Source organism: Vanessa atalanta, chromosome 16 (genome assembly GCF_905147765.1).
Source record: "Vanessa atalanta chromosome 16, ilVanAtal1.2, whole genome shotgun sequence".
Classification (NCBI taxonomy): Eukaryota; Metazoa; Arthropoda; class Insecta; order Lepidoptera; family Nymphalidae; genus Vanessa; species Vanessa atalanta.
The window spans coordinates 8,314,848-8,386,936 of NC_061886.1; the positions used below are offsets into that span (position 1 = coordinate 8,314,848).

At 31.4% G+C, this 72,089-nt stretch overlaps 2 protein-coding genes across 2 annotated transcripts; both read left to right on the forward strand.

Annotated features, from left to right (window-relative positions):
* Positions 1 to 18,567: 18,567 nt before the first annotated feature.
* LOC125069929 lies at positions 18,568 to 20,985 on the forward strand. The gene is made up of 3 exons (XM_047679555.1): positions 18,568 to 18,756; positions 18,997 to 19,145; positions 19,582 to 20,985. Exons 2-3 carry the CDS (start codon positions 19,008 to 19,010, stop codon positions 20,647 to 20,649), a joined length of 1,206 nt encoding a protein of 401 aa, XP_047535511.1. The 5' UTR covers positions 18,568 to 18,756; positions 18,997 to 19,007; the 3' UTR covers positions 20,650 to 20,985.
* Positions 20,986 to 22,245: 1,260 nt separating this feature from the next.
* On the forward strand, positions 22,246 to 32,904 carry LOC125069748. Its single transcript, XM_047679315.1, has 3 exons — positions 22,246 to 22,580; positions 26,781 to 27,001; positions 31,867 to 32,904. Exons 1-3 carry the CDS (start codon positions 22,463 to 22,465, stop codon positions 32,770 to 32,772), a joined length of 1,245 nt encoding a protein of 414 aa, XP_047535271.1. The 5' UTR covers positions 22,246 to 22,462; the 3' UTR covers positions 32,773 to 32,904.
* Positions 32,905 to 72,089: the final 39,185 nt, after the last annotated feature.

A 72,089-nucleotide genomic window follows, 5' to 3' on the forward strand; every position in this document is an offset into this window, starting at 1 on the left:
TATGCTAACTTTAAGGTTAATAACTAATATAATAAAGATATAAAGGTTACATTTTTTCTGGTTTCAAGCACATAATTATGTACGTATATTATTATATATCGTATGTATATTATTTAGTATGTTTAAGTGTTATATATACAGAATTAGTAAAAAGTAGTAAAACAGTGTATTTCGATAAATTATAATTTCGTTAGACTATTTATGATTCACTTGGTGCCACCATTTGTGCAAACCTCTGGGTAAGCACCAAACACTCATCATGTGTTCTACCGCTAAACAGAATACTTAGTGTTGTTGTGTACTGGTTTGAAGAGTGAGTCAGTCGGTGTACAGGCACAAGGGACACAACATACTAGTTCCCAAGGCTGATGGCGCGTTGGTTTTATGAGGAATAATTAATATTTCTTACAGTAGCAATCTATGTTGGTGACCATTTACCACCAGGTGGCCAACTTGCCAGTCCGCCTAATAATAACTTTAAAAAATATATAATGAAAATTAACAATTTTAACTAAAACCTTCTACGAAACGCGTTGAATCTTCTTATATCGGTTTTATTTACATTGATTTATATTAGTAACTTTTATTTTATTTGAAATTTAATATGTTTTATTTAATTTTATGTACACCCCTCGCTAGATTTTATCTGCGTCCTGAATCAGCCCGCTGAATAAAGCCTTTCATTAGTTAGTATTACGGTTGTTGATCTATCTCTTCTACTACAATTATCGACTGACTATTGCCTTTATACAAGCTTCCTGTTCCAGCTCCGGCCTTCTAGATCTTTCTTAGTCAACGTTGACATAAAAATTAATAAACGGCCTGTGGATTTACCATGGCTGGATAAAGGTAAGGAAAACAATATGCGTATATTTCAAGATTCTACAATGCATATTAGTCAATAATGGTCAATAATCGTTGATCATCAAGGAGACGTAACAGTGGTGCTTGTCTAGATCCAATCCCACGATCTTAGGCTAAAACCCAAGTGTTCCACCACTGGACTAACTTCCACATAAGTCTGAGTCAGAGAGAAAGGAAGAGGAACTAATAGGTCACCTAATATTATAAAGACATTACCCATAGACTCGGCAGTGCAGAAGTATACTTCACCCCATATACCGTCAATGGTATGAGATAAAATATGTCTAGTCCCCTGCGCCTATAATATCACGAGCTCAATCACTGTAAAAACCCGAAACACAGCAATACAAAGCATTACTATTCGGGGGTATAATTAGTAAATTCATGTTCTATCTATCCAAGCCTTTGTTATAAATAGATCTATAAAGTACAAGTTAATGTTTATATGTATGTCCTCTATGCGTGCTTAAACATTCATACGAATGCGATGAAGCTTCGGGAGTTTTTCAACACACTCCTGCGAAGGTTCGACTAAACCAAGACATTTTCTTTGTATATCTGTCGTTCAATATAAACTTTTTATTCTACTAGTGCGAAGCCGGGTCGAGTAGCTAGTATATAAAATTAAACTGATTCCATTTCTTTTCATATTTATCAATTTAATTCAATTCTTATTTTAATGGCTTTTAGTTGGGCAACTAGGTACAGACTATTTCACCAATGTCACGTAGGATGGAGAAGACACGAAGGAGATTGATCTGTGCGGTCAAGATTACATCATCGTATAAATCTAAAACTAAAGTAAAACTAAAAATATTGTTAATAGAGATTGATAGTATATTTGCAATAAATAAAAAGGTCAACTATTTACAGATTAATTTTCTTTATTTTAATATGTTTACACAGGTTAACACAAAGAACTCAAAACGCACAGCAAGAAACATTATTTTTTTAAAGGACAAAGGAGTATGACGTAGATGTGATAGAGGAGCTTTAAAACCTTCGTAAGGCCACATTCACACAGTAATCAAATGGAATCCGTTTTGATTTATTTTCGTATTTATCAAATATAATATTATATTTATAATATAATATTTGATTATATTATAAATCTGTATGACATTCTTAGTCGCCCGCACCATTTATTTAATCAATATTGATACATTTCACACAATAATAAATACAATTACTATTATAATGAAAAGCTAATGAAAGCCTTCTCCTGCTGCTGATGTACAGTTAGATGCATATTATTTGGAAAAAAAATCTCAACATTACAAAAACGAGTTCAAGCAAACATTATTTCAAATTGAGTATCAGAATAGTATCGACAGATGGTATGGTATTGTGTGTTTCAAAAACAACTCGAAAGTCGAACAATAAAGTATGGAAATGTCACTGAATTCAATATTATGAAAAATACATCGATTACCAATTTCACCAAAAGTTTAATATTACAGTTTTGCACCGGGAGAATAAAGGTACATTAATATAAGACGTTTATTTCATAAATAATTATGTAATTATATTGTTTTACGCGACGTAACGCCAGCAAATAGGTATATCAATTGTCACCATTTCTTCCGACATTTTCAGCATACAAAATCTTAATAATACACCTCAACCTTCCTCATAACTTTGGTGGTAAGAATTTCACCAAAGTGAAAATCGTATGAAAAACCGTCCGGTAGTTTTTGTTTTGTCACGTTCAGGTAGACAGAGAGATGACTTTGTTTTATTAAAAAAGTACAAATTTATCAAAAACTGATGGAAAGGAGTATTTTAAAAATGAATACAAACTTACCTGGAATTGAACTCGGGGCCAATGTTTGGGCTTATCTTGGCTTTCCAATAGGCCATCTTTACAATAGCAAACACTCAATTATTAAAACGATATAAAATGTGATTGGTTTGGAAAAACAAACAATAAATACTTACCGAAGTATGGTACTGGGTGACGAATCACCCAGTGAGCATTTTTTGCTAAGCAAACGTGAATTCATAACGTCGAGGTCTCTTAATAAACTTCCGTAGGAAATAAATATCTATCATTCAATATTTTTTCACCTACTTTGTGTAGCAGTCGGTGGTCACGTTTTTGATTCTTTATTTAACTTTGTAAGAAGCGAGATGTACATTTCTGTATTACTTTAATGTATAACTTGACTAACATGAAGATTGAAATGTGTCGGTCTATAAGTGCTTTTCGACACAACAAAATGATACATTTGTGTTAATTGATTTTTACTTGGAACATTTTATTAGAATTTTTAATTAAAAATTATTATTTCTTCTGAACCTGTAACGACAATTAAACCTTGAGAAAATTAATAATGCGTTTTTCAAACAAGGTGGTCAGATGACCTGGTGAAGATAGCAGGAAGCCGCTGGTTGCGGGCTGCACAAGACCGGTCGTTATGGCGATCTTTGGGGGAGACCTATGTCCAGCAGTGGACGTACTTCGGCTGACATGAATGGATGAATGAATAATAAGTTGAACTTATAATTGAACAGAAATCATTAATAATATAATAGTAGACAAAGTTAGATACTGGTACTACGTTTGCAATGTAAATATCGTCCAATGAATGCCAATATAGTTTTAAGATAAACAGTTGAACAAAATTTTGCAACACGGTCGCAGATAGGTTGCGTCAAGTCGCGCGTCACAGCGTCGTGATCGAGGCGCGCGCCGCCGTCGTCGTCACGCGCCCGTGGTCGCTGCACGAGCAACTTGGGCCGGACTCTGAACCTACCTGGCTAACAAGATTACGTTACTAATAAATTATAATCATTTGAAATATATACATATATATCTGATTTTATATGAAAGTCACACATTATATCTTTAATTATTATGTTTTTTCCAGAACGTATTAATATTTGAAGTAAACCAGTACTGGTGGTAGCTTTACTTGAAATAGTTAGTTAAATGACGATTCAAAAGTGCTTGTAAAAGTCTACTTGAATAAAGTATATTTTGATTATGATTTTTTGATTTTCTCTTTATGGTTTAATTTAGCCTCAAACACTCCCTTTGCAAATATTATATTTGCGTATATACATATAATACTTGCAAAAGTAGTTTAATGGAAGGTTATATTTGGTAATTTGCAGAACACTCTTTCAGATTTTTTAAATAAGATATAGCATTATAACAAAACTTGCTTGTGCGACAACAAATCGCTCTATATAACAAACACGTGATACCATTAATAAAAGTATTATAAAACAATAGACAGTCAAAACTTCGCAGCATGAAGTACGTCCCTGTGCTTTGCTCGCCACAGGCGATAGTTTTCCCACGGTCGCGGACGGCCAAGTATAGCCCTGCCATTTGCATGTCCGCCCCCCACTGCCTACCGTATTACACAACCAACTTAAGACGCACTGGATTTCTTAGCCACTACGAATGATTCGTATAATATCACACTTGGCTGGGTTATTACCACCAATTCATTAGGTACTTTAGATCGGACAGAACAGCTACTTAAGAGACGGTTAGCTATCCCAATTATGTGCAACTGTTATTGGTCGTGAATGTACTAAATTCGAAATTATAAAATGATATAAAAACGAAATTAATTTTAATAATTTTTAATGATAAAACGAAAAGAATATGCTTATTCGTTCCAAAAATTATAATGTATTTTTAAATATATTATGTAACACCTCATATTTATTTGATAATAAGATCTTAATTACTATATTTTGCGATCCAACATTAATAAATAAGACTCATTTAGAAAAATGTAATAATATAATAATAAAAATAAAAATAAAGCTCATTATCTCACATATTATGTATAATTTAGAATGAATATAATAAAAAGCCTTGATACAAGTAATACATATTTAACACAGGAAAAAAAACGACGCAAGCCGCTAGATAAAGATTTGTTTATAAATCTGGTTTTAATCCAGTTCTGTTGTTTTGGATTTTATAATAATATGTATTTCTGTGTCGAGATGTTCTATCGGATAAAGTATATCTAACTTAGCCTTGAATTATATTTGATCCCACGACGACAATAATTTTGTTTTTATTAATTGAAAAGTTGTGGTACAAGGTAACATCCAACTAAATTATTAGCCTAACAAAATAACAAGACAAATAATTAAACAACTACAAAGAAGAGGTGTGCTTATAGTATAATATAACTGATAAGTAGAGTGGAAATGTCACACTGTTTGGCTAAGATTGTCTCTATATTTAAGAAGAAGATGGAATTTATTTCATCACGCTATTTCGCTAGATGAACTTGTGCCTTAGTATCTTCTGGCACATGAGGGTTTTATCGCGATGTTTTCAAATATCGAACACTATATATATATTCAATTTAAATTATAAATATGGCAACATAGATGGAACTAAAATACTTCTTCGTTTAAAATCAGCGTGTTCTATCTACCAGACCATCTCGGCTCTCATAAGACAATAATTGGTCTAAAGAATCGAATGTTTCAGTCATTCATCAGACACATAATAACATGTCTATAGAGAAGGCTTTTATATTTCGAGATTATAATTATCCGTTTCATTCAATACCTATAATCAGAAATAATTACTTAAGTATTAAACTAGAAATCCATCTCAATTTCACACGTGTTTAAGAACGCATTAAAATTTTCAACAGTGAAAGAGTTTTTAAGGCGATTAAAAAGTTAATTGAGCCGACTACATACAACCGATTATACACATACGTAGAATCCTGTACATACATAACCAACATTTTTACATATCAGTTATTAGGATAATAAAAAAAAAATATTTAATTAATACATCTGATGTTTGCTCTGTACACACGCTTGCGAACTATATTTCCAGCTCAATTGACTGTACTCCGTTGCCGTAGGTATCAATCCGGAGGACATCATTCTGATTATATTTTATTAAATAAATTTTAATATATTCAAACTTTTTGGTTTAGTTACGTAAATCTTAAAAAATATCATTTAAAATTGAGTCATAGACATCACTTTATAAAAAAAGTTTTTTATGATTTGATAATTTGAAATATGTTCGATATATAGAACGTTCTAAACTAAACTTAAAACGTGGATATTCAAAGGAAGGTTCAAGAACACATCTAAAATATAGAGTGTATGATAACATAGAATTAGACCTAAGTGTTGTGTAACAAAATACCTCATGTGCTTAGTCATTGACAACTTCCTTTATTCATTTAATCACAGCCAGCACGGTACCAATTTACTATTATTATACATTAAACACTATTGATTGGTCATTTTTTGGGGTCCCGTATCTGTAATGGTAAAAAATTATAAGATCACTTCGTTGTCCGTTTCTCCGTTTTCCCGTCAAGTCCCTGAGGAACGCGTAGAATTATTATATTATGTCATTGAAATTAGTACGAAATACTTAAGTTTGCGTTTCCTTTGATCCTGTAAAAAACAAACAAATCAAAGATGTTTGTCCAATGTGTTTTCATGTTGCTTTTCCCATACAATCGCAAAGGGAAATAAAACCTATAGGGTACTTCCCGCTGACCTAGAATCACAAAATTCGGCAATATCTTGTAGCATTACTATTAAAAATCCGAAAACCGTAATTTTTTTATTAAATCAGGCAGAGTTTGTTTGTCAATTTGTCTGGTGGTACGGAACCGTCAGTGTGCGTGTCCGACTTGCTTGCTTGCTTTTTCAGTCGGCTTTTTTAAAATATTAGTTATTATACAAAAATATCGGGAATCATAAAAATTAGACAAGTCGCAATCATTTAATGATTTTTCAAAATTATGGTTTTTTCATTCGTTAAATTATAATGATACCATTTTGTAACACGTTACTCTGGTTTCAACTGCGATCATACATTATATTTTGACGTATCGATGGATGTGAATTTTCCGTGGTCACGAGCCATGCGTATCAGGTTGTGACCACGGCCTATACCACAGCGGTCAGTTAGAACCCGAGTAACATTTAAAAGATTTGTAACATTTTAAATTCTGATGTATACTGTGGGTACTTTTTTCTACACCTTTTGTAGGTTGCGATAAATTAAAAATACAACGCCTTGTTATTCGAGTACAACGGAACAGATCACAGCATCACGATTTGTGCAGCCATTGTAAATAAAAAGGATTGAAGCTATCACTGTTTAAGATACAGCAGTTATTTGCGATTTTATTGAGAAAACCGATCATCTCCCGTTCCCACGGCCAAGTTTCCGGCCGGAGCGAATTTTGACAGATAACTACAGACTAACTACGTTGTACGGATAACACGAACATTTTGATAAATCATATTTTTTTTACAATCGGAAGTGACATGTCCTATTGAATTTTTTATCTAAACTAAATGCGAGTAATTGTTTGTAAGCTGCCAGTATTATTTTGAAATCAACAGTGGATACAGTGATGTCATTAATTATAATAGTTTTTTAGTTAATTATAAAACTTATCTGGTTAAGGAATAAGTAACTAAAATTATTTTAAGTTAATAGGTTGTTTTTTTGATATAATATTTATTTAAGTATATAATTAATAATTAGATTATTCATTTCAAGAAAGATGTATACAAGTCATGTAACCGGTACTTTATAATATCGGTGTATTGCTTAAAAAAATTAATTTCTTACTAAAAGAAAACCTTTTTTTGCAATCGCTATCGTCACAGAATGACCATCAATTAAGTGCACGGGCGCCGCGCCACAAACTAGTTCTGTAAACTATCATCGATACACTTTTTATCATCGACAATCGATACATTCGTTTTTTAAACGTTATGATAAACACTGCCGTGTTTTGTCTCACTGTCTAGCCATTTACCGTGAGAGCCAACACTATTATCATTTTAAAGCGCATGCTTTTCATTTCCTCAAACACGAGACTTATATAATAAATTGATTTTAATAATAATTAAGAATTAAATATTTAAAATATAGTGAAGATCGCGACGGATTAATTTATATTTATCAAGTCTTGGCCTTTAAGAGGCTTTTATTGGTCATAAATCTTAAAACTATATGGATAAAATATTTATAACGCGTTCTTAACTAAATTTGTAACGTTATCTTTGTATAATGTATATTAATAAGAGTTAATGTGTATGTTATTTGAGAAGAAAAATCTCAATTATTTAACAAAAATATTAAAAGAATAATGCTGCATCCTTGCATCTATTCTCTACCGTCACGTGTAGGTATTATGGGCATATATTATATAAGGCAATTTGCAAGGTTAAGGGCATTAAAAAACTTTTATACTATTCTTATTGGTAGGGCTTTGTGCAAGTCCGTCGTAGATACCACCCACTGATCAGATATTCTACCGCTAAGCAACAGTACTTTATACTATTCTTATTGGTAGGGCTTTGTGCAAGTCCGTCGTAGATACCACCCACTGATCAGATATTCTACCGCTAAGCAACAGTACTCAGTATTGTTGTGTTCCGGTTTGAAGGGTGAGAGAGCTAGTGTAACTACAGGCACAAGGCACAATCTTAGTTCCCAAGGTTGGTGGCGCATTGGCGATGTACGCAATGGTTAATAGTTCCACTGTGTGACCACTTACCATCAGGTGGTAGGTACATATGCTCGTCCGCCAACCTATGCCATAAAAAAAACTTTTAAGATATTCTGCTAAAGCATCCTCAATAACAGACGAGAGTTTCGAAATTAGTACTGTGTGGTAGTGTCGGCGTTTATGTCGTTGGATCCGTGCTTACTGTTTCCGCTCGTATCGGTTATGTGTAATCGTATCATAAGAGTGAAGATAAAGATTTCTTGTGTTTGTGAACACACTAGTCCATTCTAATATTTTCGTCTTATTTTTTATATTAATTTTTTGAAAAAAATACATCGTGGTAATTAATTATCGACACAGAAGTCATATTATCAATTTGATTAAATCGTATAAAAACACCTATAATCAAGATAGAGCATTGACTTTCTTGTAAAAAACTTACTAAGACGACCTCTCTTACTTAGCGACCACTTGAACAAATTCACGGCTTACGCAATTTTTGTATACTGTTCAAATATAACATGTACCTTCCAATGGTATTATTTATTTTAGTACGAACAAACGATATTGACACACCGATTTGATTTATGCCTTTATAATTGTTTCGTAGTAGTTGCCATATTTTAACCTTTTATAGTAAGATGATCGGTTAGATTCTTGTTGTTGACGTCATGGAACAATTATGACTTAAATATTAAATAATAGTTTTCGTTGTAGTTTGTGGTGGGGGGGGGGGATTTTAGGTATACCTATACCGTCGCTTTATAGCGACGTATGTCCTTTCTTGGGGTTCAAGTTTTCTTAATACCAATTTGCATCAAATTCGACTCAGTGGCTTAGCCATAAAAGCGTAACAGATAGATAATCATTTTCGCATTTATAATATTAGAATGAATAATTATATCACGTTTTGTTTTTTTTTTTTGTAGTGAAAAATAATGAAATCCTTTCAATGTTCTTACGTTGTATATGCTGAGATGTATGTTACTTTCAGTAGATATTAATTTGATAGAATTTAGATACTCTACCGCCAAAGATCAATGCTTAGTATTGCTGTGTTCCGTTTTGAAGGGCTAGTGAGCCAGTGCAACTGCAGATGCAGGGCATTAGTGATGAACGGAATGGTATTAACTCTATTGCGCCAATGTCTATTTGAGGCGGTAGCCACTTACCACCAGGTGGTCGATTTTCTCATCCGCTTCCATATAACACAAAATTCTGTGTCTACTTATATTAAACATTAAACTTACAAATATATGTTTAAAGAGAATTATCAATAATAAATACCTACTGTAATTACTGGCACAAGTTATTACATAATATATAAGTTGAACGCATTTACTACAGTCATTAATTACCTAATTCCAAGCACGTCATAATGGAGAGGTTCGTCGTGACGTAAATTGTCACAAAATAGGAAAACCCATCTTTCATTCAAACCCATATTAATATCTTACGCCTAAAAGCTTATGTCACGATATATAACATACTAGCTAAACCGCGCTGTTTCACTCGCTATAACTGTTACTTCTTCGTCTCCGTGGTTGTTTATTTTGACCGTGATGTTATATTTAATAGTCAACTAGCCCTATCGGTTTCGCAAAAATATAATAAGTGTCAACATTATTATTAGAGTTTATATCTTGAAATTTATAACTTCATTGGTATACAGGGCGCACGCCAGTAATGCTCCCAGTTGCTAGTCGGCATATTTTTTTTCGACTTCCTCCATAATAATTGTCCTGTTTCAGTCAATAAAAACGAAACCTTATTGACACTCCATTTGTGTATCCAATATGAAAATTAATTCGACACTTGTTGATTTTATCGTATTCAGACATACAGACGCGTCGAGGAGGCATTGTCGTTTAATATGTTCTCGTAGTGATAACCTCCCAAGTGGGACTTCCTGAGATTAGTAGGCTCAAACAAAATCCTTATCTAAATATATTTGTATAAATTATAATATAAATCCTAGTTAGCTAATGGAAAATATCAAGAACGTAATATGTTAATGGATTTTGGATAAGGCAATAAATAATATTTTTAAGATATATTATTATAATATAATAGTAAAAATTATAATAAAAGCGTTTGTGTGCGTGTATTTAATATCAGACTTTTGATTGTATAACGACTGTATAACTAGGTATAAACTAAATTATAATCAATTTTTTGTTATATAATAATAATAATCCAATGCGTCCACAATACGACGCGACGGTTTCGTTAAAATATATTTAAATGAATGTAATATTTAAAAAACTTTGTATGAAACATTAAATTATGAATTGAGCTAAATATTAATAATCGTCAAAGATCTTTAAATATAATACATTCTAATAATAAATGAATAAATTACGAACGTATAATTTAATTTAAAAAACATCACTTTACCATAATCCGTGTTTTAGCATAATATTATAGAGGTCAAGTTCCGAACCATTAAAATACCTATCAAATTATATCTACGATGTACTTCGATAGGATTAAAGATCATTAACGAATCGCAAAACATACCATAGAGTAAAAATTTAATTTTTGGATAGACGAGGATGTGGCCTTCTTGATGATTGATCTTGGGAACAAAGAGGTATCCTATAATATCCTTTGTATCTGTAATTAAACTAGCTTACTCGCCTTCCAATCAGAACAAGACTAAGTGGTAGAAAAAGTGATGAATGGTACGGTCGGACTTCCACCACCCTACCACCAAGTTGAAGTAAGTTAATATTGTGTGGGCGATATATATGCCGGAAATATATCTGTTATTGTGGGGGTGGACTATGGAGATGTTTTTAACTATAATTACAAGAAGTAGAGTTGTTTCCTTAAATCAAAGTGAGAGTGCAAAGACAACATGAACATACACTCAGAATTACTTAATTTAATCTAAGCAAGTCTCCTACTATTTAGTTCCTCACAATTTTAATTGCAAGTAAGTTAGTAAAACTATATTTGATAGAGATTTATGTTTCGTGGTATTTTCGCATCTCACTTTGCTAATTCATCAAGAATTAAAATTTTCAAGAATACTCTTCACTCTACTCTTCTCTCACTCACTCTTTCACTGCCAAACCAATGAACCGAAATTTGATATGAAGCAAACTTGAACTTCAAGGAAGGACACAGGCTACTTATTTTGTCTAAAACATGACAACCAATCCCTCAAACACGAGCGATGCTGCGGGCGACAACTAGTATTATACAAATATTTGACACCACTTGGCTACAGTTTATCTCACAAATAGTGTTATGAAATTCCATGTAATAGACTATATGAATATATATTTTAGTTTAAGCATACATCAATGCTCATGTTTGGCTAGGCGTAGACCAAGAGTGTATCGTATCGGTAGATATGAAATATATCATTTCTATAACACTGTTTGTCTATGATATAGAACTAGTTGTATATAATAAACTTTACTACTATATGAATAATACATTCAAAGTGTGGCAAATGATTAAGCAGTTAATTTCCCGTATCTTATAACTCTAACTTAAGAAAAACATTTTTATTCAAATAATTATTATCGCATAACTTCGTTTCTTATCTTTAGCTTATCTTGATTCTATTAAGTGGATTTAAGGAGGGAGATTATTATATTATATTCACTAGCTGGTCGCCTAATTTCGAACGTGTGAAATAAATTTTATACTTTTGTTCTACGAAAAACCAGGTAACCGATCGCAACGCCACCTACTGAATCCAATCAAAACTACCCGCTCCAACACACAAAAATATGTATGCTATTCGTGTGTGTGTGTGTGTGTGTTGAAAACTGTCAAATTATTTAAGAGGAGCTCAGTGGCAGTTCTCTAAATTGATTTCACGTCTAGTAGATTGATTTTACAAATTTACTGGCTCGTCTGGGGAGGTAAAACGCATACTACAGCGACAAACAGCAATACTTGAAATTCTTCAATTTTGAAGAATAAGTGTGCCAGTGTAACGACAGGTACTAGGGATAAAACATCATAGTTATCAAGATTAGCGATGCTTGGTTGATATTTACTACAATGACTATTTCTATGGGCGGTATCGACCACTTACCATCAGTGGGTACCATTAGCTTGTCTACCTATATTGTATATTGTATAATGAAAAGAACATTAAATTTATATATTTTACTTTGTAAGGCAGTCATACACGATAGTGCAACAGTAATGTTCGGTGAAAACAGTGATTGAATTAGATATTATCGTTATCTAGGACTCATGTTTGGCAGTACTTTAGAAAAGGACTAAAGACTACAATAAAATATTAAACACACGTCCTTTTACTTATGTGACGATGTAATTACTGTTATAAAATAATTTAACATACACAAGTAAAAAAAAAACAAAAGATGCTTTTAACGTGTTATATTTTAGAGGTTTAAATTACGTAGTGCATGAAACGATTTTATGTAAACTAATCGTTACGATGTCTAATCTTATTAGACTTAATCTAATTATTTGATCTATAAAAAATAATTCACACAAGTCAAGTATCTATTGATGGAATAAAATATGAGTACCTACTACCTAAATAACCAACGATGCAGTTATTCCAATTAGTAAGTAAACACAACGTGGTTACAATTTTGATCAGTTTTGTATTTAATTTTAGAATTTTATCTCAAATGCTTGTTAAGTATTTTAACCTTTTAATTTTTATTGATATTATTTTTTAACATCCTCATTTTTTTATACGTTTAGTTTATACTATTTTATTTTGTAAATGATTTCAATTATAATGGTTGTATTATTATTTGGTCATTTTATTATTTTTCTGTGATATTATACTGTGGTAATGCAGGATCGTGATTTTAAAATGCATAAAGATACATTAGCACGCTCTCGATGACAGTCAAGTGTGATGGAAACAAATAATTAATATAATAATCTTGTTATTACCCACATTTGGCAAATAGATACATTACTATTGTTACTAAGCATGGATGTTGTGCAAGGATGCATTTTAGGTCTTTTTCTATTTTTTGTATACGTAAGTGAACTTCTTTTCTATATTGCATTGACGACTAAATTGTACAAATAAAAAATATAATCAAATAATATGATTAAGAAAGAAAGTCAACAATCTATTAGGATTAACAAAGTGAATAAATTTGTAAAGAAAGGTTCGGAGGTGTGAAAAGATTTCAAAAGATACACATGAATGCTTCTTTGCATAATTAAATAATAAATCGTTAACATATGTCACTGTGGGAAGATGTATATTCGAAGTGACGTGGCTGCGTCTTCAGATTTTTTAATACTATTTTTATCTTGACGAGTATAAAATAGTTATGTTGTCATGAAATATTTTTTAATATTTTTATACATTCCATAATCAAAAAAAAAACAGAGGTTTAGAACACATGAAAGCCTTTTGTGTCAAAAAATGTTACATTCAAACGTTGCAATCAAATACCGGTCTTCCTTTCGTCAAGTTGTTTACATAATGTATTCGTATATGCAAAAATTTCAACCTATTATATCTGGTCGTCATATAAAATATTTCTAAGAACAAATTCTTGTCCGTATCAATTCCCTGTTCATATTGAGTATAGATTGTTTACACTTGGTATCGAAGCGATCGCGTTGATGTGAGAATTGTCAGCCATTGGTTTCCCACGCGTGCCGACGGACACCCACACGACTAGGCTAATTATATTGAAGCAATTATGCCCACGTGCAGAGCAATTCTGGTGTTTCGTTAAACTTGAAAGTTTACTGGCAATTTATGGTGTATTTTTTAAATTTAAAATTGGAAGGTGGACAAACAAATTAGCCATCGGATGGTTAAGTCATCACCGCAGCGCGTTGACCAATACTGATAAACTGATACTGTAACAAATATCAAATATTCCTTACTGACAGCGTACCACCAACTATATTATCTAAGATGTGTTGTGTTCTTTATTTCCTTTATTTCACAACGATCAAACGCCTTTCGATCTGAAACACAGCAATACAAATTAATGATGTTTGACAGGAAAATATTGTTTGTGCCTGTTCGTTTAGTTGCATCGAAGGGAGCTGGCACAAGATCTTATCACAACTATTTAAGTATTTATTAGTATTGGATAATTATGCAAATTCCTGTCTGTCTTTAAATAAAACATAAACATGCTTAAATAAAAATAATGCGAGGAACATTCGGGATTGTCACGCAAGCCGACGGATACGTCTAGGCATTTTATAAGGAAGCAATTATAGTCAACCGTTTATTGGTAATTTCTTAGTTGGAAAGCTGTCAAGTAGCAAATAAGTCTTCGCATATAGAATATTAAAGTTTATTTTGCAATAAAAAAACAGTTAATTACACATTTAGAACCGTTGACCGAGCACCGGAAGAGAGGGATTGACATCCTGAATCGGAAACAAAATTTCGTACCAAAGTAACCTATCTCTAAATTAAGTAAAAAAGATTTAGTTAGTGAATCAGCAGCCGCTCATGGAGTAAGTCCTCCTCCATGTAAGAGGAAAAGGTTAACAAATAATCCCACCACGCTGCTCTAATGCGGATACATACGTATATAGTAATTTTTCATCCAACTTACACAACCTTGCCGTGTTTTCCTTCAACGTCAAGAACTAGATACATTATAAAAAATATAAAATTTCAGTCGTCCTCCTCCGTGCTGGAACCGACATCTTCGATTAAGCCTCGCATTATCGATCAATTAATTAAGTATTTAACTAAATCTCTTTTAAAATTATCCTATTTTATAAAATATTTTAAGTAGATCTACAGATAATTAAAGAATAATTTATTTTAGTATGTACTAGTAGAGTATATTAATATATTTAGATTTAAGGACACTTTATTTATTCCAATGTCACATTTGTAAATTGGTTGATAAAGATAAAATTCAAATATCAGATAACAGAAACGATCGCCATCTACTTTATTAGCATAATATTATTTCTCTAATGGTGTCTGTTCGAACACGTGTAAACAACAAATAAGTATAGTTTAAATCGTTTGATCAATCAAATTATACTTTTAACTAACATTTGATATAATAAAATTAATATTTGATCAAAATTTGCCGTTATTTTAATGTTTATTACGCAATAATTGAATAAAGTACTATTTATATTTGCATATTGATTGTTATTATGTATCTTAACGTTATAGATTTTAATTGTTTTAATGGTTTCGTATCTGCTACTGGTTTTAGCTTAATAATTATGTAACTATATGATATATTTAAAAACGGAACAAAATAAGCGGGTAAAATGATCCGAAGTTTTTTTTACCGCCTTTTCGCTCCAATCATAAATTTGTTTGTGGTTTTAACCATAAAGATAAACGTACTGTGTTATCAAAATAGTTATGGAAGGAGCATGTTTATTTTGCATATACTGTGCAGCCAATTCGGAATCAAAAATGTGCTCCTACCGACGACATTCAGTTCATCCAGTACGGACGGTAATAAACATCGAAATTGACATTATAACAATAAAATTTTCATATCTGACAGTTACGTACTTTCTACTGTATTCCTCTTATAGTAGTTCTTATATTTCTTGTTTCTATTATAAACCAGTTGAGATGTTATTTGAAGAAAATATGTATAAAAATCTTTAGTCTAAATATTTAGAAAATATCATAGATTAATTAAATCTTTCAAATATTCTAAGCGCTCACATGACGTCACTGGCTATAAGAGAAGAATCAAATTATTTTTCTATCCTAGATACTAATATACATTTCTAATTCCGGTGTCCTTAAAACTTTCCACAGATAAAACAGCAACTCTATCTTGTGTCAATGTCAATGACTTCCTTAAGCGAAAACAAAGAAAAAAAAAACAAAATAAAATCTAATAAGAAATAGTTTAATTTATCTACCAAATAGTATCACTGAATATTTCTGAAGCTTTCAATAAAAAATATTTTCAGGTCTTAATTACAAAATATAATTACGAAAGATGTTATGTATGATTGAAAAAAAAAGTTGACGCATGTTGTTATTGTTTGGGCGGATAAGTCGATGGAGTCGATACTAATTAATTGATCATATCATATTCTATTATATGACAATACTGAGATATATTACAGTAGGAACAGAAGCGTGCATCTGTTTTTTTCCAGTACAAAGTCGGAACGGACCTTCTAATTTAATACGCACAAAAATAGATACTATGAATATTTTCTAAATATTCTTGCCGTTGAATTGTTTAGCATATCGTTTGCATTTCTATTGTTGAACTTATCGGTAATAAATTAATCCATAATGGCTGCTAAAGGTGGACAAATCATAATTTAAAACGAATAATACGTATTAATAAAACAGATTCTATCATGCTTAAAATTAGATCTCGTTCGTAGCTTCATCCGCGTTGAATTTATTAGTTAATCTCACTTAATGAAATGATCTTTTATAAGATATTCATTGAATATCTATATATAATATGCCTAATAGATTTATATATAATCATTAATAAATGTATACTAGTGGCATGTAAAAATAATATAAAGGTCATATATAATATGTCATCACGACATTACAGGCCTAGATTAAAAAAAAAATACTGTGCCACGTTACAAAGATAAGTATCATCTTTTGTTAGTTATTTAATGACAGGATAATCTTTTTTTTTAATGCTTATTTCAATTTCAAGCAAAGGGGACATAAAAAACACTACCTAATCTAGAAATCACTATTTCATCTCTATCATCACTACGTACGATAGAAACTGGTGTTGTAAGTTTGTATTTTTATATTTAGATTTAATAGGCAATGAGCTTTTGATCATCTTAATCAGGACCAGATTCTTTAGCGCGCGCGCTGATCCGCACGCGGGTACCGACTCGTTTCAAATACGACCATTTTATTCAATCTTATTTTTTTTTTTAATCAAGGTATGTTTTATATTGAGTCACTTTATTTTTAACAAAGTTATAGTCAAAATAATTGTAACTGTAAATAAATTTTGTCTTTTATTTTAAGTTTGCTTAGTAGCTATCAATAATTCGTGCGAGGTATGTGTCATTGTTGAGTCTTGCTCTGGAGTATCTAAGTAATTCTGAGTGTGTGTTTTCTTGTAGACAAAATAATGATTGTAGAGTTCTGGTAAGCAGTAACGTAAGTATTTTTGTTAGATAAGTCTATCTTATTCTTAATAAACCTTTGTGCAACTTATATACTTTTTTGTTCAGTTTATTACATAAACTGTAAGAAAATTATATAATATAACTTCATCTATGTGCTTTGTGCAAATATAAATTAGCAATCGCGTTTAGATTTATAATTAAAAATATACTTTTTAAAATAAGTATATCATACAAATTAAAACTCGCATAACATTGTGAAATAGCATATATAAATATATTTAGATGACAAAATGCAAATATATTATTTTAAAACGTAATTTGCACGTTTTCTACATTAGCGCGTATTTTATAAATGGAAATCCAATTTAATAGGCAATAATCACATTTGACTTTTTTTTCTGGCTAAGGCTAATAATTATTCAGCCGTTGAGCGGCCATTTTATTATTTAGTATGGGTCAACGTTTTTAAATGATAAAGGTAAAATATTTCGAAATTCAAAAGGACGACTCGCGCCAATTTCTACCTGGCTAGAAAAAGTTGCCGAGAAGCAATTTAAGTTCTGGCCCATTTTGGGCCCGGTCCATTTGTTGCGTTACATTTTTTGTGTCCTTACGTTACGAACCGACAAAGTAAGAATGGTATGGCGGTACTTATGATTTCGATAAAAGTAGTGTTATCTTTAAATAATAAATACCCGGTACAGTTACATATTTTGTATTATTTAAAGAAGGTTTATTATAAGGTAATAATCACTTGGGTTGTTTTAACGTTTTTCCTTAATGTTTATTGTGCTGTTAATTTACAAAGGAAGCCGAAAGTTAGGGAGCGGTAACTGCAAATTTTAAAAGATATATCACGTGGGTATCGAGCAATATAAACGATGTAACTTTAAAGTTTGTAGAGACAAAACTGACATTAAGTGTTAATATTAAAACTAATGTCTTGACCACTCCATATGTAAAATAACAGGTTAACTTAACTTAATGTCAAATTATACACGTTTCGATGTCAATTTAATGACATTAAAGTAAACAACATTAAAAGAATGTGTCGGAAACTAAAACTAGGATTCACATAAAAACTCCGTAAAATATTTCATACTAAAAGTTATTTAAGTCGTCTCTGGGAAAGTATTTCACGCATGTTGGTAAGTTGATCCCGGGGCCACACGTGCTCTCTCGCACGCTATGAATGGCAGGGAAGGGACGGGAAGGGCGGGAAGCGACGCGAGGGACGAGAAGGCTTTTTTCAGGCAGTACCATCCGACCCGCGGGCGGAGACGCGTGTGTCGGGCTCAAAGCTCTATCAAAAACCGTTTATAATATTCAAATCTGTGATCGTGTCATCAAGGTTAGCAATAATTAATACGATATAATAAAAAATAAATTTAAAAATAGCAAAGTTTATCTATTTTAAAAAAAAAATATTCATCCAAAATATCTTAATGTATGCTTTTAAGATATTTTAAGTTTCAAACGACCGAAATAGACTTGAGAATTAATTTGCTAATTTCCGTGAATTTCGATACTAATTAATAGTGTGTATATTCATATCATTAGAAAGACATAAATAAACGACTTTAATTGGCAGGGTCTGTCATAATGTCGTCGGATCCCGCGCCTCTGTCTAAGACTGCTAAATATAAGAAGATAACTAAGCCTCTACTAGAAAGAAAACGTCGGGCACGCATTAATCGATGTCTCGATGAATTGAAGGATTTAATGGTCGGCGCCTTGGAGGTGAGTTTTTGTCCCCGCATTTTTTACTTCTCCGTACGCGCCGTGACTTACATCTTCATCCCATTCCATATCGAGTTTTATTAAAATTAAAAACTAAGTAATAACAAACCTTGTAAATTAATTAATTCAAATGTCGTTCACATTTATAAATGTTATTTTTAGTAGGAATTAAATTACTGACATCAAAGTGCAATCCATCTTAATTCATTCACGCGCCATTTATGTTTATCCGGGACCGGTTATTATCTTTTTATTTGTTAACCGAGCACTTATTAAACGCGAACTGAACCGTAGCGAAACATGAATATAAAAATAAACGCCCTTTAATAAACAGAAGCTAACTAGTACTGTTATATTAATATGACGATTAACTCCCGTAACGCGCCACTCGATGTGCACCTGCGTCTTATATTGACCACTTTATTTTTGTTCCCAGATCGATGACGACAACTTAAGCAAGTTGGAAAAGGCAGATATCCTTGAGTTAACTGTTAATCATCTCACGAAGTTGCATAGACCTAAGGATCCGGTTTTGGAGGCGAAGAAATTTCAAGCCGGGTTTGGTCAATGTGCGGCTGAAGCTTGCAGATTTATAATGTCCGTGCCGGATTTAGACTCAAAAGTGAGTCAAAATTTAGTTGGACACCTATCTAGATTGATAACCGCTCAGCCGCTGACAATTCAAGTACCAGAGAGACCGACATTTTCTCCTCCGATATCACCATCTTCAGTTGCTTCAGACAGACATCACTATTACAGCGACCACGAGAGATCTTCATCCGATGCCGAAGATTCAGTGTATTCAGCCGACAGCGCACCCAAACAGTGGTCATTTGGGAGATCGAATAATAATAAACAAAACGTTTCTATTACCGGTCTCTTAACTACAGTCGACAAACTGGTTTCGCATCATAGCGCCGAACAGGGATCAATAAATGGCCACCGAAATGGAACTTACTTCAATAAAGTACCGGCTGAGGCGAAAGACGTAATATTACAAAAAATCAGACAACACATCATGGACAAACGAGGAAATGAAAACATTGCCAACGTCGATGTCAGTGCGAATTCAGACCTGCCTCTTGAACCCAGATACACGCGCGATGAGGCTTACAGAAACGACATTGCATATCATTATCCTACGCCAAATTACCCGAGCAGTAACGACACTTTGGATCTGAGGAAAGTCCGTTCACCAATCAAATCATCAGTAATGACACATTCTCCGAGGGATCAAATTGAATATAGGAGCCCGAATAGAGAACCAGTTGCAGTAGAAAAAAAACCTGAGGCAAGCGTTAATGTACCAGAATATTGTGAATTGCCAATGGATTACAGCAACTTGCCACCTAAAAAGAAAAGGAAATTAATCGAATATCAAGAGTACAAAAAACAAGAAGAAGCAAGGCGACAGCTCGATGCTTTTTATGCAGAGAAAAAAGATCGACGAGATGGACCACCAGTGGACCTTGAAATGGACGCAAACAAATGGCGCCCATGGTAATACTGTTTATGTCACAAAACAATTAGGCAATCAGCAATTATTAACACTGCGTAGTCAAATACATTTGAGTGTTCCTTAGAACGGATTAGGACCGTAGTGCCTTTAATACTCGGATAAAAAAAAAATGCTCACAGTAAAAAATTATTACGCATTTGAACTGCCACTTCATTGTTGTGATACTAATTCTTCCACGATAAAGCTTTAATTCGTTGTAACTTGTTATATTATTAGGTTAAGTATTATATTACAGAGATGTGCCTTATTTAAGCGTTTAAGTTAAGAATAATTTTAATTTGAAAATATATGTAAATGTGCCATGTGTTTGATCTCCATGTCTTCCTGATATTTGAAAACATAATATGGTTAATCATTCTGTTTTATCTGTATGTTATTAAGTTTTGAATTGCTTTCGAAACATTTGTACGGAATTAATCGATTGTGTGATTTTTATTACCTTTATCGTATATTAAATATGAATACAAAAGTTATACAAATATGATTTTATTTTTAGTTATATCCTTATCACTTCTGTTTTAATGCAGCTTTACAGTATTTAAAAAAGACTTACTAAATCAATATTACATAGTTGCCTGGCTGATTATTTTTATTATTGCTACATTAAAAAACTATAATTATTAATAAATAATAAAAATATATTAATTTAAATATTCATTGAAAATTTTATTCCTTTATCACAAAATACAATTTTGCAAATTGAACCCATAATAATAGCTTATGACTAAGTAATTATTACCTTCGTGGCAAAAACAGTGCTTGTAATATCTACAACAAAGTTATTGCATTAAGCTTTTTTTATATTCTTTCATACCGACAAATCTACTATCGTAAAAGAGTATTTATTATAATCTAGTGAGATTTTTTTAGGACATGAAATAAAGCTTTTTTAAAAATAAGCCTTATTATTTTTTTAGAGAAGTATTAGTAATTTCGAATAACATTTTTTTTGCCTGATTAAAGGTTTAAATGTAAGTTTACGTTCGATAAGAAAGTTTAGTACAACTAGTGACATCTATTGAAGAGAAATATAGTTGACTAAAAAATTAAGTCAAATAGTTCAGATCATCAACACTAGATGACATAGTATGTATAGCTACCTAGCGCCATCTATACTTACGCTAAGTGATTTAAAATACTTCGACATTTTGATTAACAACGCCATCTTTAGTTATTTTTTAAAAACACAAAGCTAAACTACAGTTGTTTATGATAGCTCTGCTATTCATCGCTAGATAAACAAAATATAAAATAAAACTTAAAATAACAAATATTACTATTTTACATATAATCACTAAATGAAATTTTTTTTTAGTAAAAAAAAAGCAATTATGTTTTTCTTTTTAAAAGCAAATTAATATTTTTTTAAAGATATGAGATATATTTATTTATAACAGATTTATTTGATACATAAAGTTTTTTTTAAAGCGCAATTAATTTCAAAAGCTGCCTGTCGCATGCTTTTCAACGCTAGATGGCGCTGTACAGCGTATAACTAATCACAACAATATCGTACTCTCGTAGTAATGTATATTGTAGTGGGGCGTAGCGACCTCACACAACTCCATTCATTCAATGACATGCTTGCACGCTGGCTAGACGGTGACAATATAATTCTCGAGCCACTGCACAGATAAAAAAAATGCGTTGCGCGCGATTTATAACGAACACATACGAAATTTAAAAAACGATTTGACAGTTTCTTTTGGCAAATATTTTCTTGAATCGAATTAATCGGAATTGTGATGTTTTGGTGATAAGTGGAGTGTTTATTATTGAAATGTTGTTGTGACGGGCGATGCTTGTGGGGGAGCAGTCGCCGGCACCACGGGTGGTGGCCGGCTTGCGGAAGCTTCGACCTGAATTGACGCCAGGACCTGTACCTACGCCTGCAGATCCAAATCTCAGGATATCGGGTAAGATTTTATTAAACATAGCTACTTAATATTTATTATTAAATATTTAACTAGGCCATAAAAGTGCATTGACCTTTAGAATTCATAATAATAATTAACTAATTCTATCTGCAATACTGTTTTCCATAATCATTCTTGTATTTAGTTTCTATTGTACGTTACAAAATCTAATTTAAGTAGTTCTACTTTGCAATAATTTTATCAGATAGGTATTTGAGGGTAGAAATTCATTATTATCAAATATTTCTTAAACATTATCATTCAACAGTAAAATTGAGTACCTATACAGAAAATAAATCAACAAATGTCTTCGCAATTGTATCAATAGTCAAATATTCAATGTAAAATTACATTGAAAGCAATTTATTAATGAATTAAAACTATTCTTGTTGTAACTTATTTACGTACACAGTTACATTGAGGACTTAAGCAAGTATATACAAATCAAAATTAAAAATGGTTACTGTAAAAATACGTACTCAACCACGTGAAATAATGGCAATAATCGCTGATTAGTATCTCAGTGCGAATTATATAAATATAGCTTGATTTATAGATTTTTTAGTAAGATGAGTACCGAAACCAATCGTGTATCCTTTAAAGGAAACATCTGTCGTCAGTGGAGCGGAAAGCGAAGGGAATGAGTTAACATCTGGTACACACCACGACCATTGTTTAATTTAACTGTTCATATCGTTCAGTATATTTATATTAGTACGTATCAATGTCCGATTCGTGTTGTTTTAAATTATAAGAGAAACTGATTATTATTCATAAAATTTGATTATGACTTATGAATGATATCCGAAATTTTACGATACGATGTTGAATTTAATTTCAAATGTATGTTCTCATTGTTTTTATTAAGACTTATTATGTACTTAAATTAGATTTGTAATTAATTTCATGATGTACTAACTTTTAAATATCTGTATGTATATATATATAGGTATTTGAATAATCTAAAACTTAATTTTTTTAAAAATAATATTGTTTTCGTATTTACATATATAAAGAATAAAAATACAAAATTGTATGGATTAAATATAATAAATAAATAATAAATATTTTGCACTTATAATATTTTACATATCATTTTTATATCAAGAGCAATAAAAACATCCTTGCTTTTGTTCAAAGTTACTTAACTAATTAGCTTGGTTACTTATTAACATATTTCTAAATCCTTCGAATATAATTACACTTAGAAGTCATGTTTATTTCAAAAGAAAAGTTTCCAACAAACAATATTATGCTGATAAATATGCCAAAAATACATTCGAAATAAACTATAATCAATAAAATGCCCTTTTATTCCCGATGGCGGCGAAAAACAACTAACCAATTATAATTTTATATGATGCTGACATTTTATAGGCTCTAGATATTCTATTTACCTGAAGAACCATAGCCAAGATAGATCTGCATCTAGGGTTGCCAGGCGTCCGGATAAATCCAGACATAGTTATGCTTTTTAGATTGTGTGTCCGGCCAAAATAAACGGTGTCCGGCTTTTGTTAGCCTTTTTACATTTTATTTATATATTTCGCAAACGAGATACATTTGATTTTAATAAGTTTTCATTAAAATCGGTCGAAATCTATATACCATGTAATATACAACAGTGGAACACAAAACTGATGTCTTTCTTTTGTTTATATTGCGAATATCTATCGTTCTTTTCCTCCTTTGCGGTTTCCATGGTAACCCATAATATATTTATGTATATGAGTTACTATGGAAACAACTGAGCATTACTTATCGATAATTTAAATCATTTAAAAATACACGAACCACTTTCTTAAAATATGAACTGAGTTTAGTATTGTTTATAGAGGTACAACTTATACTTTCACGAACATAATATTTACTATAAAATTTAAATCAAAATATACTTTATTCGACTAGGCTCATAAAAACACCTTTTCATGTCACAGTATTTAATAAAATGTAAAGTTATCACAAAGTAGATAACTACCTACGGTTAAATTAAAATTTATCCTGATTCGAACAGACTTAACATGGTTACTACTTATAAACTACACTTTTTTTTTGTTTGCTAAATACAACTAGATTTTGTATTTTATGATATAAAAATTTAAACATGCCAATTCTTATTTTAGTCTAATTTTTAACAGTGAATATTGTCGAACTTGTATTGAGCGAACACTAGTATATATATGTATGTATACCATAACTGGTATCAATATAACAAATAAAATCTTAGACACCCATTCACTCATTTGAATCGCTATCAGCTAAAATGTTTACAATGTTATCTACCGAATGTATAATTGTTATGTATTATTTCTATGGTCGTGTAACAATTATAGAAATGGTTAGGGAACTGGACCGGAATATTAATAAAGATATTTGTATACTAGATACCCGCCCCGACGTCACTCGAGTATAATAATTTATATATACAAGTTATAGGTTGCAAAACAAACATATAATGTTTCTTTATGCTTTTTTCAACTAGGAAAGTTGCGAATCTCGGCTTTTCCCTACTATACTATTAATTTATTATAAACTTTTCTCTGGAATCATTCTGTTTTTTGGTGAAAACCGCATTAGAATTCGTTGAGTAGCTTAAATGATCTAAGCGTACAGACGGCGAGAAGTGACTTTGTTTTATACCATCTAAAGATTACAGATTTCAAAGGTGCTGTAGATCATGAGATCTGATTTTTTTAATGTGTTTATTTAACACATTTAATTGCTTAAACAGGGAAATCCTGTGAATAACCTCCAATGTTTATCGACTGTGCGGAATGTCACAAGGTTTACGTACGATTATGGAATTTTTAAGTTTTATTCCCATATGATAATATACTAACAAATATATTGTTACATATGTACGTATACCGTATGTATATTTACCGTACCGTACATAACATCCCATACGTTATGTACGGTACGGGTAACTTTTTGTATCGTAACATTTTCCGTATTAATAAATTGCGCCGCGTAGCCGGGCGGGTCGCTAGTATTTTATAAGTAGGAATCACGCCATCGATTTTTTTTTATTAGCATAGATATTAGTATCGCGTGTTATTTGAATGTTTTATCGATGTAGCTCATGCTTTACTGACGGCGAAAATAAAATCAATAATTGCGTGCCGATGGCATGCTTCGAATTTCAACTAAACTGTTCAAGGCCTAACTAGGTTAAACAGTGACATTTGCTTCGTCACTCGTTGACTTAGTTGTCATATTAGTTACATAATAATATTTGTGTAGGTACCTAATATAGTATTAATTTGTGTGTGTCTATGATGAGCACAAATGTATTTATTTGCTTAAATTTTTCCATTCTCTGTTCGAAGGTGCAAATGAATTCTTATTGAAATTGAACTAGACTTGTTCATTTAACTCTTTGTACTTTTCGTTCTTTTATTTTTTTATAATTGGTTGTGAATTGGCAAATGGATTATCTGATGGACAATTGTCACCACTCATTAGAGATTGGCACTTATTGGCACTTACTTCGCCTATATGCCATTTACACTGGGAGCTAAGAAGTCAATGTGTGCCTGTAATTACACTAGCAAACTCAAACTGAAATACAAAAATTAAAAGTAGCGTTATGTAGCAGTCTACTGTCTTCTTTTATAAGTAACGAGTGTTCGGGGTATATTTAGCCGATCTAACGCGTTAAATGAAAATAAATAGCGTGTTTTTAATATTGATTTTTCAAAATCATTATGACGCAATATCATTAAAAATGTGGGTACCTATTTAAATTGTTTAGTAATTGAAATATCAAATGTTTCGCGTAACTAAGGGTGGGATGATAAATGAGTTGCTGAAAAATGATCGAATATATAAATTTTAGAATAGAACACTTATATGTAATAACAGGCGTTTAAAGATGTAATCAGCGAAGATTTCATGATTCTCTTTCAGAACTCATTAGAGCACTGATTATTTTGCCAATATCACAGACGATGAGAAACAACATACTACTTGTTAATTTGAATAATAGATTGATGACGTCACAAAGCAAAAATACGTATCCATTGTCGATAATCGCACACTAAGGTGCTAGTGAGGAAACAAATGCAACTGTAGATTGTAGAGATACAATCGTGACTTTGACCTTTTTAGTCATGTAGGTACTCCTGACGGTAATTAATGATAGAGTAGGTGTGTTATCTGTAATTAAACTAAAAAAAAACCCTTTGTCTTTGTCTACAGGTGTCCTCAGACAGTATTACAATGATGACGATGAGTCATGGGCGTGGGTGCGGGCCGCAGTTCGTGGAGGCTGTCTGCTTGCCTGGCGAGATGGCACCCTTCCCCGTCGGCCAGCAGCCAGGCTGCCGCTCAGGCACTTGCATCTGCGCGCCGCAGCGACCCTACCGAATGCCTTTCAGCTGTCGCGATTGCGGGACGACGCCTCTGTTGCCACGTTCCAGGTAAATTGGGAAACTACTTATTTTATTTAGTATATTCGAATGGTAAAATCTAATCTTTAAAAAAAATGGTTGCGGTAACAAAATCAACTACAACTTTAAAGGATATATATAAGAAAAATCAAGAATAAACGATGCTTAATATTAATATATCAGCAGATTTAGGCAAACCATATTTTATGGAAATCGGTTCAAGACTTTCTTAGAACGTATAGTCATTACGACTGTGGTTTTGTTACCGCTAGCTTACTGACATACTTCTCGATAATATCAATTAAAATTATTTAACACAGATTATAATATTTATCAAAAGCAATAACATTTAATATGTTTCGTTAAATTTTTATATTATATTATTCAATATATTTTTTTATTCTGGCTCTTATTTGTTCCAAGAGGGCACAGATTATTTCGCCAATGTCACGTGCGATTTTATTATTCAATAATATAATTTCTAATTAATTAATTATAATTGAAGTTGAAGTATCGAAAAATCATTTGTCAGTGAGCGTCTACGTCGCGAAAGTAACTTTGCCAAATTTCAAGACAATCGGACCTTTAGCTTCTTAGACCTCGGGATGAGTCGGTCAATATTAGGTTACTTATATATACATAGATACCGACATTAATAAATGAAGTTCATTTATTTGTTTATCATGGATAAAAATGATATTTTTACATTCAATATGATAGGAAACATTTATAAAACTTAAAAATTAAAGGAAAATGTATGCAAGCATAAGTGTAAAAATTAACAAATAATATAAAATACACAGATTATAATAAATTAATTAATGTACAAAAAATACGATACATTAAACTAAATAAAAATTAAGTAAACCACAACAATCTTTTCTTAAATAAAATTAATTAAGACAGAGATGAGAAATGTCAACTATACTATCTCTACTGATTTTAACTCTCTGTCTGTCTGCCTGTTGTTCTTTCACCAAACCACTGAACCGTAACTGATGAAATTTGGTATGAAGCAATCAAACCCCTAAAATGCAAGCAAAGCCGCGGGCGACATCTAGTCATTTGCTTACAGTTTGTTGTACTGCTAAATTGCTTATTAGTACATTATTTTTTATTCTGTTTTTTTTTTTTTTAACATGGTACCTTTGTTTACGTTTAAATTATTCGCAATTGTAAGTTTTATAGAGATGCATGTCAAACGACACGTATTTTATATGAATAACATAAAGTGACTCATTACGTAATAACACATGCTTACAACACGGTTAATTGAATCATTTTCTTGAGCGACTTCCGTCAATTTTAAACGACATGTCTGAGCAGTTTTGAATTCATCGATATATGCAGACATTTGCAATATTAAACGTGTGTACCGTTATTAAATTGTTTTTTATTTTTCTTGAAAGGTTTTCATTTCCCGTTAAATAATAAATAGAAGAGACTTTATTTATATCATTTTTTTATAATATTTTCTGTACGATACGTTTTTATTTATTCAAGTAAGTCCTTTTAAATCATAGTGATAGGTATAGGATTAACTTGAATGTAAAGCTATTGCCGTCTCGGAATGTAGATTCTACATTACATTGCGTTTTTTATACCTACAATCATTCATTCATTCCAAATAAACGCACCGCTGTCACCTGTTTATCATACAGCACAGAAAACGGTGTGCATGTTTTCTACAAAGAATACATTCGTAGTTCAACATCATAAAAAAACCTATCAATTTTATAAATGACGTCGTGTAAATTATGATAATTCAATATACATTTCAAAGAATTTCTCGGCAAGACAAGGTAACGGACTTTTTTTAAAATAATTATACCTTGCTATTTAAGTTGGTTAACGTTCGGTGTCGAGGAGGTCTTACTGACTGATTTCGGTCTCTATTTAAAAGCATTCTCAAGCGAATCTAGTCGACTGCTCAGGAGATATATAAATTGTACAAGTGTGCGCATGCGCTGGTACACTCTGTATTTTCTCTCTTTCTAATCCAATCGTATAACAATCCATCATGACATTCAGTCACTTTTTTATTGTTCAGTATTATCGCTTCGCTTAAAACTTTTTTTATCGATTCTGCTTTACAAAACAAATTCATCACAAGGATAACCATTCAAGTGATACCAGTAGTAATTTTTTGGCCGCTTTTGTGTATATTCGAGATTTTTTTTGTTTATGTGTGTAAAATTTATAATAATGCGTAATGTTATACATATATATATATAAACTACAATAAGGATATTAAACAAATATAATCAACGGTAAATTAGCGCTATTCCCTGATGTCTTCAAATGTTTCAACAAACATACATATTTTTACTCCGTAATGAAAATTGATGATGATAACTAAGTTACACGTTGTGTATTATTATTATTTAAAAGACAAAATCGTCATATGTTTTTTTATAGTAGTCACTTGTTAACCACATGTAGTGACAAGTGAAGTGTAAATTATACTAGTTATAGAATACCTTTTTTGAAGTCTCGGAACAAATGTCGTAAATAGATGAGTTTTCGATTATTTTTTAAATGTCAATGTTATTTGCCATGGAACAAGTTTGTAGAGAACTGTAAGTACATTATAAATACACGGTTGTTTGTAGAAACAGTATAATTATGGACATTGGCTTTAAAGTACTTTCATATGTATAAATAACTCATGTAGGTAAAAGCCCGCGAATATCTCGAAACGGGGCATTGCCCTCTTATTAATAATAATTAATACAAATTCGTCCAATAGTATAAGAAATTGCAGATAGTCATATCTTTTAGTTTAAACAAAGAAATTTACCTAGATTTTCTTAAATGTATCCAAACCTATATGTCGAATACAAGAACTGTAACTAAGACCTACTCGATCAAGTAACCTCAACTATATGTATGGTCAATCTCGTTTCGTTTATATCAAAAGACAGTAAATATTTACCAATATTTACCTATATTTACAAACGGAGTCGACCGTAAATAAATAAAATAATGGCAATGAAATAGGCATAATTGTGTAGGATTCCTTTTAGTTAATCGTAAGCTCTGTCAACACGACTTGATGAATTCCAATCTTTAGTAAAAGCCAATTAATTTTGTCCACAGCACAATAAATAAATATATGTTTTAAAGTAATATTAATGGCTTCTGATGTTGTTATTAAGAAATAGACCATTAAATTTTAAACAATAATATATGTATTTTTTATCCGAAGTGATCTATTACGCAGGACCGCAAATTAAAGATAAAAACAAGGCAGTTAATTTAAAAGAAAACAGCTTTATAATATAATATAATCTGTTACAAAGCTCTATTGGCTAAGTGAATATATTAAGTAATTATTTATCTGTGGTACAAGAATTCAGTCAATGTCAATTTGTCCTTGGAGACACGTTTATGATTGCAATTATTGAATAGGTATAATAAATACAGTACACGTGTTCTATAGTCATCCTAAGTTTATTTTACAATTAACCATAATCGTCTATGTATTGAAATATGTATATCAACTCTGACACACATGCTGAATGTAAAGGTTAGCCTTGAAATCGTTAGCATGTATTAACATATTATGTACAATATGTAATATTTAAGTGTTGTTTTATTCAATCGATGTAAAGCTTGTAAAGTAAATCCTGAAATTATATTCTGGCTATTCAAAAGCTATTGAGTTTTTCTGAAGGTAAATTTTCAGAAACATCACGAGGTTTTGATGTGGGCTGCGCCGTTCTCAATTGAAATAAATAAATAATCGTAATAATAAATCGTAAATATTAATCGAAAAATAAGAATTGTCTGCTCTGTTTTAGAAGTCGTAGATTTTGTCGAGGCAGAAGATATAGAGTTTTTCACAAATACCAATGTAGGGAATTTAATACACTCATCATTATTAGTAGCGGGATTATTTTCTGTCTTATTGTATACATAATCTTCTAGATTGGACAAGGATCGCTGTTTTTAACGAGAAACGTATGCAGACATGATAAACCTTAAACTTTTGTTGTTTAACTTGTAATGATGACGGACGCTGCGTTTTATTCATTCATTCGTTTTTGTTACATTTAACATTGAAAATGTCACGTTGCTCCGTCTACAGTATCTTGCAAATAATTTATGAAAGTATTGTTATTGAACAATGACAGATGCATGTGACTGAAGTACACATTGTTGGGAGCCGATTCGTTATGCACGCAAGGAATTGAATAATTGCATTTGATTAACAACACCGGTAGCCGGTTAATTGATAATCGTCTCGGCTTAATCTAATGTAATTGTAGTTGTTTCGAATCCGGTCTGAAATCGATTTTATTCCTAGCCGATTTTTAAATCGATTAATTTGGTTAAGAGAAAATTTTACGTACCTCTATGTTCACATTGTAAATATTCTTTATTATCATTTTTATTTAATAATATGTCATACGACACTCAAAAAAGTTTAATATTTTTCTGTAAATAATATGTGAACGTAGGTAAGTTTACACAATAGAATAGGAACGTCTTGCAAGACGTTCGGATCCCCTTCCAAACTCACCTTTCTCACGACTCGCTCGATTTAATAGACCTCAATAAAGCGCAACACCCGTAAATCATTGCTCCTTTGTATTTCGCGATCTTTTGATGGTACTATTTAACATAAAAAGGGCTAGAAAGCGAAGGTGTTGACACGTAAAGAAACACGTTATGACGAGAGGAAATCCCTGTTTCACTACAATGGATAATAGTCTCGACTAGTTCCGTTCTTACAGTCCGTTTGGAATGGTTACCCTTTAAAATGTTTGCTATGAAACAGCTATTCGTATTCAAATTGCAATTTTCGTACTATTCAACTTGTTCGAACGATTGAGTCATAAATCTGCTGTTTTTATTATTGTCGATTATAATGCTGTTTTTCTTTGTTGCAGGCTTGTAATGCGACGGAATACGCCCGTTGGGTGCGAGCGCTGTGCGTCGAAATACTCGGACAAACACCTCTACCACAAGTTAGATTTTTGGACGTGTTGCCAGCTGCCGACACGTGTATTAAGGAACCAAAGAAAATACCTATACATGAGACACCCGCATGTCCTCCCAGACCACCTCCGAGAGCTCGAAGAAGGCTGCTCACAGCCTCTGAGACTCAGTTACCTCGGAGAGACCACTCACCTGCCGCAACGGACGAGGGCATCGTCGTAGAAGACGACGACTATGATTCATCGTCCGATCGCAGCCTTGACCTATCTCTTTCCCTCGACGCTTTAAAGACCATTGATGTGGTGGACGCGTCAGTACGAAAAGCTGAAATTATCAAATGCGATAATTGCAGTAAACTGAATGCGAGTCCGCCACAACATCACACATTACCGCGTGCGAGAACTACCGAAACTGAGCTAGGTCGACATAGGTATCTAAAGCGCTGGGAGGGCACTACAGGCGGAGCGGAGAGAGGCAGATTTGCAATGGAAGCGGCGAGAAGAAAAACGGCTTCACTTGAGAATCGTGCGAGATCGTGTTCCCCAAACTCTCACGAAGTGGCAACACAATATGTTCCTGTACGGGAAAGGCGTGCATTATTTGAATCGCTGTCCCAAAGCGGTGGAAGCTTAGCACGGAGCAGTGAGCAGTTAGCTCGTCCCGTGCCAGTGGCGGAAACGACGCCGAGGCGCGCGGCATCACTACACGACCTCCAAGCGCCTCCGACGAGGTCAGTGAGCGATTTGCGGCAGTTCTTTGAGGCGGTTGCGCGAGGCGCGGGACAATGCTCTGGCCTCCAGAGGCTCAGCGCGCCGACGAATCCTATAGGCGTATTCGCATCGCTCACTTGTGCCTGACCGATATTTTGTAAATATTGTAAATAGCCTAGACTCACGGCGTAGACCGCCGACTGTCACTAAGTCGTTCGTTTTAAGACTGTTAAAAGTATTGTTATAAAGTACCTAATATAAATGAACTGTATTAACTATTATGATGTGTTTCTTTAACTCCTCCATATGCCAGCTACTTGAATTGTTATCATTGCTATAACGAGCAATGACCGAATACAGTCGGTAATTTTAATAGAAACTAATCATTTTTATTGCGTACTGCAGCCGTAACCAATTGTTTGCAACTAAAATAACTGATGCTCTTAATAAAGTTTTGACAATAATAGTTGCTTTAAATGTCACTCAGCGCGCCCCAAAGGTCGGCTCACGGGCTCGGGTCCTTCACACGATCCGACTTTGTGTTGTAAATGTTCCATTGCGAAATGTTAGTCGTACCATGGCTTTGAACGAAATTAAATATTAATTTAATATTCTTTGTATGTTCGACCTTACGAAAATGACTTTCGTTGCGCCCACTTTGAAACTTCATAAGGAGAGATATCAGTTCAGGATAACGTCATTCTTTACCAACATTGCTATTCTTTGAAAAGGCTTGAGAGAAAGGCTTGATTTTATCTCAAGTAGTAACGTCATACGTAACATTATCGCTAATAATTTTAACTACTGGAAATTCTATTAATATTTATGTTGAAAAAAAAAATTAAATATGATGTTCTAGGCAATGTAAGATACCGATATTTTTTTTAAAAATTCGTCATTATTTTTATCATAATTCTAATGATTCGAAATACAATTAACGCATTGTTTCCGGTAATGATATTACGAATACGCTTGGAATGATAAGAATTCTTAATGCGATAAGACTTGCTTCCGAAAATGAGATTAGGATCGTGTGACATATCCTGATAAGTAATGGTCGAAGTTGTTATTACTAATTCTCTAAATATGTTTACTTTTAACATGGTAACCATTGAAAGTCAGCCCAACTGACTGACATGTGACTTTTGTTTATACGCTCGTAATGCGCTTAACATTAGATTCCAATTAATTACTCTTAAATAATGTATTAAGAACTCTAATGTATGAAGGTATTATGATGAGTTCTCACTCATCTCCATACCGGAAAAAAGCGAAACTAATTATTGCGTTTTGGTGGTAAATTCACCACCAGTTAGGTGATGAATTGAGTCGTAGATAAAAAGTAAAAGCAAAAAGTTTAGCTGTAAAAGTAATGTAGAATTTATATGTGACCCCTTTCGATTAGAACTCTTTTTATTATTATATTGACTGGTCAACCTGGTGGTCACTACCGCCCAAAGACTGCTATTGAAAGAAAGTTTAACTATGCCTTACATCGCAAATGCACCTCTAACCTTGGGAACTTCGATTTTAGATCACTCGTCCCTGCAGTCAAAAGTGACTCACCCTTCATTAGGTATATCACACAACAAGCGTAACAAAAATGAAATAAATTAATTTGACACATTACCAAGACAATCACAATTGAACGCTATTGAATGATATCGTATGATGCGTTCGTAGTCCGTGTGTCCGTGTATGACGATTAAATATTTAATTTTAATGCTGTCTTTTTGTTTTTATTACCAACGAACACAAAAGTATTTAACTGTGCTTACAATTTTTTTTTACTTTTATTGTTGTTGTCAACAAAATAATTAGCATTAACATGCAGCTATTTCTAAACACGACAGTTCAAATGTTAAACTGAAGTAATTACCCGTTTAATTGAGACAAAGTACTGATACCAACTTATAGGACTATTTACGTAAACTAATTGATACAGACTAATTGTCAAGGTTCTTGGAACTCATAAGAAGGCTTAGAAGACTTGCGAAAGCTATTTTTGTAATTAAATCTTGCTTATTATTAAACAAACCTACTAGTTCCCGTTTTTAATAGATGATTGGCTTATGTGTCTAAAATTAACCTTCCACATTGTGGTTTAATTTTCATCATTAAATTTATACTGAGCGGAACTTAGCGATATGTAGTATTTTGAGTGTTTTATGAAATGAAATCATTCTAAATCTTTCTTATATTTGGTTTGACCTTAAATAAAAAAGATAATTAAGCATTAGATTTTTTTTACGCTTATTTCAAATATCTTATAAAGTAGTCAAAAGTGCCATTTCATTGTAAATACACGTAATTATACCATACAATATATTGATACGATATCTAGACGAAATACCTAAATACTTTCAACAAGCATTGTGCATAAGGTGAACCCTAAGTTTGTTAGGGTTCACCTTATGCTCAATGCTTTACGAATCTACGTAATGTTCACTTTATTTTATAATGGAATATTTACAGAGATGATTTATCATCAACCAATTGGCATATTTACTAGTCTTCCACTAACTTTAAAATATGCGATACACTACCACGTGTATTATAAATGTTGATGGTTACAGGAGTCACGCTTGTTGAATATTTAATTTTTCTAACCCTACGAACTCAAAGAAATTTACTCAGTAACCACAAACGTCAACGATTTGTTGGCATTTGTGGGTTGCAAACTGTAGGGAAATACTGTGTCACATGTTTGTAACAGGCATCAATCGAAAACAATTAAAATATACTTCATTCAAGCAGGTTTTTACAAAGACATTTTATTTTTAATCTGCGGGATGATATTCAATGTATATCAGATTTAATATTCTTCCGAGAAAATTCGCAAGAAACTCAAAACTTATCCTCTTTTTTATCACATAAATTAAAAAAATATGCTAATCAAATACAATGACCGTTAAATTCGATTCGACATGAATAAAGAATGAACCTCTGTTAAATTCCACTGTAACATATATTTCCATACCGGAAAGCAGTTACATCCTTAATTTTTGGCGGTAAAGTAACTGATGGTTAGGTAAAAATAAAGCAGACCCAAAACTAGTGTAAACGAATTGCACGTCATGAGAAACGAAAGTAAAATATACTCAGCCTTATTGCCTTCAAAGGAATCTCTTTGAGACATCATAAGAACGTCAGCTTAATCTTTACCTACGTCCTACATGCATATGCATTAAGTAACAAATTATAATTAAAAGTGAATTAAAAGGTTAAGTATTACAGACTAACGCTTGAAATATATTAAAACAGATTAAATCATACACACCATTTAAGAAATCCAAGATAGCTAGAAAATAGATAACAAAAAACTTAAACTAACGTAATGACATACGAAGCCCTTTCTTAAATTTCTGGACATGTTCTAATGCTACCAAATTAGCAGATGGAATGTGAGCGTGTCGAATGGTGGCTGCAACCACACAATCGTAATTCAATCCACAAAAAAATCTCGGACAAAAGATAGTAAAACTCACAAAGGGTGCCGGGGATGACACAGGTAGCTTATAAAATGAATTTGGACGATGAAAACGTTTATCTGACTTAGATTCTTGATTTATCTTTCTATCTTACTTTAAGTAACATATTTAAAACCGTTTCAGCAACACGGCGAATAAGCCAATCATACATAATTTGAGTCCTCTAATTTTTTTATGAAATAACAAATAATGAATCATTAATATTAACAAATTCCTTATATCATCAACTAATATTTCAAAATTAACTTGTTTTAATATTAGTTAATTATTGACGGATTCATTGTTCAAATTTATTTTTATACGACATTTCGAAATAATTTATCATTTTATATATTATGAAATATATTTTAAACAATACTATTTCAAAACTTCTAAGAATTTACGGTAGATGCATTACTATGAAATTAAATTATAATTCGATTTAAATGAAGAAGGATTTGGTCGGATTACTGTACAGAATGAGGGAAAGTATAGTGCAAATACAAAATTCGCTAAGGAAGACTTTATAATTATTACTGCTAATTTAAAATCGAAGGAACCAATTTCTAATTAGAACTGTAATTATTTTAATACCATATAAACTAAAGTAGTCATACCTATCCATTTATGTAAACAAATAATACATTTTTTTAGACCTAGATAAAATGCACTTGTTGAATGATTCATGTTCAAGTGACTGGCGATAGCATTTTTTTCGGGCTTGTCTAGGCAAGGTCGACACGCTGTAAATAATAAGGTTAGTTGTATTTAATTGTAATAAACGTGCAACACTGGCGAAACAGATTAAAAATATCATTTTAAAAATGGAATGTAACGTTCTTGAATTGAACGTGTTTATGTTTAACATTAAATTAATGAATTATTTTTATTATAACAGATATTTTACTATGCTATTAAATATTTGTATCCTGTTATATTGTATGTAGGTAAATAATTATGTTATTATCATCCTACATTGTATTAAAACCTCTTTAACATTTATTTTTTGAATTGCATTAACAGCCTGAAAATTTTGCCTCTCCTTTTTGAGGAGAAGATTTGGATGATATTCTACCACGCTGCTACAATGCGGGTTGGAGGATACACATGTGACAGAATTTTGATGAAATAAGACACATGCAGGTTTCCTCATGATGTTTTCCTCCTCTGCCGAGCACGAGATAAATTATAAAACATTGTTCTATATTATATAGTGTTTCGCAGTTTTGTTTCCTTAATTTGTAGCGATAAATTTAAAGTATAATGATGTAACCGACATAAACAACACTGTAAGACATGCTATGATTACAAGCAGCCGTTTCCTGCTGATGGTCACTTGATAACTGGGAATTTGGAGACCCCTATAAAACCCGCATATCTGTATAACGGTTATACAATCATATATCATCATAATTTCGAGGCGGTTTATTATTTGATAATAATTAACATGATAACTATAATATTATGAAATTTCGAACCGAGCCGAGTAATGAATGTTACAAATTTTGACAAAAATATTACCAAAACGTTTTTTTCTTCAAATTTACATTGGACCAATGTAATAACAAACAATATATACAAGGCTCAATTTTTTTTTTCCAAATCTGTTCGTTTACGGAGGAGTTCTAAGTTGAAAAACTCGAAAAAAAAGTACAACTTTAAAAAGTCCTTTTTTGAAGTCGTTTAAAAAATAAAGTATTATGTACCTACCAAATCTGTTACTAATGTAAATATCCTAATGATTAATTATGATTTGGTTGTAAAAAGTTTCATATTTTCATATACAAATTTTTTAGTTGATTGTGAGATGGTCCATTTATGAATATTAACCAAACATTGCGAGTTCAAACCCGGGCAAGCACCATTTAAGTTTGACAGATACATGGAGGCCGTAGCCCAGATGGGACATGGTGGTTCCAAATTTAACAAGTATGTATATCCTAAAAATAAGAGATCATCAATTTATTTCCTACATAAATAAACTTATTCTGTCAAAATAATTAGCGGCGTTTATGATCTCGATAGTAAAAAATCGATAAAAACAAGTAAAAGTAAAGGCTATCCCAACACTATATCAAAATAAGTCAACGCGAAACGTATTTACAACGAGCCGGTAATTATTAAAACAGTAAGTAATTTCTCCTAAGCGTTGAGAGAAAACAAATTATTACGGTCTCTGGAAATCAAACTCGACAGTCTCGTTAGTGTTTGTATCAAAGTCGAACGCTTTATATAAAACTGGAGTCAAACCTGTTATTTAATCATTCGAATTCGTCCTTCGCGAACCGGTAAACTAGAGAAAAGGCAGCTGTCTTAAGACGTGCTATAAACCTCGAAACATAATTTCTATTCTGCCAAAATAGGCCGTATTTCATTAATATTGAAACTAAAATAGCGTCACGTACTTTGTGCATAGGTGCATTGTATTATAGTACGAGTTAAACTATGAGAGAATCTAGTTGCAAGGATTAAATTCGACAATTGAAGGGTAAAGGGTTAAGGAAAAGGTATATGTATAATAGAATTAATCTTATCTCTTTTTACGGTGATATCCAGTCTGTGGTTCAAATGTCAAAATATAAAAATGTGTGGGAACAGATAATAAAAAATAATTGTATTTGCACAATGTGAAAGTCTTCGATGAACTGAACTTATATCTTTAAACTAAAACAAATTTTGGTGCGATTGTTGTAAAATTTAAGTCTTATTTGGGTCCAACATTTCTATATATAACATCTCATGTTGCGTATATTTTAAATTGGAATTATAATCATAGTCAATTTTAGGCATAGTAAGTTAAATATGGATGTTTTGTTATCGTAATAATAACTCTTTTAACTAACATAATCGCTTTTAACTAGAAACTATTTCCATCGTAGAAGTATCTTAAAATATTTATTTGGATATTAAGAATGTTTGCTTATTAAATAAAACATAAATGATGTTTGTTCCATTTTATTTAAAACCGAAACAAAGATAAATACACATGACAATAACTAGAGTATTCCACCGTCAAAAATATGGCAAAATTTAAACTATAATAAGCATTTTTCTGTACTATTTCATCCTTTACCGCCAACCACGAGATGAATTATAAACACAAGTAGATATAAAACCACTATCACTTGCCTAGATTTGAACTTGCGACCTTCAACCACGTGTCGTATCCACTGGGCCATATCAGCTCTGTAATTACAAGTAGATTTATTGAAATGTCTTTGTTTGTAATCAAAAGTTGTTGCCTAACTAATCATTCATACTGTTGTTCCAATTCATTGGGTTATTTTTAACTTATCATACCTATTTCATTTCATGCTTTACAGATCAAATATATTTTGTTTTTTATTTTTTTAAATCTGCAAAAGTAAAAAAGTCTTAATTATTCTGCCTATCGTATTGAAATCTTAGACATAGATATCAAGATACGTTAAAGCTCCTAGATCTGCCTTCCGCATCTAGCCGGTTGTAACGTGTAGTAAAAAATGTGTGTAGAAAAAAGAAATTTGAATAAAATCGATTTCATAAATAAAAATAAATATGAATTTAATTATATCATTTGAAAAATATTAAATAACTTAATCATTGTCCACGTGTTCGATTTGATTGATGATTAAGAATATGAATATTTAAAAACATTGATACACAAAAATGGATACAAGAATATAAAATTCGCCGTATGTTATGCCTTTTACATCGAATGTGGTTGATGCCGTTATATGAACAAAAAAAGCTCGTGCAAACATCTTTAATCGATATTTTAACAAAGCGCCGAACGGTATTTCGGTAATGACGTTATTAAGGACATATCTACTTCAGTTTTATTATTTGTATCTAGAAGAGAAAGAAAGTATTTAATATATTTAAATAAAGAATATATTTTTTATTTGTTTATGTGCTATAAATTGTGCTACTAGGGCATCTAAATTATTTATACGTATCTACCGCACATGACACTTACGGTTATATAATGATTTATATTGTAGCGTTCATACCTATCTTTATATGTAAAAAACATATGTCTAGATTATTTCTGTTATCTAGATTAATTTCTGAAACAAAACTAGTCTAACAAAAATTTACTTCTGCCTAAAATCTCTTAAAGCTTTTTCAATTTTAAAGAATGAAATAAGTACATAAAGTTTATGACTTTGAATGTAACAGCCCTCTTATTTACGTCGATTACAAAAATATCACGACCGAATGAGAACAGCAATTTGTAGACAGGTCAAAAGAATAGTAAATTTAGTATTAACATAAAACTTCTAGACAAAAAACTAGTAAGTAATTATATAATTATACGCTTCTTAAACAAAGAGACAGATAAAAAACTTCTAGGAATATTTAAAAGCTTCAGGAAACATAAAAACAATTCTCTTGTCTTCTAAGAACACACAGAACAAAAAACTGTATAATTATTAATCAGATTAATGTTACACTGTGGCACTGATGTTTTAAATATAACAGTTAAGAGTAGGAAGCCGTAACTATTTAATGCGATTTCTGTCATCGATCTATCGACTCGAATAAGAATTAACATATTCAAACACTTCCAACGATATAAAAATATTTAATGTGCAGTGAACGGATGTTTGAATTTTCTAATGTTGTGTGTTTAAGTTGATAACGATTGAATGATATTCCCTTAAAGATAATGAGGACTTGACTTTTTTTTAAATTTATTTAAAGAAAAATAAATTTCATTTTGAAATACATATCTATCATTGGAACAAAAACAATAAATGTAAACCATTTATGTTTCTATGCACTGTATATTCGAGAACAGAAGCAAAATAGGTACATATAATAAAAAATGGGTATAATTATAATCAATAAGATCTTTAGTATAAAATAATAGTGTACAAAAATTTGGGCAAGTTGTATTTTATTTATTTGTATAAACAAAGCAGACAAAATGATTTGTCTGCATTATTTTATTACTTTTGTCGGCAGACTATTTATTATAAAAGTATTAATATATTAAATTTCGTAAATATTAGCATGCATGAGTATTTAAAGGTATGTTAAAGTTTGATATTGTAAATTAAAGTATTTTTTATCGGTAGACGAGCATATGATGGTAAGTGGTCATCACCGCCCATAGACAATGGCGTCGTAAGAAATATTAACCATTCTTTACATCACCAATGCGCCACCAACCTTGGGAACTAAGATGTTACGTCCCTTGTGCCTGTAGTTACACTGGCTCACTCACCCTTCAAACCGGAACACAACAATACTGAGTACTGCTATTTGGCGGTAGAATATCTGATGAGTGGATGGTACCCACACGGGCTTGTACAAAGTCCTACCACCAAGTGTATGTGGTCTTATTAAGAATTCAAATTAAATGTCAGAAATCTATGATATAAGTATATGACATTAGTATTGTGTAAAATACATTTAGTATTGTTTTATAAACATAGTACTCACACAAACTCACAAAATACACAACCACTGGTCGTGTATTTTGTGTTTGTTCTTACTACACTATCTCGACTTTATATAAGACCATTAAGTAAAATTTTGCAAGTAAAGCATCGCGGAATATTTTGCTTACTAGTGAATGGTGGACAAATGAGGTCATTAAACTTACCAAATGTCACATCGTGTATCTTTAACGACGTGTATATTTAACAGTAAAACTATAGTATATGTAAGTAGATGCTTGCGATGGCAACCATATGTGGAATTTCGCGGTTCCATTTTGTATAGGCCGTAAACTAAATATTTTTATTAGATCTGCATGTATATTAGATTATAACTGTGAATAGAATAGAAGCCGATGTGAGCCAGGCAAGCACTACTCAAAGTTCATGAGCTTAATTTGAGTTTATAATATTGATCACGTGCGTTAAATACAACATCGTGATAAAACATACCTGTCTCAGGTGAAAATCTGCCGTATGTGTATGGCAGTAGGTACCTACCCACATTGGAGAGGCATAAGAAATAAGCTCCAAATATTCTCCGAAAGCTCTCAGCTCAAAAGAGGGACATTTACGGGTTCTTACTTCATGATTTACCCGATACTTTTGATATATTTATTATATTTGGATCTTCCAAATTCTTCTAAATGTTAACTAATTCATTAAAGAATTTGAATAAGTAATTTAAAGTTTTTTTGACTATTTAATACTAGACGTATGTATGTACCTCCTGTAAATATACAATATTTATTTTCTATTATCACGCTTAGATATCAAGTTCATATTTTTTTAGTATTCGATATAACGTTAATTGAGGAAGGTTATATTCAGTACAACTTGACACTACGATCCTAAATATTTATCAAACCGTATGCGTATAAACATGCCTCAATATTCCAAGATTAAGAATGAAATTGCGATCAAACTTAGTATTATGACATACGTATTGAAACAAAGAAATATTATATTAGAAAGGCATGAGATGACCCAATCTGATCGACTTAGTATTTTATTAACTTACTAATAAACCAGTTCTGCTATTGCCAGTAATCATATATCCTTTTATCGTTAAAACAACTAAAATTTTGTCTCGTGACAAGGCGTTTTACATCACCAAAAAAGGCTCTGTTCTCTTTTAAATTTATTGCATCTGATTCATTATAAGTATCTTACAATTATCGATATAAAATGTACTCTAACGGTACACGTGTAGGTGTGACTGAGTCAAAGTTGAAGAGTTTGAGTCAGACACGCCCAATTCGTGTTAATTTATAAACTTTAAGCCGTGAGTCAAGGGGTGGGACGTAAATTAATCCTGCGCGACGGACGATAGATGGGTCACGACGGGAGTCCGTTGATTACTCATTACTGTTCTTTATTTCAATTCTATATATGGCCTGTGACGAAAATATCTCTTGGATGAAAAATATTTCGTCTCGAATTTTATTTTCGAATATATATGATTTATATGTTAGATGTAGCACGAATACATTCAACGTGAACATGGAAGAGTTTTTAATTAAACACGACATGACTGCATCGTTCGCCGGAATAGCTTTCCACGTATCCTATCCTATTACACGTATGAAGTATTTTATCCCTAGGAATGAAAAATTTTTTCATGTGCAGACTATATCTGTTGATAAATTTAAAAAAATATAAATGACCTTTTATGAGCTGAAAGTTAAAAGATAAGTTAAAGACCCAACTAGTGCTTAAACTTTTGGTACTTCCGTCCCCTCCATGTTATAATTATTATTAAATAAGCAATTACAAAATTAGACAAAACAAAACCTTTTTTTTTCGCTTAATGTTTTTTGAGTTTCTTTCGCTTATGTGCTCGGGTTGGGGTATTTATTCCGAACCGGTGGTATTTAATTATCTATCATTGAATTGAATAAAGAAAAATAGTCGAGACGATTACGTAATTACACAACACCGCTTCTATAAAATATCAAAAGAAAAAATGTTTAACATTTCTTAATATATCATGGCAAATGAATAGGAGCCGTTTGTCGCACCTTGTATAAGAATTTTGTGGCTTGTGTTTAATCATCATTGAAAGCGATCAAAGCGATCTATGTCCGTTGCGACACAGATCTATCAATCTTACTTAGCGCAGATATAATTGAACTCTAATGACGATTTTCTAGAAGTCCATTAATTAAACTTTTATCGATATATTCGTTTTAGGACAATAATCACTTGTTGTTGGTAATTTTATAATATCTATTTGCCAAATAATTGCTCCGCTGTAATGATTTTATACAATAAAACTGAGTTTAGATATTTGAACTATACATAATATCATAAATAAAACATTTAAACCAATGCCATTTTTATTCATATGTTATATATATTCATAAGTAGGTGGACGGTGTATACCTGTTGGTAAGCGGTCACCATCGCCCATAGACATTGGTACTGTAAGAAATATTAACCATTCTTTACATTGACAATGCGTCATCAACCTTGTAAACTAAGATGCTATGACCTTTATGCGTTACCGGTACCTGATGAGTGTCTAGTACCTACCTAGACGGACTTGCTCAAAGCCCTACCACCAAGTAAATATTTTCACTAATATGTCACTCGTATTTATAATATAGTAAAAACATTAAAGTATGTTTCTCACGCTGCAAACACGTTCGATGAATATGGACCATCAATGAATTCCTAGTAGGGTAAAAATGGAAGAATAGTACGAGTGACAATAGGCTTGTTTATCTCACAATTACGAATTTGATGAAATGAAATTGGTGCTAGCATCGTCATTGAGTCAATGTGGTACAGTCCCAAAATAAACTAATTTACGAACATATATACGTACCTATATAAATGCATATGTGATGATGTCCACCTAACCACGCTCGGCCGCAAGGGTGGTCGGAGAACAGCTTACAGCAGTAGATATTACAAAAGTGTGAACGCAAACATAGATTCACTTACTGTTTTCTCACTCTTAAAGTCTGATAGACCGGCAAAATCCGATACTTTTTTTCTCCGCGGAAATTTGACCTCAGTATCTTTTGATTTACAGCCAATTAAATACATATACATGTACACACACATAGAAATACTCATAAACTTAGAATCAAATACCAAAAATTTGGATTTAAACCAAAAACTTCGAAATGAAAAAAGATCATTCTCATTCTTTATAGGTTACTATGGGTGCAGTTTAAAATTTTAAATTAGTTACAAAGTTGGCACAGTTGGCAGGCCCCAAACAAGTTGGACTGAAAATCTTGTGAGGGTTGCGGAAGCTGTTCCAAAAAACAGTGGACGTCTTCCGGCTGAGATGATAATGTAGATGATCATAGTACCCATTACATTATACTATCTATACGTAATGAAACCGTATCTTAATATTATTATTTACAAAGATTTAATTACGACGATAATAATAATTACAACGATACAAAGGGCAAAATCATTTTTCAATATATCACCTGTCTTTCTTTCTGTATGGAATATCGTGTACATGCCGAATGGATTTAAATACAACCTCATTTCTTATCCCGGTTAGCTCGTTTTAAAAAATCGATTTTTAATCAAGCATGAACAGTAAAAAAAAAATGTGCTTGGCTAAATGAATTTTTTCATTTACCTGTGTGTCGCGTGTGTGTGTCTGTGTGTAACGAAGTGATTAATGGATAATATTACTTTCAATAAATATTGCAAATAATAATAGATTTGTCCTGAGCTAATCTCATGTAATCTCTACCTAGTCAAGATTAACTTCATCATCGCGGATTATAAAACAAAAGTGATAAGATACTTGATGGAAGTTCCTTACCCAAGTCTGGACATGGACTTATTAAAATTTTCGCCGGCTTAGAATGCAAACGGAAACATCTGCATATCGAAATAAAACAAAAGAATTTATGCCAATATACATGGCGAACAGAAAGACAAGATGACGTTGTAATCTCTCATTTTTAACCGATTTCGAAACCTTTTTCGAAATCGGTTATTATTTAAGTTATCAATTCGGTTATATTTATTTATTTGCTTCTTATTATCCTACCTCGAAATTTATGAAACGATCTGGAAACTTCTTTTTTTTTGTTGGGTTTGGTGGTACCTGTTTATTTCTATTTGTCGATTATAATAGGCCAGTTATTTTTGTTAAAAAATTATAATATCCGACGCGTTTTTATTATTCAAATTAATTAAATTTTTAACCGACTGATTCCAGCTTCTTTCCTTCGACTAATATGCTACTAACCTACTCCTCAAATCTCCTCATCTCCTCAGTAACGGACAGGAGGCCTATTTTTACTATTAATCATATATAAAATATGGCAAATAGTACATAATGCTGAACGTTAGATAGGTTTCAAGAATGTTTTTTAACCGATAAAGCTGTTATCAAAAATGAAAGAATATTCTTTTACAATATTACTAAAAAACTTTGTTTAAAAATCGAAGTATTTGGTAACTGGCCGAGTTGACCGCAATAGTTTTTTTTTTTTTCTAATAAATTGTTTCGTAAATGTACCGTATAACACGTTCACATTGAAATTGCGTAATTTTATTACACACACTATATGTAGACTTAATTAAATGCAAGTTTGTCATTCACTCGTTAATCTGTTACTTTTATAATTAACTTCTATTTATCGTTTACGAAATTTTTCAAAGCTGAGTTTTTATTATTAATTAAAAAAAAAAACATTAAGAATCATAAATTAAAAAATACAAATACAAAAAAAATTGTGAAAATAAAAAATTATGTTAAAGTGTTTTGTAAACAACTGCATAACTATGGCATAAAGGAGATAAAATTTTAGATCTTAAGGAATGGTTAATACATATCTTAATAAATAGAATAAAATTACTACCGAGTGGGAACGAAATTGTTTTCGCTACATATTATGTTCGCCTTATATCAATGTACTAAAACAGACGCAACGAAATAAAGAAGAAGAATGTTAGAGAATAATTAAACGACATATATTGTTACCCCGTTTGAATTAAAACACTGACATTAAATAATTTTATATTTTATAAAACCGTATACAATAGAAAGAAACAAAGAGAAAAAGTAGGAAATATCGTCTGGAGAGGAGGGCATAACCTTTTTTTCTTACGTGACGTTTTCTACCAGTTCACTCTAAGGAAAGCATAAGTGAACATCGTTCTTAAAATAAAATATACTTATGTTTTTTTTTTTTTTTAGGATGGCAGACGAGTATCCGAAGTGGTCAAGTTTGCCACTACAAGAATAAACCACTTTTTACACCATCAATGAGCTCTCGACTACGGGATCTAAGATATTACATCTCTTGTAATTACATACGCTCAGTTAAACTTCAAACCGGAACACAACAATACGGAGTATAGATGTTTGGCGGTAGATTAAAGGATGAATGGATGATCATCTACCTACGTAAAAATATTATATTTTTATAATACGTACTTTATCGAATATATATTTTTTTACACCTTGTTTCGAACAACAAAATAATTGAATCGAGGTCGCAGGTCATGTTAGTTAGTTATCGAAAATTGTAAAACAAAAATATATGTAATATGATTAATTTTTCTTTAAAAATCATTTCGTCCGGTGATGGAGGAAAACATCCTATGGAAACTGCTTGAGTTCGATGTAATGCTGACACATGACGCGTATTCACCAATCAGTGGATTCGAGATTATATAGCATAAAAAGTTATTGAAAATTAAATGTGCCCTTTAAAAAGGTCTTCGTACGTTATTAAATACTCATATATTATAATATTATGAAGGCGCAAGTGACTCATTTCCTACAGACCAGTTTTAAATTGCTGCAATTAACATTTAATTATGAGAAAAATATAAAGCAATTATTTATTGTATCAAAGATTGTTTGAATATATTCTATTACGAACATGTATCTATGATTTAGTTTGCATTTACATATGTTAGCTAAACAGTTGAATTGAGTTGACTAAGTTAGCCATGTAGGAACCTTTTTAATTTCCAAGGATAATCATTTTCATAGTGGAGCATGATACCAGAATAAAAAAATAAATAGTCAATATATATGACATGGAACTCAATCGTTTAGTGGCTAGATTTAAACCAGCATATTAGCCCAGGTCTTGAGTTTAAACCCTAGATCGGGCCTATAAAAAGATAATGGGGTTATCAGTCGACAAATTCTAAGTTTCTGAAGTTTATACGTGCCTCAAAAAACACGTAAAGCAGTTGGTCCTGAACCTGAACTCTTTTCGGTCGTGAATTTGCCGTCCTGTCGGATTAAGAGACTGAGGGAATGGCGAGTGTACCTGTATTTTCGCACACCCTTGTGCACTATAATATGTCCCGCGTAGTTGGATCCCTCGGGATTGACTGCCGTGGCCAAAATCGATCAGGACAATATTATTAATTTATCTGCGCCATGAAAAAAACTTAAAAAAAAACCACCTTAAAAACTGACATATTATATTATAATATTTATATGCAAATTTATGCTAATATTATAAATGGGAAAGTAACTCTGTTTGTTTGTCGCTTTTTCACTACCAAACTAATGAATTGAATTTGATGAAATTTGACGTGAAGCAAACTTGAACTCCAAGGAAGGACATAGGCTACTTTTATTTGCCTAGCATGACAAGCAACTCCTAAAACGCGAGCGAAACCGCGGGCGACATCTAGTATGCTATACATGATTAAAGTAAATTACTAGCAATATAACGTCAACTTTAATAGTTAACATATGATTTGAAAGGCAGTCTTCATTTTATAATGCAATATGACTAAATTTAAGTTCTCCGATTCTAATGGAAGCTTAAAATTACTAAATAATGTACTAAGAATTCTCAGGTTATAACGGCAAAAACAACATTAAGTCGAAAACTTGCACAATAAGCGATTTAGATGTATTTAAGTCTTAAAAAAATCCATTTATCTTTGTGATGATTGCAATTGTGTGTTGCGTAAAAACTGCAATAGTGAGAACAATACCAACGATGATTACAATTAGTTATGAACTCGTGAAAGTATAGTTTTTTCGAGAAACACGATAAACAAAGAACATCGGACCACTTTGTCGACGGATCGTGCCATGGTTTATAGAGCATAGACCTAGAAATCAGATAGAGGGCCAAAAACTTAGATTCATTAAAATCATTTATTTAATATGTGACATTTTATTCAGTTAATTTTATGAATTTGAATTATTAAAAACAAACTGTTCCAAAAAGTATTTGAATTACATTTAGTATCTGTTTAAATATTGCTTTATTTTAATAATTATATCTGAACATATGCTAAGATTTATATGTATTATTTGATATCACAGTTTTCTTTTTTTAATCACAGACCAATTCTATCCCTGTATAAATCTTCAAACGCTGAAAGTGAGAGTACGATGCGCGCGCGCATCGCTCTGTGCATCGTGGATGACGTTTATAATTAACGAACGGTAAACCGTGCCGGGTCACTTGTGAGCTAACTCTTACTTTCGTTACTTTAAAGTGAATAAATTACGAAGCACGATGTAAGAGATGCTATCTATGATATTATGAAGACTATTATTAAACACGAGGCGTAACATAACGAAGTTTATAATAGATAATTTACATACTGACTGGCAATTTTTTTTTAATTTGAAATCTTAGTTTATATTACGAAGAACTTAATCTTTAATAAATATTTTTAATGGTTAAATCAAACGATAGAATTCTAAAGTCTGAGAACTTGGCTACGTATAGCATTACTTGTGTTGGGTCTTGAGAATATCCACATTGCAATTAAATACATCGCAGTAATGGTTTCGTAAAAGCCAGATGGCATTAACTTACTATAAGTACACATATTATAAACTACACAAATGTTATGTTATATGTTATTATCTTTCAAGACTTTTATTCGGAGGGAAATTATATTTCATAAGATGTTTAATAGCACACGATAATAATAAAACTTTGAAAAGTGAATTATACTAAATGTACATCAAAATAATGTACATAATTAGCTAATAGACATAAATACCGGCCTTGCATTGAAATTTTTATCAGACATTCTTTTAAAAAACCAGACACAAAACGATTTATTCAGTCTGGATACAATCAAGCTATCTGATCATTTGAGTAATCCAAATTGTAACATTTTAAAGATTTTTTTATTGACAGAATACACAAAAGCGTTTATTTAAATTTAATTAGTATTGATACTGCATGAGAAATAAAAGAAACTAAATTTGCAGTTTATATTTTTATCCTTGTTTTTAAAGATTAGTAAACACTATCTAAGAATGTTATGATCTACTTTTCACTTCAATAAATAAATATTTTTGAATTCAAAATGATTATATAGGTATATCATACAATAATAAAAAGTAAATATGAAAAATTACGTCAATTTCAAACATTAAGTTTAAAAAAAGACAACGAACAAACGGACAGACGTGAAAAGCGATTTTGTCTTAATTCAATTCAAAAAGATACAGTCGTGTACGTTTTGAAGAATTTACAATGCCCATTAGACTTAGAAATCGACGTGGTAGGTCCAAGGATTTTACGGTGATCAGTTTGATGTGACAGGCGAGGCGATGGTGAGGCGTGGTTTTAAAGGACATCGATGCTAGGAATCGGAGCTATGGACTCAAGTTTGACATATTTCATACCTTATCCTCTTGACCTTAGAAACAGTATAGAACTCATTGTACGATTTCGGTATATGACGTATTCGACCAATATTTAATTATAATATTGGTTGGTTATTTGTTTTATCATGGATATTATGAAAGGATTTACCTTAACCTAATAATAACTCATTAAATAGAGTATAGTATGTAGATTTAAGCGTATTAAGTAGTTTAAAATCGAGGGCTCTTTGAATATTCATTTTGCAGTTAAACGTGAAACTACAACTAGTTCGGAATGTTGATTCTACGGAAAGAACGGGAAATAAATTCAGTAAAACTCTCACACAAAATAAAGTACATGACTTATGCAACATAGTATATAATATAGAATTCTGCTTGATCTTGAACATCAATTTTCAATTTTATCTATTACCTTTAAGGTCTACTGCAAACGTTCTATCTAGAAGGTTCCAGTCCAAACATACTTCGGAAAATGGTCCTGTCCGGTTACTTCAGAAAGTGTGTCTAATATTGTTGTATGACGCCTTATCTATAACTTAATTAGTGTTTCGTTGCAGTATAGTAATAGATAGTCGTTATAAATTTTCTCTGGAATATTCCAGAATATGTATAGTAAATTTAAAAGACACCTATTTACAAAGACTTAAAGCATATTATACCTATATAACACCACCTCCATAACTCACCTATATAATCTTGTAAATGATAATATGCCTTACCTAATAATATTGAATAGTTCAAACTATGTACTGAAACATATACTTATGTAATATAAAGTATTCTCTGTATTCGTAGACGAATAGGGAACTACAATATTCGGCACTGTTATACGAATGCCCCATTATCCTTTAATGCGGGTCGGGTTACGTCGGGTTACTCCATAATGGGTCGTCTTTAAGATGAATTGGTTAGGATTAGGAATGCAGGCTTGATTGAACGTTGAAGCCAGTGATCACTTGTAATATGAAGAGGATAATAGGCCCACGTCCATGTTGGTAATGCAACTGACAACTTGGGAGTTCGTCTGCTTTCTTGTAGTAAAAATATGTTGTCACAATTACATTTAATAAATATTGTGTGGTTATTTTGAAGTTTAACTTTTAATTTAAATAAATATAACTATTACCTTTAATAAAATATTTACGTATTAGATATTAAAACTCTTTTAATTGCGTTCATTCGAAAATTTTTATTTCATCATAGACAGTAAATAAATAAAATAAGTAGGCTATTTAAACTGAACTCTTATTTATTTAATAATACATGTCGTGAATTTTTTTACGCGCCAATAAAAAGGCCAACTGTGTGATCCCATCAAACGTAAACGTTTAAAAATTTAAAAAATAGAAAAAATATGTAAAGCAAATTATCTCCTATACACCGGGACCCCAAACGATAACTTTAAACGGCATAAGCAATATGATCAATTATAGAAAAAACATTATTCATTCCTTGTCCAAAGACACCACCCCTGAAAACGGAACAATGATATAGATAACAGTACAAAATAAACAAGGAGTGTAAAGGCGGCATCATTAAATCGAGACATTGTGGGTAAAAAAGTGAATCCTGTGAAGGGACTATTTCAACAAAGCGACCCTTATTCATACGTGGGAACTCGTGACCGATCGCTACCGAATTTGCATCGAGGACTTCATGGATGCATATCTAATCACTACTTTAGTACTGGCACGATGAAAGCTTTAATATATTTATCATTTGTACGTTTTTTTTTAATGTCAAATTATGTGACCGAATTCAAAATGGAATTAAACACAGGGTAAATCAACATTTAACAGAAAATATAACGACTATTTTTCCTTTAAAGTCTTTAACCACAAAACAGATATTGTTTTTTTTTTATAGTAGTTTACTTTTTAAGCTATTTAATTATAGAACATGAAATTGCTATAAATTTATTATGTCAAATAAAGAATTAAAAAAAAACATCGCTTTTAATTCGCTATCGTCTCGCTTTAAAATTCTAGACGTGTCTTTGTATAATATGAATAGACGACGGTTGAGTTAATGAGTTGGAAACACTTTATCTCTTTTGTTTGCAACTACTTAATAGATCGAGTTTAACTAGTTTATTTATTCTTTTATCTCCATGTAATAGATGAGTCATATATTTTGGGTGTAATTATCTTTTATATTTATAATGAAAGGGATAGTTTCAATGGAGACAAAAAGGAGATCGAAGCCGCTTGATATATTCATGCGCAAGGACATAAAATGAATATTAGTTAGCATAAATACGCGCTTAAGAAACACATTTCGAGACTGACATTGAATGTACAATGTAAATATTATATACACAAAACTTCCTTTGTCTTTTTTTTAATCTATATTTTTAGTTTGCCGCATACCATAAATATAAATATGAAAATCATTATAATTATGAAAACAATAATATATTTATTAAATATTTTATTATGATAAATATTATTATAACAAATGAAAATAATATAGGTATTTTTTTTTTATTTAAATCCATTAATTCATTCATCCATGCTGTCTAAAAATAAAGCTGTAAAAGATTAATTTGACATTCGATGCTCGACTTTGAAAATCGAATTTGATACGATTTTTCGTATCGATTGTAACTTTCACATTTTATAATCGAGTTCTACATTTGAATTTGGAATTAGTTTTTTGTTTTAAATGGTGTAGTTATACACTACATCAAGAGCGTTGTTATAGTTTTAGTTTATTAAATAAAATGTTTGAAATAATTAAAACGACAGCAACTTTTGATATAGTAACAAAAAACGCAACGTTTCAAACTACCGGGAATTTGATATGTAAGTTCACGATATTTTTACGCTAGGCAGTCTGTCTTTTTCTGATTTCTTGACAGTTCAGTACTTTTTTAACGCGGAGACGGCCAGTACAGTCAGGGAGAATGAACTGCAATAGTCGCCCTAGCCACGCAAGATGCCTCTTCACGCCTCATTTGAAGAAACCCAGGAACCCATATGCAATAAATAGTATTTATGCGGAATTCAAATCGTAGTTACGGCTTAAATAGTGCGTTATATACGCCCAGTCATCTCGGCTTGTTATAATAATAATTTAATTGAATCAAATATGTTACTTCGAATAACAATGTAAGCTATAATAACCGGTTACCAATGATAACTGAAATATCTTTAAATATGTAGAGCATTACTATTTTCATAATTAGATTCTTTGTTTTGCTCCAATTAATATGTATCGGAGCTGAAATCTATGCAATTATATTGTCTAAATCCACTTATTAAAAACTTATGATGTATACAACTTAGACCCTTATTTCTTATGTAATAAGAATTGTATTTGTTTATACGGATACAGTTGTACCATATAGAATTATCAATGCATATCGCATGAAATTATGTATGTTTTCACGATACTAACAAAATGGAGTTATGTTAATTGCTTATTATGAATTAGTAAATTATGTAGTCATTATTTAATAAAACATCTTTAAACATTAAAATCACTTAAAAAATGCAATATTTAACGGTTATCTCAAGAGATAAATAATAATAGTCAGCAGTTTAATATGTTTATATATACTTCTGGAAACTTCAAAAATCAAACCCCAGAAAATATTTTATTCAAATATGCTCTTACATGCGTATTTTGGTGTCGTTTATTCTACACAATTAATTTAGTTCTTTCGGTCCATACTGAAAAGAGACTGTTAAGAGATTTTGTTTATAATTACTTTTTTATACTCAATATACATAAAGTAATTACTTTATTTATTTATAATACATGATACATACTTTAAGGTATGTATTATATAATAGTAAACCCGTATCTTAGGGGCCAGTGACTTAGAAAAAATACTTATTTATTCTTTATAAAAATCTACGGATCCAACATGATCTGGTCATGTGTCAAACTCATCGTTTATTAGTTATCCTTTCGTCAAACAGACATACTTTGAACGTGTTGAATTAAAGGGTTCGGTTTTAGTGACGTAATGACATTACAAGTACAAGCGATATAACGTCTATTTCCCATGATTTTGCGGCGTAATAGATAATAGCTGACATTGCCAATGAGCATGACTACCGTGGGCATGTTGGCATGTGAACTATAATGCCAGCTTAGGGGCGCATTGGCGGTTTAAGGATGGGTCTAATCTTGGTTCTAATCACTGGTTACCCTTTACCTTCAAAGCATGATTTATTTGCATATCGGACTTTCTTTAATAGTAAATTAAAAAAAGCCATAATAGTACTATATGTTTACTTGGTGGTAGGGGTTTGTGGAAGCACGTTTTGGGCAAGTTACCAATCACCACACATTCATCATATATTAACCCGCCAAGCAATACTTAACTTATGTTATAATCCGGTTTGAAGGGTGAGTGAGCCAGTGTAACTACAAACACAATGCCAATGGCTATGGATAGTGGTGACCATTTAACATTAGGTGGCCCATTAGCCCGTCCGCTCTATTATTTCATAAAAAATCTGTCCGTGTGGTAATCGAACTCTCACTTTCACTTTCCCTAAACAAATAACGCTTCTATTATCATTATATATATACATTTCACTTAATACCTATACTTATTTCCGCCAACTATATTTGCGGTAGCTCTTACTTAAGTTCTGAAATTGTCTCTACCGTGCAATGACACTATTACTTAAATAAATACAACAAAATAACTGTTAATTATTAATAATTTCAGAAAAGAGTCGTTCCAGCATTTCTTATTTTGAACTTTCCTGTACACTCACAAAAAAAAAAAACAATGAATTAGTTTATAATATATGACATAAAAATAAAAGCGTTATCACCAGGATGTGAAAATCCAACAGTAGGTTGAGGAAACGATATAAAGAGTTACATCCGGCTTAATATAAAAATACACTTTATCTATCCTTTATAAATATGAATATGAATGCAAAAATTTTGTGTGTTACTGAATTTTTTAGTCAACGCTGCATAAATTCCAAGTCTAGATATATTTTTTAATTATTCGTAAAACATATAACAAAACTAAACTTAGTTTACGCCGAGCTAAGCAAGCGGCTAATAGATTCAGTATGTACATGTAATTAAAATAATCAGAGCTGCTGGACTATTCTGTAAGACTAAATACATTAATTGAATGTCAAAAAATGTTATATGTTGACTATATAATCAAAACATTTTACAGTAGAACTGTGCTGTTTTGTCGTAAAAAAATATCAATACAAATAAAAAAGTATATTTAAAAAAAAAAAATCACAATGTTTATCCGTATGTTTGTACACGAGCGATAATATATACTGGAGTTTAAAAAAACGCAGTACATTTTCGAAATTTTTCAAGAGTCTACTTTAAAGTATTCTGTGGGAACGTACACATTCAACTTTATCACGGTATTTCAATTACCTTCATGATTGAATGTTTACTCATTACCAATTAGTGATTTTATAGTCATTTAGTAAATTAGATATAAAATAAAAAAGTAAAATAATAAAGTTTTATACATACTATTAAAAACAAAAGAAAAATGTAATCCGGTTAAAATGATAATATTTTCTAAGATCGTATAAAAATAAATAGTATAATAAGAAAAGGTGTTTAAATTGTATAATACTGCACTAAGGCCGCAAGGCTTAGCGTCTAATCCAACACCATGATGTACTGCTGGATGACGCGAGTGATATATTGAACATATGAAAACTGACGTTGCTTGCCCTTTAAATCCATGATCATAGGTAAAAATTAAAAAATCTCATGATATATATACTGAATCATCTCGGGTATATTAAAATAAAATAAAAATATTTCAATTTAAATAATGCTTTAATTGTAATAAAAATATTGAACAATGTGTATAGATAAAATAATAATATGGTATTTATAGTAGTACTGTACGCCGAGCCTCAACGACTCGTGTCGAAATAAATGATGTTCTGGTGACGAAATATTAAATGTGAGCGTGTCTACACTCTTTATAAAAATTCTTGATACAATTGTTCGGAACAATGAAATAATTTAGTTTGTTTGCGAAAGCCGAGATTGTGTTTGACTTCGTAACAATATAATCTTGTGATCACATAGATTTGCCGTCTGAGATATGTACTTTATAAAGTCACAAAAAATTGCAGTTCCTTTTATAATTTTAATACCATGTTAATGATAAATATTAAAGTTAATTGTATAATATGATATAGAAAAGAAGTCGTAATTATAAGAACGAGAATATATATATAAAATAAAAACAAATAATAGTTACATATAGTTCATTCACATCACGATCCCCTCGTTCACTGGTGTGAATTTCTCCTGAGATTTTCATTTTCACTACAATACAGAGTAGGAATCGGCTCGGGGTTTTTCCCACCAAAATTTATGATTTGTGTTGTTCTCTTACAGAATGTTTGGTTCGCTTTCATCATATAAAGAAAAAAATACTCAAAAATATATAACTTATATTTATTATCTATAGTAACATTATAAATGGGACAGTAACTCTGTCCGTTACCTCTTCAACATTTATTTAGATAACATTTATTATGGAGGTAGTTTGAGTCCCGTGGAAGGACATAATCTACTTTTTTTAATTGACCCCCCCGAGGAGGACGTGACGTGAGGTAACGTTTGTTTTCTATAGGTAAAGTTTTATAAATTTCGTGCGGGTAAAGCTACAGGTTCAGCTAGTTTATTTATAATTAAAGTTGTTTCATTTTCACTTATTAGTGCAACATTGTAAAGCAGTGAGAAAATAACTAATTGTTTACATTTCTTAAGAGCAGCTGCCGTTTTCAAGTTGGCGCTGGCCGGTACAGCGATTCCTTAAATTATAAGCTTCATTTGAGCCATAGGTTTTTGACGCGGTGTAATATTTCAAAATCCGTTAAACACCGCTGGGTGACGAATGTGTTTCCATTTGTCATTGCAGCGGGATACCCGACCGATTTCTTTTACTCCTGTAATCATAGGGGAATACATTTTTAAATAAAATATTATTAATGAGATGAGCCTGTGACTTCGTTCACGTTGAACATAGAGATAGAGTTTTTATCAAAATACGTATGTACGTATAACATTCAAATCTCGCGATAACATTTTAAATTTTTATATAGGATAAGAACTATCAATAAAAAATTATAAAATGTTTGTTGAAAAAAAAACCTGAATTTGTTTTTTTATACATTTAGCAATGTGTGACGTAGGGAATCATTATCTTTCTTACAGCGCCAACGTCTAAAAGAGGTTCGGTGACCACTTACCATCAAGTAGCCGTACGGGAAACTTCATTTTCCCGTACGACTACCATTTACATTAAAAAACTTATCCTTGAATCAACGATTCTATAATATTGGGTATATAAATAATTTAATAATAATAACAAATTGATATTTAACGTTGCAAATAAACTCATCGTGGTGTAAAAATATATTTAAAAATGTTGTAACTATAATTTTTCCATACACGATCACGTAACGATTTAAAAGTTCAAATCTTATTTTCAGGTACTGGCCGCATTCAATCATTCATTTATCTCGTGACAATAAGATGTTTTGGCAACAATATAAAAGGGCAATGGCAACACAATGCAGGATATTGGCATTGTGCAAGTTATTTTATCTACATTCACTCTCCAAGATCAAGATAACTTTGTGTTAAAATATTTCATATTTCTATGTGTTAACAAACCAACAGTTTGATAGTCAACAGTCATACGAATATTATAATGATGAATTTCTAATATACACATTATTACTTTAACGTTATTGATAATTTTACATAAGAATTCCTATTCTTTCAAATATCAATAATTTAAAATAAAATTATTTGTATTATTTTGTTACTCTGATTTACTAATAGTTTTATTAGTAAATATATGTGTTATATACTATAAAAGTAATAGTTTTATAGTATATAACATTTTTTTTGGAGATTAGATTATTATGTACTTATATACTATGTAGTAATTGGTTGATTGTCATAATATATTATTATTATGACGATCCAGTTTTGTTATTTTTTTTTTTTAGCATTACCAGCCTGTAAATTTTCCCACTGTTGGGCTAAAGGCCTCCTCTCCCTTTGAGGAGAAGGTTTGGAGCATATTCCACCACGCTGCTCCAATGCGGGTTGGCGAAATACACATGTGGCAGAATTTCGTTGAAATTAGACACATGCAGGTTTCCTCACGATGTTTTCCTTCACCGCCGAGCACGAGATGAATTATAAACACAAATTAAGCACATGAAAATTCAGTGGTGCCTGCCTGGGTTTGAACCCGATATCATCGGCTTAGAAGTTTTGTTATTATTGACTTTGTTTCCATTCCATAAGCTTGTCGTGAAAAGAATACTACTTAACGATAACATCTTGATGATGTTATCGTTAAGTAGTAGTAAGTTAAGTAGTAGTAGTAGTCTTATTAAGTGATCTTGCAATTTTATTGTTATTGTAAAATATATATTGATGATGTACAATAAAGAATAATTTTATTATAATTATTATTCTTTTAAGTACCCTGTCCCTTGATTTTAGTCAGCTTCTCGGTAACCATTAAGCCACGAAGTCAATGAGCTTTGAGAGTTATATTTGCGGTTCAATTATGATTCAATTCAATTTGGAACGGATTCGTATAAAAATCATTATGAGGACACGTTATACGCTGAAGAATCTAAGAGTACATTTTGAAACAGTCCTCCAAAATCACGTAAAGCCTTTGTTCGGTTCCTTAACTCTTTCGGTTGTGTCGGATTTGCCGCCCCTTCGGAATATGAGAGTGCAATAAGAGATTCTGTAGTTTAATGTGTCCTACGTAGTACTCTAGTGTCCCTGGAGATTGGCGACCGTAGCGGAAGTCGGTCCGGATGACATCATCATTATAAACTAATAATAACTATACAACCTATATTTACCTACCACCTACCTACCTATATTTTCTAACGAGTAATTTGCCTATATCTCTGAAACTACTGGACCGTTTTTAACGAAACTTACACTGTTCCTTAAGTTTAATTGTACGACTTTTTGTTTTCGAGAAATTCGTGGACAAACATACTTGTCACGAAATTAATCACTCGCGCTTGGAAGCCTAAATGGATCATCACACTCAAATATCAACATTCTAACAATGTTACATATATAAATGTCGAACTGATAACCTCTTCTTTATGAAGTCGGTTAAAAATAAAGGACATATAAGTACAAGAACAAAAAGCGGCCTTATCGCTAAGAGCGCGATCGAACAAAGTCGCAGTATTATGTATTTAATAACAGACACAGTGAAACAGGTTAACAACGTTTGAGAATAATTAAATGACAAGAAATAAAAATATTATTAAAAACGTGTGAATTATAATATAAAAATAAATACATAAAACTGTATATAATAGAAAGAGGCGGAGATAAAGAGAAAGAGAGGAAAAGGTTGCTTGGTGAATACATAACGCAACGCAAAAACTGGCAAATTTCTAGCAGTTATTTAATATTAAAATATTAAAGGTAATAATGATTCGCAAAGTTAAAAATTTCATGCTTCTTCGGGCAAGGTATTCGTTTCTATGATAAATCGCAGATATTTTTAATTTTGCCGATTCATAAATTCTAATAATTTATAAAAAAAAACATTTATAAATAATGCATATTACTCTATAAAATGCGTGGAGATAATACTTATGTATTTACTTTTAGGCAGGATATACTATAAATGTAACAATTAATAAGATTAACTACTGAGTTTTTTGCCGGTTCTCGGTAGAATGTACATTGCAAACCGTTGGTAGTTTTTTTAATGTCGTTCTGTAAAATGATTCGATTCAAAAGTCTACTTGAATAAAGTAAATGTTGAATTAGATTTTAATTGTTTTTAATAAAATGTCATGACCACCACAAAAATAATAAGTTATTTGATACTATCAATTGTACTTATTTAAACGTATTTGTTTGTAACATTTTTTTAGATAATCATAATAGTCCTTAAATATCATCACATTTTGTTTTTATAATTAAATAATAACTTGACGATACCACTATAATTTATTGATAAGGTTATCGACCTCAATTATATATTTGTTACTGTCTACAAAATACGCAATAAGCATATGTATAAACTTAATTATTCTCGCTTTAAACACGCAATCGGCTAGACGTATTTCAATTCAATACCATTTTAACATTAAAACCGTCAACGAGGTTTTCAAGGAAAATTTTCACTAAAGCGCTTTCTGACACATTAAAGTGTCTGAGCATTGTTTCAAAATAATTTTGAAATAGCTTGGAATAATTTAGTTACATTTTAACTATATTTCGTAAGCATCGCACATTGTCGTAGACTTGTGGTTATTACCACACAATTGATGTCAGAACGTTGTAGTTACGACTGTTATTATATTTATTTCCTGTTGTTAATCTGTATTCGTTTTTTTTTTGTGTAAAAATACTGCCAACGTCGAGTATAATGAGGAAAACACGAAAGAGGTTGATTGATTGCAAATGTTGTAGTTTTAATTAATTACATCAGTTCTAATTGCAACACGCGCTGTGTTATCTACTACATCGTGAAAATTACAAAATTAATTGATACATAATTTAAATGTATCAGAAATTACATAAATATTAACTATTTACTATAATTTAAATTATAATAAAAAAGTTTTTCAGTCAATGGACATTAGAAAAAAAAAACTATAAGTATCAGTGGATATCAGTTCTTGCCAGATTAAAAAAAAAGATGTAATAAATAAATAATGAGGTAATGAATATCATAAAAGGGCAATAAAAACTATAAGAAATGATTTTTTTTTTAAGTTAATGCAATAGCGGTTACATAAGGAGTTCAGTGAAAGTTAAATCAATAGAATTCTTATAGGTGATTAAATCTTACTTCACGAGTAAGTACAATGGGACTAATAGTCGAGTACCCGTGTGCACAATACCTACTGGTAAAGCACCAGGTCTTTTGTACCGCAGTAGATTGGAGGGTTAATGGGCTTTCCCACGTCACTTCATATGGACTAGTGACGTGTCAAGTAATAATTACTCAGCGTGTGGTCTCTCTAACCCACTTCGACACAATTGGATATTTTTAATAATAGTTAATCAAAGGGTTAATCCAACTGTTACATTACGCTACCTAATTTAAATTAAATGGAAACTACAATTAATATATAATAGTTATTTAATTTGAATACTACGTTTTATCAAAATAATCATTTTGTTTTTTTTTTTTGTTTTAAATTTGAAATGCAGTTCTAAATTTAAAACATGATACTTGTAAGTTGTGTCTTAAATTGTAAGCATTACCACACAATATTATACAAACAGAAATTTACATAATACATAAAGCCATTTAATGGGAAATCTGTTCATAACTTTAAGAAATTACTAACAATTTGAAATGTAATGGGCTGGCATTAAAATACTATTATATATACAGGAGCACCAAAATGACCGTGCATTTTTATTTAAATAACAAATTTCTTATAAATTTCTATGCAATTCTTGAATTGCATCACTTCTTATTGTTGCTTCAGTGAATAAATTACAAATTAGGGATATTCACTAAAAACTCATAATAATTCTGTTTTAGGGCACGTCGGGCAACGGTTCTCAAACTGTTACAAAACGGGTACATTTAAATAAATTGACATTATAATAATTTAAGTCATGACTATGTAAAATAATCTTATCTAATTATGATTGCTGCATTCCATTTTATAGAAAGCCGTTTAAATATAATTGATATTTATAAAATAAAACGTATTACATTAATTATCACCGCCTTACCCAGAAGAATTGAAGTAATTTAATTTTGTTAGACTTAACACGCCTGTTTGTAATAGTCTTAACGATAATTGTAGCTATATCTTTTGGCATATTTTTGTTATACATATATGTTTATAAACGAGACAAGACACGCTCTGTGTCATTATAATTAATAATCCATGAAGTAACAACATAGCAGTTCTATAAACAAAAGAAATATATTTGAGGAACTCTGATCTAATACCATTGTTTGCTAAATTATGTGACAGCTAATGACTTAAAGCTTACCAACTTATTGATCAAATAAACTTATGTAAGCGTTATCTAACAAATTTCGGTCAGTGAATTATAATATCATTGCCTATCATTTTAAAGTCGAAGTTTCCTTGAAGTAACTTTCCGTTGCTTGATCTAGAGATATAAAAAATAATCGAACAGATAGTTAGACGGAAATGCTATCCATACATATCGAAGACCTTCTATGTTTCATTTGTTGTCAAATATATTCCTTAATTGTCAAGTGTTATATAAGACAACTAGGAAGCAACGGATGTTCAAAAATTACAAGATAATTCTTATTGTATAATAATGTATTCTAATATTTTTATTGTTTCTCTAAAAAAGTATTAGTGCCATTTCTAAATTTTATGTTTGGTTTCGACTTGAGACGAGTGGGCGACTGACATAAAGGTCACGTCATATAACACTTTCTCGATGCGTGTGACATGTCGATGTGATGTCGCCCTAAGTGATAAATATGTCATGTAATCACGTAACGATGCATTCGTTTTTCTTTGAGTTTCACGTTGTGCCCAAAGTCTGAATTCTATATAAACGTAGATTACATTATGTCGAGACTACATGACTCGTGGTAATGTTCGCGTTTCAATGTCATTTCTATGATTCATTAAAACGATCAGATCTATCGATTAGTAGACATTTCTATATTTTAAGCAAAGACTATGAATGTATTTTTGAGGATAATGGTTAGATTTTCATGCCATAATCTTCAATTACGGGTTGATTGATACTCATGCTACGGATAATTGAGTTCTGACTCGCAGTTAGACTTAGCAGTTCGTAATATATACGTTTTAAGAAATATATCTTCACCATGACTACTAATAACAATCTTTATATGTTGATAATACTAAGTGCCTTTACTGACTTGAATACGCGATACACAGACGGACATTAAACGATATGAAACTGTCATAAGTCCATTAAGTGTCTGATGAATAAACATATTTCGTTAAGATGACTGAGCATACAGATGCACGTTTTCATTATAAGTACTTGTTATTGTCTACAGCTTCGCATGAATACTGTAGAAACTGGCTCATTCTAAAATGGCTGTAATCATAATTAACCCAACATAGAAAAAATGAGGAGTTAAATACTCCATTAGTTATACCAATAATATTCACACAGTCTTTTCATATTGAATATATGTAAATAGTAAAATTTACAAAAAAAAGGAGCCGCTGTGTCTTTCGCCGGTTCTTCTCGGATCAGGTCATATTCTTTTCCAAGCTGGTGGTAATGTTTAATTTGACAATCAATAAGTAAGTGTAATGTTTCTATATTCAATAAAGGAATTTGAATTTGAATTTACTGGCAGACATTGGCACTGTAAAGCAAGCTCAAATATCTGATACAGTAAATGCGACACCGACCACGGGTTCTTAGATGTAAAGTAACTTATGATCTCACTTACCATTCAAACAGATACTGCTTTATGTCATTATTTAAATGTATGAACAAATACACAAAAATCATAGTTTTTCCCAAGCAAAGCGGCCCAGCTGGCTATAAATAGCTGGCACTAATAAAATAATATTCAAAATATATTATATACTAGCTGAACCTGCGACTTCTATTAAACTTTACATATAGCAAACAAAACGTCACCTTCATTTTTTAATTCAATGAGGGGTTTATTACCCTCAAGTGGTGAATTAAAAAAAAGTTGCATTTATCCTTTCCAGGGACTCAAACTATCTCCATATAAAATTTCATCCAAATCAATTTAGATTCAAACGTAAAGAGGTAACAGACAGAGTTACTTTCGTATTTATAATATTATCATAGATTCACTTAGAATATATTTATGAACACATATAATAATACAAAATAATTAGTTTTAATAAGCACGAGGGCGTATTGTTTTATAAATAAGTCGGTGCAATAAATCTTCAAAATAATATTATTGAATATTCGTACAAAAACACAGATAACAACATCAGAACAATTAAGATAATTCTTAATATACCTAATATCGAAGCACACGATCGATCGTAAACAAAGCCAGATGTATTACGAGGTCAGACGTTGAACTAAAGGCACTAAATAAACATAACAATAGAATTTTAATTCATTGGTTCCGTATAATTCAATAAATAATAATAATTTTATTTACTAATTAGGGTTTTTGGGTTCGGTGATAAGCATAACTTATGTGATAGTTACATAAGTTATGCTTATCACATACATACATTACATAGTTGAAAATAAATGTGAAATATATATACATATATGTATATCCATTTTCATATTTATGTAATATGTTTACATAGTTGTGATCACTTACTAACAGGTGGTCCAGGTGGTTTACATATATTTATATAATTATTCTTTGCATGTGTGTTACTAAATTTTGATTACTTTTTGCACATGTATGAGTCACTGGATGGTTTAAATTGTACCCGGTAGGCACTGTCTAAGTACGATGGCTATTCTTAGCAATTATTTAGCTCGTTTTATTTGAGACGGACATCTATTATATCGGTCACTGTTTATAACCTGGATAGAATAGGACATAGGATCTCTTTTCTACTCCCTTCGCCACTATTTGAACAGGTCCGCCTAGGGGGTATAAAAATGTACGTAATACCGATAGTGAAATATTTACAACATGATATTTAGAAAGAATAACTCAGACCCTCTTCGATTTTTCGCTACCGAAAATTGGGGTTACAGCGATGACGCGTTACTAGGCCCATTGTCCACAGATAATAATCATTAACATTTTTTTTTAATATATATTAAACTAAAAGTAGGTGTACTCAAATGTGAATCCCACGGGCGTCACGCTTAAGGTACTCTGCCAAATAAGTAATGAGTCAGACTGACTACTTGGGCGAAACTTTTGGAGCGATGCATCGCCATGTTATGAGGCCTTCTTGATTGAGTTGAAGTCTAGAAAATTGTTTTTATATGTTTATTTTGATTTTACTGAATTAATCGTAAAAGCATGCTTATTCCAATTGAAGAAGGAATGATGATACACTAACCTTTGATTCAGATATTCCATACGAATTTGCTTTGTGATAGGCTCTTTGAAAATCCTGGGTCCTGGGTGGGTACGAATTAGACGAGTTACGATTACGGATACAATGTCTATGGGCAGTGGTGTCCACTCCCTGATTTGCCGATTTGGCCTACCTGTGTCATACAATATATATTTTATTACATATCTATCTAAATTAATCAAAATACATTATTGCATTTTTTCACGAATCCGTAGCGAATCAATTATAAATACCCATAAATGAAAATAATTAACGAATAACAATTATTCAAGATCTCAAATTAAATCTCGACCATCATATCGATTCAATGTCAAATTTTTGTTTGTATTTCCTTCATCGGTTGGAATAAGTACACAGTTTTCATTTATTGGGGTATGCTTGATGTTTTCAGGATGACTAAAGGTACAGGCACAGATAATGGTGTCATCATGAGCAAGCTTACGAAAACTGTAGAAATAAAAATGCAAAAAAATAATATTTTAAATAAATAAATAGACTAATTAAATTTCTTATGTTCAATATAACCCTAACAGTTCGAAAGGGCAAAGGTCTTTGTCCAGTGAATCACGATTTAATAACCGTTCGATTTTGGATTTGAGGTTGAATCAATCACATTCGTACATACTCATACCGAATGCCTTAACCTGCTGCAGTCACGAGACCACGACATAATGATATCACCTCAAATTCCATTGTTTTTGTTTATTAATTAAAATTAAAATTTAAAATATTTAATTAATTGTATTCGTATTAAATTTTTATTTAATTTATAGGGATATTAAGAATGTATAACAGCATTTATAAGTCACTTGTATGAGTATTTATTTGAGTACATAAATGTATATGATTGAAGTTTATATCATGAAGTACTTAAAATGTCAATCAGAGCGCATTTTATACTAACATCCAAGGGCGTCTTTGTTTCTACGATAACATTTAGAAATATTAACAATATTTTTGTCACTAATATTAATGGAATATGAAGTCTGTAGGTACAGTTAGTAATTGGCAGCACTCCCTCTTTTTTGTTTGTGTGTTTTTGACCTAATTAGTCTTGAGAGGTTCATATATAGAGGGGTCGAGTACCTACTTAGGCTGAGCTATAAAGTAACAGTAATAGCTCTCTTTATGTTTATAACATGTGATGTCGTTTTAACCAATATTAGACACGGCGGCCGTTCTCAAAAGAGAGTAACCGACTACGCACTATTTATCATCATGCAAAAATGAGTCCTAGGATTCGAACTTGAGCCTTATGTTATGTCATTTAAATAACACTGAAAGAAATATCTAAACCAGTGATTCTAGATAGAGATCTAGATGTGTTTTTTATCTACTCATAAACTCAATGATAAAGAAATGAGCTTCTAGGTTTTATGTCCGTGAATTAAAACGAAACTACCTTGTAAGGCATTATTGTTGATTACAATTTCAAACATATACATCAGCTAATCTGTTTACATTATACTAATGTTACCAAAGCGATAAATGTGTGTCAATCGTAAAAAAAAAAACCTTCAACGTGATTTTAATTGGTTACAAATTTACATATAACCGTTGGTTAATTTTATTACATTACCTAGATCGGTAGTTACATTTATGAATATATTTAAAATCTACACACACACGTGCGTCTGTGTATATACGTGATACGTACATGGACAAGTAAATTATGTTATTTATAATTTAATAAAAGAAGTATTTGATTCCTAAATGATTTAATAGAATATAAAAATTTACTTATTATACTCTCGCTCGAGGAAAACATGTCTGACGAAGATCTTTGTGTTAACACATATATACATATGCTGTACCTCGCAATCGGACTCGTGGAAAATATTTAATACATTAAAAAACGATTACGTGGACAGGTTTTGTAATTAATCGTCATTTGAATATATCATGGCAGATAACGCTGAATAAAAATTTCACTTTTTAAACTACCCCCAGTCCGTCAAACTGTCTGATGTGGGCATAATAAGGCAATACGCCCACTTTACTTGACCAACTACCGCACGACTGTCAACGATGAGATACAATGCAATTAATTACAAATTGGATTCGAACCGAATGTTCTACAAAACCTAGAAATGTTTTAACAACTTTTAATTTGTAAACATCAATATATTCAGCATAAAGCATCTTAAGAGTCATATCTATGACTCTTTAAGATGCCATGATTCTTCATCATGAATACCATGATTCTTAATACGATTCTTAGGATCTCCTAAGAATCGTATTATGAATCATGGTATTCCATATTAGGAACGTATCCAATAATTGGTACCTTTATTATAATAAATATAATGAGAAATGGCGACTAGTAGTAAACAAAATATTTTATAATTCATATATTTATCTAATGCTGTAATAGTTACTAAAATTATATTATAATTAATTATTATACTGTTAATTTTTATTCAAGGCTCAACAATCGCAATTAAGCGCTTAATATAAAGTGGATACATTTGTGAACAGTTGCGAACAACAGAGGTTATCATTAGATCGTTGCATTGCTATAATTAGCGGACACTCGAACTCCTGCACCATTCATCAGATATTGACACAGATTAAATTATTCAGTACATCCATTGTTTTTATTATAGACGTACACATGCCAACTGCTTGTTACTTAACTATAATTTTTTAAATTAAAAATGTGGCCGTGACGTGAAGCTTTAATATTGCGAAGCATCGAAATTGTAGTTATTGAATGAATTTATAATTAAAGAAATAGGAGGTCTTTGCCGTCATGATAGATAAATCGGTCCTACCTTTGGCCACGAGGAACGCCAATAAACACTATGAGTGTGACACTGGGATAAAATATTTAATCCACACTTGAAAACAATTTAGACATGAAAACTTCTTTAGGTTTTTTGTGATTTGAAATTCTATGAAATGAAAATGCATCACGATGAAGAGACAAACAATAAAGAAATTAAATTATATATTAAGTTTTACTTCTACCGTATACCTTTAACTGTACAACAAATAGTTTATTAAATTTAAATAAACTGAAAATAATGGTTTAATTTTTTCTTCATATTATCACCTGACATGTGTACTGATAAATTTAATCTGTGACAGTGATTCAGCATGTTAAAGAGATGTTTGGCAATATAGAGTGAAACAGTGAAAGGTGGACACAGAAAGGACGCTTTAAGTTAATTTCTCAAAAGTGTTTTGTTACTTTATAACTCAAACTCAAACTCAAACTCAAATTCCTTTATTCAATATAGAAGTATTACACTTTCTTATTGATTGTCAAGTTAAACACTACCACCGGTTCGGAAAAGAAAACACCCTGACCTGAGAAGAACCGGCGAAAGAAACTCAGCGGGACTTTTTTTTTTTTTTACGTCAAATTAATTATATACATAATTATATATGAGTAGAAACAGCCAGGAGGCGATCGTTTCATTCCCAAGGTGTGCTATCAAACATAAACTCACTAATTGTATAGTAACCTTTCGCACACAAGCGTTCCTTAACAATTTTTTTAAATTTCGCAACAGAAGCATTTTGAACGCTTTCTGGGATCCTGTTGTAGAAGCGTATACATTGCCCCACAAAAGAGTTACTGACTCTATGCAGTCGAGTAACAGGAGTAACAAGATTGTGTTTGTTCCTTGTACCAACGTTATGAGAATCACATTTTCTCATAAAAACATTAATATTTTTCCGTACATACAAAACATTACAGAATATATATTGAGAAGCAACAGTCAATATCTTAATTTCTTTAAATTTATACCTCAAAGATTCGTTGGCTCCCAGGTTATAGATTGCTGACACTTTAAAACAGAAAGTATGTTCATAAACTGACACTTTAAAACAGAAAGTATGTTCATAAAACATAAAAGACGGATGTAAAAAGTGAGAACATTTAACACAAACTGTAACGAATTCAAAATACCTAATTTCGAAAATGGAAGAGTATGTTCTATTTTTTTTTTTTAATTGCATAACTTTTGTATTCTTTATTTGTATTTTGTTAGTATTTATTTTTTAATATCTGTGGTTGATCTATTTTAATCAGATACATTTGATTATAGATTTTAAAAAGGATTTAAGTTTTATTTTAACCAGCTTGCTAAAATTTTTCATAACAGAAAAGTGTTTGAATTAAAGTGACGGTAATTTTATAAATTTGTTATCTGTTATAAAATAGTTTAAATTAATCTCGATGTACATTATTAAGACATTTGTCCTAACAGTTGCCTTATGTGCATAAATTATTATAGTTAACGAAGGCAACGTTCAATTTTAAGAAATAGGCAATATTTTTACACATTTACTTGCCATGTCTTTCTTCTGGATTGAAGCCTAATCTTCTTTAAGGTAGAAGGTTTGGAGCTTATTCCAGCACGATGCACAACGCAGGTCGGTGGATACACATGTGCCCACATGATACAGATTTCATCACGATGTTTTCCTTCACTGGCACTAATTTATAAATATAAATTACGCACTTTACAACTCAGTGGCTCTTGTCTGGGTTCAAACCTGCAATTTTCAGCTAGGATTCATGTGTTCACACCACACAGCCGTCTAGGTTACAGCAGTAGAATCGTTTTAAAATTAAAATAAATGTCACATTCACTAAATATATCGAGCTTGAACTATGTTCGATCTAGATAATTTCAGGGTATCTATACTGGCAGGGTGGCCAGCTGCGGTCAACCAAGGCCCAGTTACGTAACACTATGGTTAATTCATGTGCAGAACTACGTTTAGGAATGTAGTTTACCTACCGTTTATTGTTTAGTGTAAGAGATTTAATATCTACATTTGGCAAATCGAATTTTCGTTTTTTTTTTAATTTTCCTTTTGTGAGAATTACAGAGTACAGAATTTCCGTAAAGACGTACTGATAACGAACATGATACCCGCAAATATAATTTCCAAGGTCAAATGTAGAAAAAAATACCTATATTATTATATATTTTTCACGTATAAATAAGAAACTGCTGCGAAAATAGGAAAATGCTGCCTCTAATAGTTGTATGCCATGAGGAGAGATTAAAAAAAAAAGATTACGTTAGTTGTTGTTTTATTTATAAATTGTATAAGATGAATTTATATACAGAAACCTTCATAAAACCGAAACAGTTAGCCGCGAATTTACAAGCTGGTTAAATAAAACGATACCACATTATTGAAAAGAAACGTGTAAAACGTCAATAGCATTGTAGTTATTGAGCCAATTATATGGCGGTGCCACAAGAAATGACGACTCAGAGCCTAATATGATGCTAAGCTGATTCGCATCGTATTGTCGAAGTATATCCACATTATGTAATATTTTGTTTTAGTAATTCGACGGTTTTGGAGGATAGTAATACTCCTAGACTATGCTCGGCTTGTGGTAACGTCGTCCTCAGAATACTATTATCTAGTTGACAACCACGCCGGACGCACGCTATTTGCAGTTGTATACATCTCACTGATTGTATGAAACAGCTCAGACAGTCAGTCAGTAAAACTGTCTTAAGACAAAAATGTCTATCTTATTTATTTTTGTTTTGAACGTTTTATTGCGTTAATAACGATAATTAATTAAGTAATTACTCTATGTTTTAATTGCATAAAAATAATAAGTAAATAATACATAAAAAGATCCTAATGTAATGTTAATATAGTAATTTTAATGCGTGAAACTTAATTTATAAGTATAAAGTAACAAAACAAAGAGCTTTGCTTATTATTCTCGAATAGTTTGTGAGAAATTATAGAAATAGAGAGACTTCAATACAACGACAACATACGACTGTCATGTCTTAAAAATAATTTTAAGACAAGACAGTCGTATGTCTGCTGTTATAAATATATTTGCCATCACAAATATCTCGGCGATCGGCGATTGTTTACTGTGACCAGATTATAAAAGAAATAACGTATGAACTATAAACGCCATTCAATTATCATTCAGAGAACGCATTTATAAATCCTTTTGTTGATGCAGGAAATAATGGGGCATTTAGTTTTAGATGTATTAACAATAGACGAAGATTAGATGGCTTATTGTCCTAGTATGCATGTGTAATACTTTCGAAGACAATTGACATTTATGGTGTTTTTTTTGGAAAACAAAGGTTATTGAAATAAGACTTTTATTTGTTTCTAGATAATGATGAAAGGTCTTTGGTAACTTTTATACTTTTATTTGGAGTACATCTGCTTGTTTGTATGTATAATTCCTAATTGTGTAATATTAAGGCCTAGAGCGATATTGAAAAATATCCGATCTGAACTAAATTGCACAATAAACAGGATAACTTTTAACATTATGTTAGAATGGCTCAAAGACCTGAAGTTATCCTAACTCCAATTTGTTTTTTACTGAAATTTAGTATACTCCTTAGATTAAGAGAATTTAGAGCTAAATAAGCCCAGTTCCGGTTTGAAAGTTGACTGAACCGGTGTAAATACAGACACAAGGCGATGTAAATGGTGGTCAATATTTCTTACAGTTAATGTCTATTGGCGGTGGCGACCACTTACCATAAGCTGGCCTATTTGCCAGTCCACCTACATAAATGCCTCTGTTGCCAAATTATAATATGAATGTTAAGGAACGCTTGAGTGCGAAAGGTTATTATACAGATAGTAAGTTTATGATTGATAGCACACCTTGGGATTGAAACGATATTTCTTTTCATATTGAATGTAAATAATAAAATTGTCAAAAATGACCCGCTGAGTTTGTTTCGCCGGTTCTTCTCAGGATCAGGGTATTTTCATTCCGACCGGTGGTAGTGTTTAATTTGACAATCAATAAGTAAGTGTAATAAATACTCTTATATTTAAAAAAGGAATTTGAGTTTGAGTTTTGAGTTTTAAATTACTTATAAAATTATGTTAGTAATATTGTATTTAACGGACGAAAAGGCAATTACTTTTTTTAATGTGTTCCGGTTTGAGGAGTATG

What these genes read in the sequence shown, in the direction of transcription:
- LOC125069929 (XM_047679555.1), top strand. Translation starts at nt 19,008, where the DNA reads ATGTCGTCGGATCCCGCGCCTCTGTCTAAGACTGCTAAATATAAGAAG. An exon ending in TAATGGTCGGCGCCTTGGAG is followed by an intron (nt 19,146 to 19,581) that starts GTGAGTTTTTGT and finishes TTTTGTTCCCAG; the next exon opens with ATCGATGACGACAACTTAAG.
- LOC125069748 (XM_047679315.1), top strand. Translation starts at nt 22,463, where the DNA reads ATGCTTGTGGGGGAGCAGTCGCCGGCACCACGGGTGGTGGCCGGCTTG. An exon ending in TCCAAATCTCAGGATATCGG is followed by an intron (nt 22,581 to 26,780) that starts GTAAGATTTTAT and finishes CTTTGTCTACAG; the next exon opens with GTGTCCTCAGACAGTATTAC. An exon ending in CCTCTGTTGCCACGTTCCAG is followed by an intron (nt 27,002 to 31,866) that starts GTAAATTGGGAA and finishes TCTTTGTTGCAG; the next exon opens with GCTTGTAATGCGACGGAATA.